The sequence below is a fragment of the Pseudomyrmex gracilis genome, unplaced genomic scaffold (genome assembly GCF_002006095.1).
Source record: "Pseudomyrmex gracilis isolate BER0280 unplaced genomic scaffold, ASM200609v1 scaffold_112, whole genome shotgun sequence".
NCBI classification, from domain to species: Eukaryota; Metazoa; Arthropoda; class Insecta; order Hymenoptera; family Formicidae; genus Pseudomyrmex; species Pseudomyrmex gracilis.
This window is the reverse complement of record NW_018020696.1, coordinates 262,133-333,925: the sequence shown is the minus strand read 5'-3', so window position 1 is coordinate 333,925 and position 71,793 is coordinate 262,133. Positions and strand designations below refer to the sequence as shown.

General features: G+C 37.3%; 4 protein-coding genes and 1 long non-coding RNA gene across 12 annotated transcripts; 3 read left to right on the top strand and 2 right to left on the bottom strand.

The window, feature by feature from the left end:
* The first annotated feature begins 17,176 nt into the window (after positions 1-17,176).
* Positions 17,177-38,794, top strand: LOC109856260 (protein gooseberry-like). Of its 4 annotated transcripts, none has more exons than XM_020431324.1 (5): positions 17,177-17,231; positions 29,263-29,401; positions 29,890-30,179; positions 36,801-37,166; positions 37,595-38,794. In XM_020431324.1, exons 2-5 carry the CDS (start codon positions 29,364-29,366, stop codon positions 38,191-38,193), a joined length of 1,293 nt encoding a protein of 430 aa, XP_020286913.1. In that variant the 5' UTR covers positions 17,177-17,231; positions 29,263-29,363; the 3' UTR covers positions 38,194-38,794. The 4 variants fall into 4 exon arrangements, with proteins under 4 accessions (XP_020286913.1, XP_020286912.1, XP_020286910.1 ...); XM_020431323.1 differs by lacking the exon at positions 17,177-17,231 and adding an exon at positions 23,959-24,161 and having other exon boundaries at positions 29,890-30,044; XM_020431321.1 differs by lacking the exon at positions 17,177-17,231 and adding an exon at positions 23,959-24,161.
* A 1,739-nt stretch (positions 38,795-40,533) lies between these two features.
* On the bottom strand, positions 40,534-45,354 carry LOC109856254 (facilitated trehalose transporter Tret1-like). Of its 4 annotated transcripts, XM_020431310.1 has the most exons (8): positions 45,271-45,354; positions 44,942-45,080; positions 44,537-44,707; positions 41,995-42,143; positions 41,335-41,870; positions 41,100-41,235; positions 40,812-40,920; positions 40,650-40,735 (listed from the first exon to the last, which is right to left on the bottom strand). In XM_020431310.1, the coding sequence occupies exons 1-8, from the start codon at positions 45,310-45,312 to the stop codon at positions 40,719-40,721; spliced, it is 1,299 nt and encodes a 432-aa protein (XP_020286899.1). In that variant the 5' UTR covers positions 45,313-45,354; the 3' UTR covers positions 40,650-40,718. The 4 variants fall into 4 exon arrangements, with proteins under 4 accessions (XP_020286897.1, XP_020286898.1, XP_020286900.1 ...); XM_020431308.1 differs by having other exon boundaries at positions 40,534-40,920; XM_020431309.1 differs by having other exon boundaries at positions 40,534-40,920; positions 41,121-41,235.
* LOC109856256 lies at positions 41,556-42,368 on the top strand. Its single transcript, XR_002250376.1, has 4 exons — positions 41,556-41,634; positions 41,739-41,894; positions 42,004-42,109; positions 42,218-42,368. It is a non-coding gene; the product is annotated as an uncharacterized LOC109856256 (long non-coding RNA).
* A 2,062-nt stretch (positions 45,355-47,416) lies between the features above and the next one.
* On the top strand, positions 47,417-58,113 carry LOC109856251 (facilitated trehalose transporter Tret1-2 homolog). 2 transcript variants are annotated; one of them, XM_020431305.1, is made up of 5 exons: positions 47,417-47,817; positions 52,774-52,830; positions 54,395-54,533; positions 54,651-54,970; positions 55,329-58,113. In XM_020431305.1, the coding sequence occupies exons 1-5, from the start codon at positions 47,779-47,781 to the stop codon at positions 56,301-56,303; spliced, it is 1,530 nt and encodes a 509-aa protein (XP_020286894.1). In that variant the 5' UTR covers positions 47,417-47,778; the 3' UTR covers positions 56,304-58,113. The 2 variants fall into 2 exon arrangements, with proteins under 2 accessions (XP_020286894.1, XP_020286893.1); XM_020431304.1 differs by lacking the exon at positions 47,417-47,817 and adding an exon at positions 50,551-51,721.
* A 1,255-nt stretch (positions 58,114-59,368) lies between these two features.
* LOC109856247 (cytochrome P450 307a1-like) lies at positions 59,369-64,336 on the bottom strand. Its single transcript, XM_020431299.1, has 3 exons — positions 63,487-64,336; positions 60,654-61,445; positions 59,369-60,390 (listed from the first exon to the last, which is right to left on the bottom strand). Exons 1-3 carry the CDS (start codon positions 63,884-63,886, stop codon positions 60,062-60,064), a joined length of 1,521 nt encoding a protein of 506 aa, XP_020286888.1. The 5' UTR covers positions 63,887-64,336; the 3' UTR covers positions 59,369-60,061.
* Between the last annotated feature and the right edge of the window lie 7,457 nt (positions 64,337-71,793).

Here is a 71,793-nt window from a genome sequence, read left to right as displayed (position 1 = left end):
ACGAGGTGGGAAGAATTGGGGACCGCCGTATCTCGCGGATATCGTAGGGTGGAAGAGAAGGGGTATATATATACATATATATATGAACGAAATAGCCCTCGGGGAGAGAGTGAGAGAAATAAGGAGCACCGGTGGAAAGAAAGGAGAGACGATTGGTTTAAGGTAGATTGGTGATGAAGAGAGAAAAATGCAGAGAAGAGAAGCGAATTGAGACGAGGAGAGACCCGCGGGGCCCGACGTGAAGAATGAAATGAAGTAAGAAATGGAGCGTCCAAATTAACGGCTTCCAGTCGGACAAAGTGACGAAGATAAAGAAAGACGAGCGAGACAACCAAGAGAAGTGAATAGTTGTAAAGAACCAGACGAAACGGGCCGTTTGTATATAAAAATGGAGTCTTACTATCGCGAGAAAACAAGAGTCAAGTCTTATAACGAGAGATCTAAGAGAGATGCTATATGTGTGTAGTTCTACACGTATAAAATATTTTTTCTCATCTTATATGTTCGGATCTTTTAAGATGGGCGTGTAATAATTAATCGGCACCAAGTCCCAAAAATGCGTCCATTTGCAAGGAGAAGATTTGCTGCGGGCGTGAGAGGAAGCGGCGTGTGAAATCGAGCGTCGCACCGCCTCGATGACTCGGCGTGGGCGAAAATCAGCGCGCCCCGCCTCGGGACCTACCGAGCTATCAACTAGAAACGGGCCGCTCCTATTTCCCCGATCGCGGCTGCGAAACAGAAGCGGCGAGTGTGTCGCGGCGCGGCGCTTAGAGGAAGAAGCCGCGCTCGGTTAATTACTTCGAGCCCATTACCGCGCACAATAAGGACCCGTGAGCCCTGCAACACCTCTTCTTGCTGTCGCGTCAGCCCCTCGCTCGTCCAACCGGACGGCTCGGTTCGAGATGAGAAAGCGCACGGATAACGAAGCGCGGGGCGGGAGGAGAGTGCGGTGTTTTTGTTTTTACCTAATTTGCTCCGAGAGAGGGGTGCGATGGAAGACGGAGGGCTGTCGCATCGGCCGCCATTTCTTGGGACCCTCCAGGATACTCGTCCATACCTACGAAAAGTTGTACAGTCATCGACGCTTGATCGAGCCGACGGATACCCGTCCTTCTCCTCCTCCTCTCCCCTTCCCTCCTTCTTTTCTCCTCGTTCTTCTTCTCTTCCCGCTCTTCGTCGTCTTTTTCTTCCTCTTCTTTCTCTTCTTCTTCGTGTCCCTCTTCTCGCTTTTTTTTTCCCACGGCGTCTTCTTGTTGCCGCCAGGCGTTATATTTCTCTAACAACAAAAGCTCCTCGACATAGGCTCCGCGATATCATCCGCTCGATATCCTGATACCTCGGTTGATCATAGGCGGACCTACCGAACTTTTATCCTCGCTTGTCAGAGCGACGGAAAGACCTCGTCGTCCATCATTGTGACGTGTGCTGTAACGCTTCACACGTTGAATATGACTCGTCCATTGAAATATGAATGAGCTGAGATAACATTTTAATGTATGTACCGACACAAAGAAAATAAAATTAATATTAACATCTTTACATCGTTTTTTGTTTTTTTTGTGTATAATAAAAAATTTCTATTAACAACAAAGAAAACTGTTTTTCTTTTACCGCAAAAAAAAATGACTCGAATTTTTCCGAATTTTTTATTTCTAAAAACTCTCTGATGAGACGCAAAGATATTTATACAATATATATATATAAGTGACTTATATTCCTTCCGTTTTTTTTTGATTATATATTTACTTCCTTTTCATCTCCTTTATATCACCGTATTTATGCGTCATGTCACGTTAGTATGTACTGGTGCATCTTTGTGCGCAATGAGACGTGCATCTGCCGAGCGACGGCCTATAGCTATCGGCATCTGGTCTGCCGTAGGTACTCAACTTGCATTCTCGAGAGGAAGACAGTCCAGCGAAGCTATTTCTTGATCATCGTGACACGTTGTTTGTGAGATGATTGCATGAAAACAACAAACATCGAGAACTAGTCGCTTCAACGTCACTCATCGCTGATCTTGTTTCCTTCTCTTCCTGAATTTCGTAGATGTAATTATGTGATACAGATGAAAGAAACTAACAGCAAACACTGGAATCGACTGCATATAATCCAGAGTTAAAAATCCAACACAATTTTAAAGTAATAATATTAACAATAATAATAAAAATAATATTTAGAAAAAAATACAGATATTTTGATTAAAAGAGCAAGTTTTTCAGAACAAAAATTTGCATATTTGTTTGTTGAAGTTTCTGTGGATAGAGTGAGCTTTCTATTCTCTACCGATACACGCCGATAGGGTTGAGGGAGAGACACAGAGAGAAGATTAGGGGCAGGTTGAGCGGCGCTGAGACGGACAGTAGCTCGAAAGTTTAATTAATGATGGCCGAGTCCCTGATTCATTCATATCTCGAAGAATCCAGCGACCCCGCGTCTCGAGCAAAAAGGAACGAAGTTGGAGGTAGAAGCGGTGCCGCCAAAAGAAGCAAGACGAGAAAGACTTCACGTCGTGTAAGGAAAAGAAGAAGAACGAGAGACGCGAACGAGGGAGCGAGGGAGAAGGAGGTCGAATAAAAATTGAGGTGCATTGTGGTCGTCGGTTTTTTGCTCTATTCCGCGCGTCTACGAGAACCGCGCTGGAACGCTTACGGGGGAAAATTTCATATTCGTTCATTTTTCTTCGCGTCGAACCAATTCCAGAAGCTTGATTACTTTTACCTTCACAAAAGCTTCGCGACTCTCGCGTTCGCTCTCGTAACCTACTCCTGATCAGTTATATAGTATATAGAGATGGCGCGGTAGAAAAAGAAAAATCTCTCGGTCTAAAATAAACGATGTCTCGCGACGAACGAGGAGATGCAAGTGTGCGAGCAAGTGTAAATTACAATGACGATGAACGTGACGTTTTATCGTCGGAGCAATTAATTTTTTTACTCCCGTATACTTTCCTCAAGATTCTCAAAATCCGTGTGATAAGAGAGATCGTGTGTGATATCGTAATAAAATAAGATCGCGCTAATTGAATAACGCGTGATATGATATGTATAATGTAGAGAGAGTCGGGAATAATTCCTTCGGAAGTTTAAAAAAGCGTTCGAGGAAAGCGACACTTCCGTTTGAACGGAAGGTTAGTGTGTAAATACACAAGGAAGCGCGAGGCATTAAGGAGGAACGACTCCCTCCGGGGCGTACAAAATCAGTAATCTCGCCTTTGGAGGAGAGAACCTAACTCATACGTGCCGCGAATGCGCGTAATGCCCCGCTGCACCGGCACTCTAGCTCCGCAAAAAAAGCGTTGTCGCGCTAGAAAAAATCATTTCGTGATCAAACTCAGGAAGATAACAATTTTGCTTTTTCTCTTTTTTTTGTCGAGTTGTTATCTCGCCTGTAAAGAAATACACACGTATAGAGAGAGAAGTAATTATTTTAAACATATATATATATATATATATATATGAAAAAACCAAGAAAACAAAGTGTTTCTCAACCTTTGTTGAGCGAGAAAAATTTGCGAACATCTGTTTCGACAACATGAACACACGTCTTTATTACTTTATTTCGGAGGAATGCAAAGCGCGACGTAAAAAAGAACGCAATACACGTGTACACGGCACTGAAGCAACAAAGCGCAGAGGAAGTCGTACGCCACTCTCGTCCTTCGTTCTTGTGTAAACATTAAAGCCTATTACTTTTCGATCTCAATTTCGGGCCGGACGTGAAACTTTTTAATTTACACGCGCAGGCTGAGAGAGAAAGAAAGAGAGAGAGAGAGAGAAAGAGCTGCCGCCGCGTCGGAAGCCGAAGGGGTAGCGCACCGCCGAGATGGGGCTCGATGCAAGACGGAGAAGAGAAAAGAGGGCGAGGTTGCCGCATTCGCGGCTCTCGCCTTACAAACGAAGCCGACACCCACCTGTGTTCGTGATTTGTGTGTGTTCTTTTTTCTTTTCTCCCTTGTTCCTGCTACCTTTCTCATTTTTTCCTCCCTTTTCTGTGTCCCTTCTATAACGCTCCGCTCTAGTTCCGTCCTACGACAGAACTCAAAAGTGTAGAAAGCTGTGTCTGACTTCTAACAAACTGATCTATAAGCGTGCAAGAAGTTACGTTGTGAATAAATTGTTCCACGCGCGTTTTGTGATTTTTTTTTTTAATTGATTTATTTATAAAGATGAAGAAATACGATAACGGAGCAAAGGGTGTTTATCGTCAGAGAGAGAACTTCAAGTTTCCAATTATATTCTCGGTTATTTCCAGCGATGCTGTCTAAGATCATATTCAGGTAATAGTTCTCGGTAAAATTAATCAGCAAGACCTGCTTAGTCTCGTGCCAAGAAGCCTTTCGCTCGAGTCTCCTCAAGGTATCTTCCAATTCCTTTTTTCCTGGTCGAAGAGATCTTAATAATTCACTTCGCATCAAGCGATTTTTCAAATATATCACAAAACAAAAACAATAAAGAATATATATATATATTGCTCTCGTTTTTTTTTTAAAGCCTAATCTTCGTGTTTATAACAGCATATTTAAAATTCTGCCGGCAACGGAATTTGTTCTCGTCTTCATCATTCCGATGATCTTGCTGAAATTTGTTTTTGACAGCACATTTTTCCCGCAGGCTTTCGAGTGATTGAAACTGCCTGACGCTCGGCTGTTACAGCGATTTCCAGCAGCAGCCACGCGTGGTTTTTCGCGTGTCACTCGCGGTGCGTGCACCTGCACGAGCTCGGCGCGTGCATATGCGCTCTCTGAGCTCAATGGGCCGTGTCGCTATGCGGTAGCCAAGATGACATTGCTACACGTAGGAATGCAGCGACGTCATCGGTCGCAATACCTACTGAAAAGGTGTAACGACACGCGTACAATTCCGTAATAAAGATGATATATTAATTCTATGAATATCACACGATTCTTTTTATTACGCACGCAATTAAGGAAGCCCTGTTTTTTTACGTGAAAACAATTAATATTTGTATTGAAAGAAAAGAGATAAGCTACATATAATAGAATAATTATATGTGAAAGTGTAGAAGTAAAACACAACTTTCTAATGGATCAGTCTAAAGTTTTTAGTTTAAGTGTACTTAATGTTAATAACGTACACACACATACATACATATGTGTATATATATATTATTATATTAATTCATTATTTTATATAATATTATATATAATATTGTTATATATAAAATATATATATAGTAATAAATATATCATTTCATTGTACTACTCTAATATATTTATAATATTATATCATTTATATAATACATTTATTGATATAAACATTCATTTTATATATTAACATTATATAGATATTTAAGTAAAAAGTAATATGTATATATATATATATTTTTTTTATTAAATATTAACGAGCTACATATTGAAGTGGCATGCCTCAGCGATGTTTGCACAAGTGCTAAGAATCGCGCGATCGGTGTGAATCTACGCACGATATTTGCATAAGCGATGCGGTCCGCAGATAATAAGCTTAATGCGTCGGTTCTATCTCACTGTTCCGGGAAGGCGAGCTCATCCTCCGTATTTGTTCCGAGATGTTGCGTTAATCACAACTTCCATTACAATTTGCATAAGTGTGCGTAACAGGGCGAAAAAATTTACATCTGAAAGGCTGGCGCGCAGGCGAGATTTATCGAGCTGGGTAACTGTCTACACGAGGTTTTTCTCTCGCCGAAGCGGCAGAATCTAAATTGTAAAGTACTTGTTAATAACGGATGTTACAGTCTCTCACGTTTTCCAGCGAGCAGACAGCGGGGAAAGAAAGTGTTCATGTTGATTGCGCGGTGTTATCGCGACGGCAGAGATCAGCGTGTACATGCGCGCCCGTCGGTTTGCGATTTTCGTCCGAATTGCAATATATTGTGCAACGTCAATCATTAACACAATTCGAAACATGATTGTCAGATTAGTTCTTCAATTTTTATATCATGTTGTAATATATTACAAAATTAAATTTACCACTAATTAAGTATATACGTAAATATATATACAATATAAAATATTTATCGTATAACATATATTTCTGTTTGACACTCGTTTTTCAATTTTTATTGACGATTTACGTCGTCAACAAAATGTATATCTGCTCTCTGACTCCGACCAGCATCCAAATGGTTCCTAAAATTCTCTAATTAAGGCCGATTGCACCGAATTGTACGCCCACGCGGGGGTCTCGTCATATTCATGACAAAGTAAAATTTTCAATTGCAGGATACGGCCATTAGCGCGCACCGCGGCTAATCCCACAAATAGAGCGTGGAGGACGACGCGGTCGGTGGGGGTGTCGGCAAGCGGCACAAAAATTAATCATCCTCGCGTTAATTGGCGGGCATGATTAAGCGATGGTCCCGCACGCCAGGTTGACTTTCGTCACCGTTGCCGGTTGTTTTACACGCAATTCCGGTGTTAAGTACTAAGCAACATCTCTTTTTTTTTATAAAGAATAAAAAAGTAATTAAAACTTGTGCAAAACATGTAAAAAACTGTTATACGAATTTTGCAACTAAACGATATTACAATAACGACATATGTAATTATTGTCGAATTGTAAATAATTGCGTAAAACTCGTGTTTCTAAAATTCTATTTTTGTACTCTTCTCTTTGTCCTTTCTGTTCGTTCATCAACGATCTGATAGACGAAGACGCGTCCGAATTAACTCGCGACAAACAACTCCGTCGCTATCGGGCGCGTACTACCGGGGAGTACTATCGTGCCGCACAAGATTTCACGATGTAAATGGTTTGTAACTGACCCACCGCAGTGTCAGACCAATTTAAGGGATCATTTCACGAGCTCGCTACACTTCACATCAGAGCTTTGCGACGCTCGAGCGAGCGAGAGAGCCGCCGAGAGAGGAGTGCTCCCCGTGATGGATCGGGGACCACACACGTTTATATGCACTGCACCGTGTGATGCGCCGCAATGCGCCAGGCATATGTGTTTCCCTTTGCTCGCAATTTCGGACTTGTCCGCTCGAGCGTCGCACTCTCTAGAGCGATTCAATAATCTGACTGCTCTGATTCAATAATCCGTTGCAATTAATCGTTTATTGTATCGTGTATCTTGCAATAATATATTGAATTCAGTTATTATAATGTATTAAGATAAATTAAATTAATATAGTAAAATATATTAAAATAAAACATTTATTTTATCCAAGTTTGACTCTTAGCCAAGATCTTTTTCGCAATGGACTTTTTAAAAATTTCATTGAATAATTTTTGTATTGGAGATGTGAATTAAACATCTTAGATAAATTTTTGAATTAAAATAAATTCAAATATTTCCAAGCGAATTAATTTACACGCTTAAAAGTGTGTACATTTAGCACATTGGTTCGTATTGATCTAATAAATTATCTGCTGTAAACTTTCACGAACTTAAAATTTGTTGTAAATTTAGTAAATCTATCTATTTTAAATCTATCTATAGATGAAACGCACACTATTTTGATGATACATCTCTTTGTTACTTACAATTAAAAAAAACAAAGTTTAGAATACGTAAGAATCGATCAAGTTCAAATAATGTGTTGTGTGTTTCTATATATAAATATATCCTATAGGATGAATAGTTTTCTACATACACATGACATGTTTATTGGACGTTCATCGAGTTGCCAATATAATGGCGGCGCCGTCGTTTCACACCGACGATGGATCTTACTTAGCGTGGGGAAAAGTATCGCGATCTCCCGGACACACGGGTAGATATATACGGGAGAGCGCGCGATCGACGAAGACGGCAGCAGGCGAGAGGAGCGAGCGCAAGAGCGGGGTGATCGATGCTGCGGGCATTCTCAGAGAAAAATTCAATTTTACAAAAATATCGGTCTGGTAATGAGAAATAGCCGCTGAGTCAGCGCGGTCGCCGGTAAAAACTTGAAGAGGGCAGAAGAGACCGGCTCGTTCTCCGCTCGAGGCCCCGTTGCGTCTCACGCCCCCTCGGCCACCGACAGAAAAATCAACCCCCGTCACCTCCTCCTTGCCGTTTCTTCATCCTTCTCGTCTCGTTCTGTCCAGATTTCACCTGTGGATCCTCTGTCCTTCTTGCGCGCGGCTGTTTTCCTTCTCGCGTCTTTCGCCGCAACGATGGAATTCTGCGAAGCGAACGAAATAAAGAGAGGCGTCTTCGTTCTCTTTCGAGCGATCGATGTGTGTGTGTGTGTCGATCGATTCTTAACTACTACGACTCAATCACAGTGCGATAGTCTCATTCGTATCTCGTGCGCTACACAATCCCGAGATTTGAAATCTTTTAATTATTACGCCGAGATTGTACACAGAGATATCGGGTGCCGTAAAAATATTCGTGTCGTTTTTTCCCTGAAAATGTTTAAACAAACTTGTTTATTTATATATTCTTTTATTAAGCCTTCGGGATTAAACGTGTGCGATACGTATATCGTATTTGCACAAGTAGTATGCGTAACAAAGTACGTAATGCGTAACGCACAAAGTGTTATAAGTAATTAATTTCAAACGGAAGTGTCTGGAAACGCGCAAGTTCCTTGATGTATAAGAAGAATTAATGTAATTATAAATTCCTGCGGCGCGAGTGAACGAACGAAGATTTGAATTTTATGCGCGAGGGAGGATTTTTGCGGGTAAGTAATTCATCTTCAAAAGAATCGTAGAAACGACCGGAAGACCAGTGAAAGATCTCTCGCTGCAAGTTAAACGCGCAACGTGGCGCTTCTCGATGTGCGAGATAATAATTATACACGCCGATCTCAGCGTGACGACGATCGCCATTGTTTAATAAGTGCACGAACACGTGAAATCGATCTCAACGTCGTTTTTCTCCTAAAGCGCGTCGAGAACAATGCGGCGAAAGAGCAATCGGACGATAAAAAGAAATTTCGTTCACAAAAAGCGCGAGATTTGATTCAATCTTGAATCTATTTCTTTGAGAATAAAAATTGATTGGAGAATCAATTGATGCGAGAGATAGAAATTCGCGCAAATAAATCAAAATAAATTCTTACGACGAAGAGAAGCGTCGGAAAAAATAATATGCGACGATTTTGCCGTAGGTATAGGTGCGAAGAATTTAACGCGTCGAAGGTGTCGCGCACTTTGCACACGTGACTGACTGCAAGGCAGAAGCGTAAGACAGTGGCAGTGCGCGCGTTTCAGCGTGACGACCGCCATTGTCCACGCATGAAACCGGCCCGCGCTTCTCGCCGTGTGTATGTTATACATTGCACGTACACGCGTGCAAGCGCGAAATAAGGCCGCGTTCACACAACACGCGGACTTTTCTCACACGCGACGGAAGCCGAGGCGACCGAGCGCGCATCGTCGAAGCCCCGAGCCGGGCGGCCGCATGATAAATGCATCTGAGGCGGTTGACGTGCATCAAATGAGAGAAGGGACCTATGTGAGAGGAGGCCTCCGCTGTTGCACCACGCGTGTTTACGTCGGCGACGATGCGAGCGGCAAAGGATATCGTCCGACGGACGACCACGAAATTAAAATGCCAGAAATCGACGTCGATTCCCTGATTACGCGGTAATTGAGATTTGATTATATTTCGGTTCGAATAAAAAAAAAATTCAAACAAAACAAAAATTTAGAAATTTATTTTTCTGCCGATAATAATAAAATGAGATGCGACGCAACATTGTTTTTCTAGATAAAACCTGTAAACATCTGTGAAACTTCATCTGTATTCACGAAAGTATTCACGAAAAATTCCCGTGCGTTCGGTTTCATTTTTTTTTTTGTTTTTTTTTTCAAAAGTCCAGTTACGAATTCAATAATGTTCAAACCAAGGGGAACAAATTGGTAGCACTGATTCCTTCGTGTAGTAGCTAGCGGGCAAAAAGAGGTAATTTCGAGTCATTCTAGAAAACGGTAGCGAGATTCGTTTACTGGTCGAGACCGGCGTAAAAACAAAAAAAAAAACAAAAAAAAAAAAGCGAGAAGTGCTCCCGGAATCGTCGTCCAACAATGAAGCAACAAAATTACATCGAGCCCCTCTGCGTCTCTCTTCGTTCCTTGTTCTTTTTGATCTTATTAGATCCCGTCTTGTGGCGGAGGCTGCGCTCCGTCCGAAAAGAATTCCTCGATCTCGCCTCGTGAATGAGATCGCGCGGCTACCGCGCGGCGACCCGCGGCGGCGACTAGAATGATGAAGAGCATTCCGCGATGGGAGGCGTCATTGTGATCCGGATGTCATATGTTGCCCGGGGCAGCCAGTGTTTTACATTTTCTCGCTCTCGCGCGCGTCTCGTAATGACTCAAATTCCTCGTTCTTGTCGTTTCTTTCCCTCGCAGAGTAGCGCTTTTGCTGCACACGAACCAGTTTACAGGATTCAGCGAATTGCTCTACTTCGACCGTCGTTCCATACGTCGTTGCAACCACGTCGATCGCGATGCGTAAGAAACGCATCGAATGGCGATGTTCCTCGACATTTGTCGCAAACGCGCGTTAAATTTCCTCGCTGCGAAAAAACGTCGCGATTACGTCAGAGTCACGCGAAATCGATGGATTGAGTTGTTTCCCGACTGACCGAGACCATTTCTGAGGAATTTCAAACGCGGAAATCACTCGCGTCCTCCGTGATTCTTAATGAGCGTCGCGCAATCGCGTCTTTCGCGAGATGGAAAAACCTCGAAACGAAAGAGAAGACTATCTCACACAATTATTATTACTTACGTGATAATAACAATGACGTAAGAATGTAATCCCCGACACTGTCCGCTACTTCACTCGCGAGGCTTGAAACCCGCGCGAGCCGTTTGACATTTTCTTTGTTCAACCTGACTCTTTTGCGTATCCTTTCCTCTGTCTCGCGTCTATTTTCCGCATCGCGATCGATGAAATTGCGTCACGTAACTACGACTAAGGCGTCTGATGAAGGCGTTTATAAGTGAAAAAATATGCAAATTATTTTTTTTTTTCGTACGGCCGTCACTCGCGTAAATAATTCAGAAATAGCCGTTGGTTGCGTCGCAAGTAGCTCGTCGCGACTCGATTTGTACATGTGTAGAATTTTTCTAATTCGTCAAATTTATATGGAAAGTTTAAGATGCAGCAGTATGGTAAGATGTAGCAATTTGCAAAATGCATTTAAAATATGACGAAAATAATTCTAACGTAAAAGAGAAATAAATTTCAAAAATTTACGATTTATAATAATTTTGAACTGGAAATTCTGTGAAACAGACTCTTTATATTTCCTTCTTTGTTATATGTATATTTTTTTATCACAATATTTTATGTAAAAGTTTTTCGTTGGAGCACACACATTCGCTTTAATTTCACACAACGAGAATATTTCTGTCACGTGATCTCCTGAAAAAAGTAAAAGTCATCAACGCCCGGTAGCAGCGGCGGTAGCACCTCCGGGTCTCCGATCGTGATGGTAGCGATCGATTTGTTCTCGCTCGCACGCAAAGTTACCAGCTACCTATTGCTCGTATCAAGTCGAGTACCGTGCAATGATACGTTGTACGGCGTAAATTTGGTAGCGACAGCTTCGATCCCGCGTACAAGCGAGATATATCTCGATCAAAATAATGTAATCTCGACTTTGATACACAACGTCGCAATCTTTTTTTCATGCGAATACATCAAACGCAATAATGTCAAACGAAACGAATTCAATTAATTTTTTAATTACATTTACGAAACCTATAATCTCTCGTCTCGGAGGAATATATAATCGACCTTTTCACGAATATTTTTTAAACACAAATCTATTTCCACGGTGAATAAATTTTCCGCAAAATGTCACGTCGCTAATAAAATTTATGTTGCGGAACGCGCTCTCGCGCAAAAAAAAAAAAAAAAAAAACAAAGCCGTGTGTAAAATCGTTGAACGTTTTCATCCAACGGTCGAGTCGGTCGCTGGCAGCGAAGTAAGAGGCACTGCTCGCCGCGCGCGCAGAAACGATATTACCACTTGGTTATTATGTGTACAAGGCTGCTGATGTGTTCGAGCGGAGCGCAACACCGGCGCGGCGCGGTGCACACGCTCGTGCGAGAGCACGAGAGGAAAGAGGACCCGCTCACGAGGACCTACCGCCGCGAGGCTCAAGGATTTTGCGACGAGCTTTAGCCACGTATCAGGCTACGCCTGGACCTCTCACTCGGATTTTATTATTTCCCGCAGGATGGGCTTGTTTATATTCAGTCGAAGCTGAAATCGCACAACAAAGTCTCGCAAGGACTTTGATTCTGAGAAAGTCGTATGTAAAATATATATTTAAAAAATGTATAAAGAGAGAATTATATCAAAATATCCTGAAAACGCATATACGCACTCGAGAGAATATCGAAGAGAACAATTACGCTCTAATTTGCGCCATTTAAATTTAAAATACGCGATCACACAAAATGTTTTTTGTTTTTGTAGCTTAGATTGAAAAATAAAAAAAAAAAAAAAATAAAAAAAATGAAGAACGTTCCGGTGTCGTTGACAGTGTCAGAAAAAAAGTGTCCGATATGAACGTGAGGCTTTCGCGATGGAAAAACGGAGACGCGTGACTAAACGAGGTCAAGATTAGAATAAGAGTCAGTGGGAAACAGTGACCGATCGCAGACAGAAACTGATCGATCGACGCATTCTTGCATCACCGCCGTCGTTCTTATGGAACTCGATTATTTAACATGCTCTGCTTACGAAGTTAGAATATAACTGTAATTCTCCGCAATTTTCATAAGAAAGAAACGTCCGAGACTGTTTCTTCTTCGAACCGAACTTTATATATATATATTTCCGATTGATCTTTCGAGTTAATCTCATAATTTCTCACAGACGTCAACATCATTACAAACCCTATTCAAGCAGTTCTTCCACTGAAGTTTGTGTCGCGACAATGATGAAACGAGGAAGCCGACGCGTGATAAAAATTATACTGCGTTAATCGCGTAATTGTATGCGCGAGTAATTAAAAAATACCGCGAAAATCGCATTACACGACGCGCGAGGCTCAACGAAAATGCGACAATCTGACGCAAAAACGCTTAATTATGTTGTTATTCGCTGTAATGACGTCTAATCGATAGAAAGGCGAGAATAAAGTCAGCCACGATATAATGCATGACTTATTACATGCGAGTGACGAACGCATGCGAGCAAGCCAACGCGTTGCAAATTATATCCGGCTAATCGTCGAGGGGTGGGGGAAAGAAGGAGAGGAAAACGAGAGAGAGGTTGTCTCCAGCCGCTAATTATGCAATTTTTCATCTGGCGTCAAGAAAAGTTGTTGATTGATATTAATGACACGCTCAATACAACGTCTATAAAAATACGTGTACATTGTGTGTACGTACATTTAAATACACACAATGCTCGATATAATCAATTTGTCTCGCGGGAATAAAAATTTTGCACCTTGTAAGTGTTTTGTTCGTCTTCTCATTGTGTGAGCAAATCAAAATTAACATAACCCAGAAATAATGTCTGTTCGACGAATGAAATAACGTTACACCGTTTGTGTGTGTGTGTGTGTGTATGGTGTTGTATATAATTACTGTAATTATATTGCGGCTTCGCGTTGCTTTTTTTTATGTGCGCAACTATTTTTGTAACACACTCCCGTAAATAGTTCTCGTTATCCGGCGTAAGATTGCGTTTCGTATCATTATAAAAGGAAGACGCTCTTTCTTTGACGAACCTTATCCTCGCAAACGCACGGAAAAGAGCGTCAGGATCGAAACGATCTTGACAGATTGGTATATACCGGCAACGCCCCTCTCATCCATAGTTGCTCGTCTCGCCGGCGCGCTGTTCCCGATGCGATCTACTTAACGATCGAGACGAGGCGATATTAACGAAGACAAAAAGCTCCGATCGGCGAAGAAGAGGCTTGTAAACGGATTTTCTGCCGACTGCAACTTCTTGGAAATCATCTGAGCGCAGCTTCCACCGGCGGAGATCGCATCTACCCGTTGGGCGCTTCTTCTGCGCGCCGTCGGCGTATCCGTGCTGAATTTTTACCCCCTTTCCTCTCTCTCTCGGCCCGTCTTCTTTTCAATCCCAACACAGTGTTTCTCTCTGATGATAAGTTTCTCAGCTTCATTCGTCGAGCTGGTGTAACAAACTCGCGATCGAAAAATGACAAGACTTCTGTGATGAGAAAAAAGTGTTTTCTGAATTAAAACGTTGTAGAAGAAGTAACGTGAAAAATGTATATTTTATTTTGTCAAAAGAGTGATTTTATTTTTGCGTCCCGCGATAATGAAGACATTTCTTCAGATATTGACGTAAATCGAATTGTCATTCTCGTTTCTCGCGTTATCCAAAAATTTGAATATTTAGAATTATTATCTCGCGCGATTGACAAATTAATCCAGCCACGATAAAGGACAAAAGAAGCGAGAAGAAGTAAGTGGTGGATAGAAGAAGAAAACGCGAGCGTGGTATCGCGAACCCGTGAAATTCCGATAATCCACGCCACGATCGCCGTTGCATTCCCACAAATCTCGACGGCTACTGGTTCGCAGCCCGATCGCTTGTATATCATGATCCATCGGATATATTGTAGCGGCGCAAAAATGTATATTGCCTGTCGCGGCAAGAGATTGAAGTGTTTCTTGCCAGGAATCTAACGAAGCATAAGCGCGCGTTTTTGGTCTCGGCTTGCATCGGCCGTTGTTCTTGCCGCAAAACTTTTCGCCACCCAACGGTCCCACGCTAACATTGTTTCTTCTGCAACGACGTCGCGTTCGAGACGCAGATCTTTTTCCCCTCCCGTAGCGGGGCAAAAATCTGCTTCTCAAGAGAGATGGGAATCCTTTAGACTGCAAGCAAAAACGCGACAGCGCAAATACGCGAGGACTGAATTTGTAGAAGAATTGGAAATGGAATCTATAACATCTTTTACTCTGGATATAGGATAAGTATTCCAAACGAGACGTTTAAATAGCGACAACAGTGTCACGTTGTCACTGACAAGTTTTATTCTTCAGAAGAACAAGTATCTAAACGCTAGCTCAAACATTTCTTTCCACCGCCATTTTTTCGGAAATCGCACGAGATCATATCTGGCGATTAATGTCCGTTTTCATCATCTCCGATTAACTTTTAATCGATCAATTATTCCGTTGAAGCCGATCAATCGTATCGGTTGATTGACTGAAACGACCAATTGCGGTTTGACTAACAATCGATCGATCAAGTTAATCAGAGATGGTGGAAACACGGGCATAAGAGGGATAAGAGGCAACAATTCGAAAATCTTGGCCATTTTAACAGTTGAAGTGTGAGCTGATGCAAAAATCATTGAGACCGTTTACTTGTGACACTATTTATCGCTATCTATCGCGTCGTTTCGGATACTTGTCAATCGCTCTACGAATATGCTCGAGTCAATGCGTCTCTTCATCGTCTGAAGGTTTATAAACATCTTACTTTCGCCGGCACTTCATATCAGACTAATCTCCACATTGTTCACACCTTTTTTTGACTATTGTTGTACACTCTTTGCGGATATTGCTAAAGAAAATAATTTACGTTCGCAAAGAGCACTAAACACCTATGTTAAATTCATCCATCCAGGCCAGTTGGTACGAGCACATTACGCCATATTTTGAAAAATTAAACTGGCTCAAGATTAAATCTAGAAGAGAGTACTTCGTAGGCTGTTTGGTTTTCAAAATTCTCGAGACTAAAATGTGAGATATTATAACCAGCGAGATTTAAGTTACAAGAAGATCTTGTACTTCCAACAAGTAGAACTGAAATGAATGCGATACCAGTAGATATTTGGAAATAGAGTTGCCATCAAGCAGGATGTGTTTAAAAATAAAATGTGAAAAAAGAAAAAGAAAACGGATAGCTACCCAATCTCAGAATAATAACGCGGGAGAAATAAAGTAAAATATTTATTAGATTCTCTAAAATCGGACGCGGTCATAATCACCGCGGACGTCTTTGGCAAATCCGCCCTCTATTTTTTTTAGAATATCTCCGGCATTCTAAAAAAAAAAGACAGTGTCCGGGGAAAAGAAAACGAATGGCAACTCCATTTGGAAAGAATCTTACAACAATTTCAAAAAGCGATCTCTCTTGAACACTTATTACACAATAATTTGTAATTCTCTTTCTTTGTTTTTCTTTTTTCTCTTTTCAATTTATTTTTATTATGTTATTTTTTATTTTTTCTTCTTGAGATAATGTAACTTGTTACGTTTCATTTGTTACACTTATACTATGTTATTTTCTATTGTTTTTCTTATTTTGTTATTTTTATTTACTAATTTTTATTTACTATTATTTTTTGGTATTATTTTATTTTTATTTTATATTACTTTTACAATTATTTTGTTTGTTATTTCATACGCTTGAGGGAACTATCCCAGAAACATTGTTTCTTCTGCATATAAATAAAGCAGTCTAATCTAATCTAATATAAGAAATCCGTTTGTGTCGTAAATTTTTCGACCCCGCAAAAAATAAACGGGAAAAAAACTTTTGGAAGTACAAAAGAAAGTTTTTTTGCATCTTTCTTTTGTGTTCAGCATATTTGCAGATTTTTGCTGTATTCTTTCACCGTTTCTTTTTTTTTTATCGAAGAGAAATGTCATGTTGACAATGCGGCTCACAAGCAATAATGACAAATAAGCAATAATGGTAAATTATTTATGAGTTTACGATGTAACCCAATTTACGACTTAAAAGGTTCGCTGCTTATGTACGAGGGAACCTTACGCATATCGTACGCAAAACAATAAACTCTACAGTTTACGTACCTAGTTCTTTATATGGTAATGTTATATCTGCCTAAACCTTTAGATATATTAAATTCAAATTTTTAGACACTGTGTGATATAGTATAATTAAAAAAAAAGAGTTAAGGCACTTTTATTGAGAAGAAGGTGTAATGCAAGTTAGTGTTCGTACACCTGCTATTCTTAAGTTTGTTTTAAACTATTTTTAACGAAATAACTTACAAGTTACATATTTATGTAGATAATGTCTGTTCTTATTCGTTCGAAACATATGTATTTTGTCTTATCGAGACTTTTTATCCTACAATACATTTAAATTTACTAGAATATCTTGTTATACTTTATTTTTTTCGATATGTTTTTAGTTCGCCGATTAAGATCAACGTCCATCCTTGATGCGCAAGAATAACGGATAACCCAAAAAACAATTCAAGAGGAAATTCATCGTGAAATCGTCTATGAGTTCAGCATTCCTTTGTACACCGGAAGAGCGATTGTCTGCAGTGACCAATGCGACCAGACGGTTAATTTCTGTGAGAAAATTTGCTGATGCGATTCGATGATGCGAATCACCGTGGCTGGCGAGCGAGAACAGTTCGCTGCACATTGAAAGTAGCTTCTGCATCGCAAAATCGTCCCGACCGCAATTAGTTTCTTGTTCAAACTGCGATGATCCACCGAGTAAAGAGCAAACGATACTTAATCCCGACGATCTCGGATTAATTTTAATCGTACGATCGATATTAAAACATGTTTTCTTTCACTTAACGTTGCAATCACGAGATGTAAATCATCGATAAATCTTGTGTGTGAACGTACAACACGAGATACCTACATTCTTTTTTCTTTTCCTATTCTTTTCAAAAAGCAAGACAGCCAGACAAGATTTACGAGATTCTTTGAGAATTTTCTGTTCTTTTCTGGATCTTGAATGAGAAAAAAATGTTCCTTATTTTCCATTTTTCTTTTCAACGAGAAAAACGTGAGAAAACTTAAATACGCTCAAAGTTTCCTACTTCCTGTGAGATAATAAGGAAGAAATTGCGAAATTTTAGGAAAAAGATTTATTATAGAAATAATCGAATACTGAAAAAGTTTGAAACTGTATCTACATGAGAATCATGTTAAAAAAATAGATAAGAAAATTAAACATTTACAAAAATTATACAATTCTTTTAGTGCATTGTAAGTATACGCATATAAATTTTATTAAATATTTTAAACTAGTTTTTCACTGATTTTAACTTTCTATTGTGCTTTTGACTTAGTTCTTTGACTTAATTCTTACGTGAACGCGAGTGCAGCGTTCAGGTAAGAATTTATTTTCAAATTGCACAAATCTAAGATATAAAATTAATTTTATCCTAAAAGATTAGGATTAGGTTTTTTATCATTCTCTTTTTCTATCTCTCTTTTTCTCTCTCGGTTATATTTCTACACAAAACTTATTGCTTTTATTAATATGTATAATTTTTTATAATAAAGTTCAAATATGATCACGTGCGATATATACACATGCATACGTAAGGGCGCGGTTTGTCTTTTTACTTGACAAATTCAGAATTGATACAACTTTACATTAAAAAAAAAAAACGCAAGTTTAGAACATACATAAAAGAAAAAAGCGGAAAATTTATGTATAGGGGAGACCGGGGCACAAAGTAACATCCAAAATAGATTGTAAAAAAAAATGTACGCAATATTATGTAATATTAGGTACATTATATAATAGTCACATCCTTTAGCTTTAAGAAAAAACTTACAATAAAAAGAAGAATATTTTCCAAAATGTAGTAAGCAAGATAGTAGCAGTTTGACAACCCCGTGTCACAACTAGCCCCGGTCTCCCCTACTTTATAGTTTAAAATTATTTCCGGAGTTTTTTTGGGACAAATAAAAAACTCTCACATTTTATCTATTCTTTTTTTTTATTTTACATATGTAAAAATTTCTCTTGCAATTCTTTTTATGTGCATCTGTTAATGTCGTCTAAAGAATTGTTATTATTTTTCAGAATGTTCTTCAAATGTCCATTTAACTGCTTTTTGCTCAAAACTGTTGAATAGCCTTGATTAATCTTTGAGGAAAGTCGTCGATATCTGAAATTTTTCTGAAAAATCTCAAAAAAAAAAGTCTCAAAGAAAAGGTGTAGAGTTTCTGTTTGAGTTGTTTTCTTTTAAACTGATCTTATCAGGTTGTGTCTCGATTGGCGTCGCCAAGGTTAGAACAAAGTCAAGTGTTAAAGGTTTTAAGTATGATTTATTTTAATATTGCTTTCTTTTTTATTGTATATTCTTATAGCTCTTGTTCAAACGTTTTCATTTTACTGTGTAGTAAAACTTCTTTTGGTTAAGAATTTCCTAAAATATTTTAAAATTTGTCACGATATTTTTTAATATAAAATATCTCATAAAGATAAAGGATCCAGCTATCTTTAAGACAAGATCGGAAGAGAATTTACTTCAATCAAAAAAAGTTTTATTGTACAGTTCTGAAAACGTTTCAACAAGAACTATAAGAATAGAAAGTTTAAAAAATAGAAAGTTTATATATATATTTTTCTATAGAAGGTTTTATATACATATATATATATTTTTTTTCCTTTTAATCGACAATATTACTACAGCGACATTATTTTATAAAAAGACGCAACTCGAAACAATTTATCTGGTAACTTTTCGTGCCAATAAAATGCGAAAAATGCAATCCTGACTCCAAACTTTCAGTGCGGTTACTTGCCGTCGCGAGCAAGATAATTAATCTTGTTCTTGATGTCACAGCTCGTTATTTATCAACTGCGTTCTGTCGTTGAGAATATATTCCACGTTTAATCGACGCTTATACACGAAGATCGATTATCTGCAGTCATAACGTCTGACAGACTAATTAATTGGCTATTAACGATCCGATACTTAATTTGCGCGCCCTTTCTAGTCGCGCTTCGAAACGTCGGCAATCTCCGTCGGTATGGTGTTTGCCGTTGAAAATTATTTATCTCTCTTACCTTCTTTTTTGTAATCTTCTCACTTTGTTGATTCAATCTAAATGTGAGTTAGACACACATTTAACCGTGTCATATCTCATATTTAACCGTATCATACTTTTTCTCGGTTTTCACGCATCTTTTCTTTAAAAAAAAAAAAAAAAAACTACACAGCTACTGTTAACTATTGTTAATTGAAAAGACAACAAACACCATTTATGCGAAAAGAGGTTCTAATAGACTCTATTTAAATTCATAGTCGTGAAATGTACCTTGAAAATCAATTCGAGCTAGCTTTGGGAAACAACGTTTCGAATCGCACACAACTGTGAAACCGGAACGTGATATAGGAGAAACTATTTGTTAGGTGTCACTTTACGGATATCAATGTCTATGATGGCACTACACAATTGTGGTTGTACACATTGAGCCGAATTAGACAATATTGTCGGCATCGCTTTCGGATTAAGAAACGAGACACAGTAGCAGCGTATAAAATCGAAGGAAAACGAAGAAGGGGGTTGTGAACGGGGTAGATTATTTATGGCATAACGGTGTTCGCTACTGCTGGATATAGGCGGATCGAGGAGAGCAATTTGCATCTGTTTGCGGGTTCTCGCCTCCGCCCACTTTCGCGCTGGCTCATCAGAGAGCGATATATATCGTTCCTCTTTCACGCCCGCGTACCAGCCGATCGTCTTTTTACACACCCGGTTCGTCATTACCGTCTTTTGGCGTACACTGTCCGATACACCACCTTTTTATCACGCGAAATTATTAAGCCGAGTATAGCAAACAGAATTTTTTCGAAGCTATCTGCATTCGGCCGGAAATCAATATCTCTTTTCCACAGTACGTCGAACTCTTTATACGCGACACACTCAATTTGGGGAGTGAGATCTCTGAAAATTGATTGTGAGGAAAGGTCTAGGTCTTTCGGTAACTTTTAAGATCTCTTTCATTTTCGTCCATTTCTCTCTTCGCGGGTAAGGAAACTACAGTTCGGAGACTACATACTGTATGTGGTATTTGTGCAGTCTTACCTTTTAAAAAACATATTCACAATATTGTACAAGAGTAACGGCGGAAGTAAAAAAAAAGTCAATTTATCGGGTGAAAAAAATCGGTATTTCTTCTAAATAAAATAGACAAAAAAAAAAATAAAAACAAGAAAAAATACACCAAAAAAAGAGTCCATTGTTTCTGACAATGGACTATCTTATTGATGCTTCATTAATGTTTATGAACGTTCTGTTTATTCTTTCTTCTGCGTTTGTCGCAAACGGAAAACAGGCCAAGGAGGAAAGTCTTTTGATACAATTTTGAGAAGTGTTGACGCGGTGGAAGGGAAAGAGGAAAGCAGAGGGCGTAACACGGGGTGACAGAAAAAGCTACTTTACAATAGTTCCTTGAAGTGTACAGGCGACGTCCCGTTGTGCAGGTCAGAGAAACACTTACACATAGACGCACTTCCTGGTGCTTCGTGTTCATCTCTCACGAACGTTGAATTTTTCACGTAAAAGGCAGTTTTCGTGTCTAGAAGCAGAATCGAACTACCACATGCTGTTCTTGTGTCGATGAAGTGGGATCAAGGTTACTGCCTTTTAGTGATTCGTGTCGAGAACCACAACTGATTCATATTGATTTATTCTGTGGCACGAAGAAGATAATGTAACCCAACTTGTAAGAGAAATATTACGTCGCCAAGGGGTGAATACTCGAAAATTTATCCGGAAGATCGTGAGAAACGTGAGATTTAAACAAGATTTGATCTGTACTTAAACAATATTTTAAAACTGAATTAATAAATTACAGAATATATATTTACTGGAACGGTGTTTGGAGTTACCCTATTATTTAAGGTGGTTAATTAGCAAGGGAAACCGACGATCGATCACCGCCTTACGTCATCGTCGCGGCTATTGTGGTCGCATCCTGTTTCCAGTCGTGCACCGTCATTTCCCCGATAATTCAGAATACGGGGGGCCCTCTGGAAGAGGGAGGAAAAAAGCGAGAATCCTGAAGTAATTCGCAATCATGCGTGAACAGCTGACACTGGAGATTAGGTAAACTACGCGTCTTGCGCTATAGCGAATTTGCGCTCGAAATCGCTTTAACTTATAACGTCTGAAAACGCGCAAGAAGTGCGCAAAATGTGCTTGTGCGATGACGCCGCAGACAACTGGACAACGGCGACGGAAGATCATGCCGATTTTCTCCCATTACCTTAATTGAGTGCTCCACAAACGAAGATGTGTCCCGTTGCGCGATGGACAAGCATCATTTACTACGCTCAAGACAGTTTTAAACGCGCGATACGACTTTAACGCCCGGACTATGCTGCCGATACTTGAACTGTTTTATTAACTGTTTTATTATGTAAGAGCAAAATAAGATAAAAGAAGATTCGACGCTTAGCCACATACAATGTGGTGAGTTTATGCTAGAGCAATAAATAAACACATCTTTCCTTTCAGTCTTCTCTAGGCTTTCGTAAATCGTACATGTTTCTCGAGGAACAGTTTCTCGCTTCTCGACGATTTTCGCAAGAGAAAATTTGAATTTCTATCTTTATATATTGTTTTCTAGAATATATATACAGGGTGTCCCAGAATTGGTTTAACATCTCTCATACACAGGTAAAAGGAATAAAACTGAGGTGAAAAGTTCTATACCATTTTGCTAGATTTGCAATAGTTACCGAGATTTTAAGTAACAAAAGTCCGCGAATAAGCGTGCATCAGGCTGTCTTACGCGCGTAGGACAGCCCGGCGCGCTTCACACAATTACATTTTAACCTTTTCGCTCCGGGACTGGTCCATATATGGACCAGCAAGAAAAGCGAACGTAATAGATGTTTATAAGGTCAATTTAATGCACTAAATTTAGGAAAAAAATTGAAAAAAATCCTGGTTACTTCTTTGACCTTCAAAATTAACTTTGAAAGGGGGGGTAGCAGGTTATTATTAACTTTTTCAGCTAAAATACGAGGTCAATTTTAAAGGAAAAATCCCCGGAGCGAAAAGGTTAATATGTATATGTTATAGTATATGCTGTTATATTAGCTCCTCCCATATATCGCTATGGGTAACACCGTTAGCGCGCGAAACGCGGCGGGCAGTCTTACGCGCGTAAGACAGCCCGATGTATGCTTATTCGCGGATCTTTGTTAATTAAAATCTCAGTAACTATTGCGAATCTAGCAAAATAGTATAGGACTTTTCACCTCAGTTTTATTCCTTCTACCTGCCTACGAGAGATGTTAAACCAATTCTGGGACACCCTGTATATACACAAATACTAACTTTGATAATATTAAATTTCGCGCAAGTGCGTTTTTCAAATGTTTTACTTTATAAATAAAAAAGTTGAGAACCACTAATTGCGTGTTAAAAAGTATCAATTTTTATGCAAAGAAGCAATCTCTCTTTTTCTTCAAAATTTTATTGAAAAATATCAAGTGGTTCAAAAGTTAAACCGGTTTTTTTTAAATATCGCAATTGCTCGAAATTCCACAAATTTTTCCTGGCTCCGCGTAAAGTTTGCTCTAAAAGAACCGGCGCGAAGGCTGTATTCAAATATAATCGGCGCCGAAGGAAACCGAACGCTCTGTTCTCGCACTGTTTAAAAGAACAGCCTAATAGTTCTAGATTTTGTTTTGTGGAATGTTAACGAAACGTTTCGATATAAAAATGACACTAACGTGGTTCAAATCCGAAAAACATCTTTGAATGTTAATACAACACGCCGCGAAAGCATCAAATGTCAGATTATCCTAAAATCTCTTATTTTATCTCTTTTTTTTTCTTCGCTCACCTCAAATTCGATTAATATTATCCGAATCTTGATTTTATTGATTCCGCGACTAGATGAAACAAAAGGACTCGGTGTGTATCACGATACGAGACGCGGAAAACAAACGGGTTTGCACAACCAGTGCATGGTGCGCGATCGTAAAAGCGCGGCTGTAAAGTCGAAGAGGGGGAGCATCTCTAGACACACTACGGGGCGTGAATCGTAGGCGGGGCGAGAGAACCTGATGTTCTGCGATTGGTCGTTGGCAAGAACAAGCGCCAGTGCGGCCTGTTGCTTTAAGAACGTACTGCCTCGCTGTGTTTTATCGAGCTTGGTTTGCACGGGGGAAAAGCATTTAGGCGACGTATCCCACCGAAACCCCACTGCTCGGGAAGAACTATCTGGTGTTGCAGGTGGTGGGGAACGAGTGACCGGCCGTTAGTTATCCCAGCACCTATCTCCCGGAGACTTAGTAGAGATCTGCAAGTTGGTCCGACGAGAGTTAGCTTGACAGAACGGCGGAGGTAGAACAGTTTTAGTCCTTTGCTTCAAGGTTTTCTTATGTGTCTGAGTCCAATGGTTGCAACGTTTTCACAAAGTTTCGGATTCCAGCCCACGGATTTTAATGGCAACGAATTCACCAGCCATATGCCAGAAGCTCAAAATCTAGGGTGGTCTCAATGCTGTAATGAAGTTAAAAATTACTGTATGTTTGTAAACAATTGGTGCACTCTTTCTGTGTTTTGTTTCGCGATCGCCGAAAGTGACTAAACGTTTGTAGATTGTGAGATTGTCGAGATAGGAGAACAGCTACGGTGTATATGATAATGTCGTCTTTAACGGAGGGCGTCAGTGAAATGAGGTGGTGAGGTTTTATGCATGTTCAATGTTGGAACGAACTCTTGGGTTATTTTGTAGTGAGTCGACTCGGCTGATGAGATGGTTACCAGTCTCTCGATGATGCGACCATGCTTCACTGGATATTCTTTTCAAGGTGTGTCTTGCGCTACTCCCAACATATGTGTTCTTTTTCGCGTAAAGCATGAACGCTTACGGAGTTTGTATTCGAAATTTTGGATTGACGTCAAATGTCCTTTGTCAAAGTAAAAAAAAAAAACTGATTAATATATTTTAATTCAATTAAAACTGAAATTTGTTTCAGTGCCATTTTGCAGAAACATCGAGATGATAATTTGCAAATAAGTTTCTGTTTTTATTAGTTACTTCTTTAATTCTAGAATGGTTTTGTGGTCGAAGAAATAATGTGTTCATATAATCCGATCCTAAATATATAAGATATAACCTACCTACTATATAAAGGCCTCGATAATAATCTGCGAAATTTTTTTACGTGCTTTGCCTGAAAAAAAAAAAAAAGAAAAATGGCGTCGTTTTGCGACGCTTTTATCTCGTAGCTTTATATTGTGTACGATACCATTCAAAGTTGATACATTCACAAGGTCCTCTGTTTGACGGTTTCAATGCTTTTCAAAATACGGGCTTCTAAAAATAGTCTTTGATACTGTTGATGTATCAATTTATAAACAGCTCTTTGCAATTTGGCAAAAAATAAAATACAAAAAGAGCTTGGTGTTAAGTTTTTAAGAATATTTCTCATTAAAGCCGTGTGCAGTGTGATAACTATTTTTTTTATTTTTATTTTCCTTGAAATGTGTCCCGAGAGAAACACGGCTCTCTCATCGGCCCCGAGACCACCTGGGATAGATTTTCTATAGAAAGCAAAAAAAAAACCAAATAATGTAGAAGTAACAAAAATTTCATCTACTTAAAATATGTTTCCAAACCTATAAATTATGCTGAAGCAGTTTCTGGCAATAAAAAAAAAAAAAAAACGGTACCGTTAGCTCAAAACTTTTGCAGAAGGACAGATTTTGACGGAACGAAAGTGCGGGGCTTAAATTCGAACTTATGTGCAATCTAAGAAAGGTTTATGGCTGTAGTTATAGCTCACAGTTTGTGTCTGAATGTCTCTTGTGTATCCCGACAAACACACGATTCTTTTTCTTGGTTCTCATTGTAAAGATTCCTCTATCCGTCAAGGTCGCAACTACTAATTATTTGTGCATGTTGCGTTTTTTTCTAGACAATAGACACAAACAAAGCGAGCGCCAACAAAAACATCCATAGGACATGTACATTTTCTAATTATGATTTTTCTATATGTTACTTTGAAAAACATCTTCGAGACAAAATAACGTAATGAAATGACAAAGTGCGTCAACGAAATGACGCAATTTGTCAGTGTCCGAGACCGCGCTGCGTTCTCGAGAATAATTAGCGCGAGTAATTAGTCGCTTGATGATTTACCAGTTGGAAACGTGACGGGAAAGAGCGCGCCCACGGGAATTCGCGGCTATAAATGATGGCGGACGATTAGCAACTCAACAAATCCGCTTCTGTAAAATGTCCGTAAAACAAAAAAAAAAAAAACAGTATTCGATGTTGGCTGTTAATTACTTTATCGTTAAACACGGAATTTTTTCCGTCTCGCAATTCCGTCATTACAATGATTTATGATGACACGCGCCGCGATTTTTTTTCTTTTCACGAAAAACACGGAGCTTTTCCCGTTTCTTCAAAGCACAGTTCGAAGTAGCATGTATACGGAATGCGCATGATAGATGTTGAAAACTCTTTTTTAGTTATTTGGTCAACGTATACTTACCTGGTGCATCCTAGACAACTTTCATTTTTGTGCCGACGAAAAGGAATTCGGGGGTGAGTTTCGCTACTGATGAGTTTCGTAATGACGCCCATTCTTTTAGATTAAATTGTCTAAAAAAAGTATTTTATCGCACGTAAAACGATAATCTAATCGATAGCAGTTTGCTGCCTCAGTAGAATCTGCATTCTTCGGAAGTCAACAAGGTTGACATCATCAATTTAGAGTCATAGGTATTAGCTTCTCTTCCCAATTTCCCAATTCATATTGGAGATTCATTTTTTGGCAGTGTCTTTGCGAACTCATTTGTCAATTAAACAATCGACCGCGACTCAAAAAAAAACAGCTGCATTTGTAGAAGTTCTCAGGTGGACATAGAGTTTTTCGAGCTCCCGATTGCACCCGCGGCGATGCATGCTACGCGGTTATGCAAGCGCCTCTGCGCAATCGAGAATAGCGGTTTCCTTTTTCTACGGACGCTTTTTGCCGGCCACGTTAGTCGAAGTCTGTTTATCCTTTGTCTTTACGCGACACTGTGTTTTACACGGAAATGCGTTTAATTGCAAACGAAAGCGTGCGACCGTATTCCATGCTTGTCGTCTCTTTTCACGACCAACAGCGACGATAACAACGGCGTCGTTAATTTTCATATTTGTTGCTCGCGTCGCAAATGTGAAAGTGCAACAATATACATTATTTATCACGTTCTTGTGCGCCCGCGAAAAAATCGCGATCACAGACCGTTTTATTGGATATTGAACGCGTTTTACTTATTAGGCGACGCTTTGCACCCGAGATCGGAGAAGTGAAAGCTGCGGAATCGATCATCCGCTTCCTTCTTGCCTCTCTAAATAGATTAACAATTTGCAGTTATAGGTGAACGCTAAGCCAACGAGATTAATTCAATCTGCGTTCACTGGTGCAAATACTGCTCACGTCTTGTGTGCGCTGTATTTGATTGCTTATCAAATTAATTACATGTGTATATTTATTCTTTTATCAATCTGGTATAGAATGTACGAGAACATAACGGGTTTATAAGTTTTATGAGATTACAAAAAAAAAAGTTTTACTGTTTTTATGCAACTTCGGAGTGTTGCACGACATATTGGACGAATTGTTCCGTAATGTTATAGTCGTGTTTTTCATATTAATTTCTTCATAAAATTTTTCTTTTGATGATAAATAAAATTCAAACTTGATACTAACGGTTTTTAATGTTATATAAATTGAAAAAGTACATTAAATCATGTTTTTTCGTGCTCATCGATTAATTCACTGACTTATAAGCGTTCAGAATCAATAACAAACGATCATTTCATGAATTTTACCTTCATGTAGTCATTTTTCATGACACATGACCAATGTTGCTGTTAATAAACAATGTTTAATTAACGATCTTCTGACAAAAAAGTATTAAAGAAAATAAGTCAATATTGTTTCAGCGTCATATATATATATAACATACAGAAGCAGTTTAATTTTGTATGTTTTCTATGTGTGCGTCTTTAGAACATATTAATTTAATGTTCTACTGTGATGATACATAATGTTGAATTTATACGTAGAAATTTAATTCACAAAAATATTTTTATTAAAAAATGTCTAATAATAATGCTTGTTACAGTCATAATTTCTTAATCAACTTGACGTTGTATATTACGCAACTATTCAGCAACAAAGCTGTATTTCATTTTGTATTTGAACTTTTACGAGTTTTACAGTACAATACTGTGTTTATTTTTTTGCAAAAAAACACACGTAGTTTATTTTCTGAATATTTTTTCGATAAGTACGTTTATAAGTTGCGTCTCAATTTATAGACACATCAAAATGTATTAAAATGTAAATTTTATATTTAAGTTTTTTTCTATCTCTTAGTATCTCCATACAATTATATGCATTTTTTTTTTTTTGTAGACTTTTATACATAGAAACATCTATCAAGGCCATTCTGCGCGTTCTCTCAGAAAACATTGATTTGAGTCGATTAGCATGTGAATAAAATATCAGAAGTTAATAAGTTGATTACGTACATAATATGTCGTAACTGAAATAATAGGAGTGACTCTCCGCTAACGAGGGTAACGCCAATCTCCGTCTCGCCTGGACGATCTGATTTTTCGTTGCGCTGTCATTGAGATTCTCTTTTTTCGCGCGATTATCGCACCTCTCGCAAAAGCGAGAGAACGGTTTTTCTTCCATATCGCGCAAACGTGCGATTGTGTCTTCTTTTTGTTCGTGGTTGTACGGCGCATTCGCGCGTCTCATTATTCTCCCGGTGAGATCGTAGACTCTTGTCCTTCTAAATGTGTGTGTGACTGATAGATACAATATGGTTGCATGAATATATTAAAACGTAGTATACAATGAAAGAAATCTGCGAGAAAAAAAAAATAAATAATACACCAGTAATCCGACAATTTAACTTGCAGTGTACATTACGGCTTGTGTAGTGCGTTATTTGTTGTTCCTTTTTTAAAGTTTGCGTTAACGGCTACGCACCCTGAGCCGCAGTCGGCAGTAAAAATTGCTACGACTCTATTTCCTAGAGCGCGCGTTCCTCTTTCTTTAGATCGGGGCCGAGATCGTCATCGTGTAACGCGAAATTAAATAAGCCAAGCAAATTATACGCTATCATTGTTGTGCGTCGTAAACCGCACCGGGATTTATTGGACTTATCGGTAGTTACTGCGTTGTCGCTCCGTTCGTGTACTGCAACGTATTCGCCTGCGCTCTCTCTCCTACGCTCTTTTCTCACATATCTTGTTCTTTCTTTCTTTTCCTTCTTCTTCTTCTTCTTCTTCTTTCTCCTTCTTCGCTTCAAGAAAATAAGAGAAAGAAGTCGAATCGAGCACGCGGTGTGTTGCGCGCGATAAATCCAGGCTACCCTCTTTATACCGCCATCCAATAATCACCACACTGCCCTGTCGCACTCCGCGAGCTCCGACCTTCTCTCTCTTTCTCTTTCACTTCCGGTAGGTACGGACATGAAAGCCGCCCGATGGATTTCTCAATCACTGCTTCTGAAAAAGGAATAATTTCGATAGAATTAGTCATAATGAAATCGCGTGCGCGACACAGTAAACTGTGCCTGTTACAGATGTAAGCTCGATACCGGGCCAGGGGCGTGTAAATCAGCTCGGAGGACTTTTCATCAATGGACGACCGCTACCTAATCACATAAGACTGAAGATCGTCGAGATGGCCGCGGCGGGAATCAGACCGTGTGTCATATCGAGGTATAATTATGTACTTAGTAAAACAATTTTTTTAATACAATTAATTTGATTGTTATCCCTTACGTTGCTCAAGGCAATTTTGAAAGTTTGTTGTCAGAATAAACTGTTGGCGTTTTTTAAGCGCTCAACTGGTGCTAGAAACACCTTCAGACTGTCGGTATTATTGATATTCACAGATTTTTATATTAATGCGGTGTAATTCAGTGTTTCGACGACTTTTACACTTTCTAAAGAACTTTTACACACTTTGCGTGCCAGCGAAAAGTTTCGCTGTCTGTCACGCGCATCAGATTTTGCCGCAGCGAAAGGGTTAATAAAGCATGTAATATTTCATCAAATTGATGTCCGAGATAATAGAAAATTTCTCGTGAGAGCTGTTAAAACATTTTACGAATTGATGATAAAATAAAGCAAAAATTTGTTTCCCAAACGAATAAAGCACATACGTAAAGCAAAACTTCTGTTCTCTATGCAATGCAAATTATCAGACAACTCAGGGTGTCGCATGGATGCGTGTCGAAGATTCTTAACCGATATCAGGAAACCGGAAGTATCAGGCCGGGTGTCATTGGGGGGAGCAAACCGCGTGTGGCCACACCAGAAGTAGAGGCAAGGATTGAAGAATACAAACGTGACAATCCAGGTATGTTCTCATGGGAGATCAGAGATCGGCTGATCAAAGAAGGCGTTTGTGACCGGACCAGCGCACCGAGTGTGTCCGCAATTTCTCGGCTGCTCAGAGGTCGCGACTCCGAAGACGACGTCAAAGTTGGTGATGGTAAGAGTCGTTTGGAACCGGAGAAAATACGACGCGGTAATTGATTTTGTTACGCGAACTACACGATTAACTGTCGCGTCGCATTTTCTTCAGTTCCAAACATCTCTAGCATAGAAGAAGTAACATATAGAAAATATAGTGATTAATGCGCTCGAGTTTCCGCTGAAACTCCGAATTACTTGTCTATTTTTAAGTTTTTCTAAGAGATGTAAAGCGACATTCTATCTCTGTCATATCATTATGCCGAGCCACACAGAACCTTACATTTGCTGCACTTTCTATTAAATCAAAAGAAAGAAGAATATTAATTTTGATAAGCGCTATACGTAGCGCTCTGCGTGGTCTCAGCATTAAAATATAAATAGGACAACAAAAATCCGTCACAAAAAAAATAAGCAAGAATTTTGACAAAAGTTTTAAGAAAAATACGGTAAAAAAGGCAAAAAGAAAGAGAACAATGGGAGGAGAAAGAGAGTTCTTCAAAATTTTCGAGATTGCCGCTAATGTAGGCGGTAAGTTTCTGGAACAAAGTCCATCCGCCCTCTCAACTCCGCCCGAGTTTCTTCTCGTGTCCTAACGGAGATTGATGATCGCCGGCGAATCGGTCCGACGCCGAGTATCCTAGCACGGAATTGGATTATAACGACATCGACTGATATAACCGAGCTGTGGCCGCTCGTTACGCGACGCCTCTTAAAATTGAATCAGAAATTTTTTTATGTTTTTTTACAAGTAAGTGTCGGTACAGTGACGAGAGGCGCGATTTCATAAAAATTTATATCGCATACTGCAACTCGCGCAAGAATAGCAAAACGAGCAAGGAGAAGATTGCTTGGCACAGCACATTTTATACTGTCATGGTAAATGGCGTTAGGTACGCGAACGGCGTAAGAACTTGACGAAAATAATAATCTTGGTTGAAAATCACATTTGCTGAATTTGCAAAAATGTTATTTCTTACTCTGGTGAATTTCACTTCTTCGTAACAATAATGTGCTTATTTTCAAAATAATTATTTTGCAGTTGACAGTTCCGTCTTGTTCGCAGAACAAGACATGATATTTTGCAAAGAAATTTTTCTAAGCAAAAAGTTTAAAAAGAACAGATTTTACCCTGATGCCAAGTAATTAATAACTTAATATATAGTTTTTTTAATTAAAAAATTGTAAAGCTAATAAGAACCAACGCTAAGTTAACAACAATTCAAAAACTGTTTGACTTTTCCGATTTTCTTTGACGTGCAGAGGTGCATCGCAAAATTACCAGAATGTCTATAATGATATATTATTCGTAAAGAAGTCGCAGAAAAATAAAGATTTCATTAGTAGTAGTCTTATATATTACTTTCACACAACAAAAAAAAAAGCGCGTGCAAATATAATAGAGTATGAAAGTGTTCTGTGAGAAACAAGATTTTCTCTCCTTTTTTTTTTCTTTTACATGAGTAAGATGTCAATATGTCACAAATCTGTTACCTTTATGATTTCCTTACCTGAGCGGGGTAAAGAACTCTTTTGGTAGACGTTCTCGAATGAAAAGGAACTAGTCTTGTTGAGAGAATTTCGTTTTTTTTTTCGTGCTCGTAATTTTTACTCATAGTATATTTTTACTCATTCCGACAATGTAGAAACTTTGTTGGAATTTACTGACTATGAGTACTCTTAGAAAAAGCATGCTTTTTAGGGTAAAAATTACGAGCACGAAAAAAAAAAAGCAAACGGGAATGAAATGCTTCCGGGAAGTAAAACGTAAATTGTTCTTTCGGAACTTTCGTTATTCGTTGTCAAAATTTATGTCCTATGACGCTTTGAGGAAAGGAAACTATATACATCGATACGAGCACAACACGCGTACATACGATACATACACCTACCGCTGACCCACTTGATCTTAACACGAGCCCAGAGGATACGACCGATCTCGTGCAGTGAAAGGACCTCGAATCCGCGACACGCCCTATCACCTGGCCCACACGTCGGACCACCGTGTGGGACTCGCGCGCTCCGCACGGCCCGAGTGAATGAGTTAAATTAAATGCTCGCGTATTAATCGGCCGCGCGCCCGTGTTTCTCGGTCTCGGAAATTGCCGGTTCGCCTACGGTGCGCCGCCGTCGGATCATCTCCCTCCGGTAGCTGGGCCCCGGTTCGCCGGACTCTGTAATTTTCTCGCCGCCCGGTACATACATGCCCACGTGTGCGCGCCGAGACCCGCACGTAAGATGTGGGCCTCGTCCCGCGTAAGCAAGCATCAACGGTCCTTCGAGAAAATCGACGGCCGATTGAAGGACGCGAGTCTGCCGACTCACCGATGAGTCGGAATTCCCTTCTCTTCGCGATTTTGCAACAAGCGTGTTAAAAATGCAAATAATGCAATAACGTTTGAAAAAGCAAATTCAAGGAAAAGGATTTAATTGTGTATAACACAGAAGAACACGCACACGATGTATATCGTGCGCAATCGTTGACGAAACTTAAGACGGTTTATGACAGTTAAATGCAGTTTTTTTTTTTATTGAGAAATTTCCCTACGTCAAAAAAGACTGAATATCAGACTAACGTACGTCTGACACTTGAGAAAAATTCTCACGAAATTCGAACACGAGCCGACACTCGGAAGAAGAGAGGAGGGTTGTTTCCCCCGTCTTGCTGACAAGACAAATGAAATGTGTACAGACACAGACTCATCCTGAGTTCATCTGAGAAACCGCTAAGTCGGCGAAGATAAAAGAGAAGAGACGGTTGAACGTAGAATCCCCGTGGCTGTAAGTCGATCGTTTTGTCGGCCGAACGCGCCCGTCAGAAAAAGAGAGCGAGAGAGCAGTGGCAGAAATAACCCTGACCTTGCAGAGGGTGTGAAACGAAAAGGGATATCACGCACACATTACGCCCCGTACACATTCGCGCGGTATAAAACGCAAGAGAACTCGCGAATTGTGTCGTTCGATTTAAAAAAGCGATGCGTATGCGACTTTTAAATGCGCCACACGCAGGAACGCGAGTTGTGCCACAACTCGAAAAACCAAAGCTCGTCGAGATAAACTGAACCTTTTTTACTTGGCGTATCAAAAGTTGTCTTGTGTTTTCCTCCCGAGTGAAACGTGTCGCGCACGATGTGAGTATGCGGCGTGAAAATGACAGATCCAACTGAAGATAATTGAAATTCTCTGAAACGAACAAACGATCTGACACTTCTCTCATACTGAGAAATAATCAAATTTTACGAGCTGTTTGTTAAATTTTAATTTAACAAAATTTATCAAATTTAAATTTGTCGAATTCATACGCCAATTCGTCCCGGCGCAAACGCAAAGCTCAATTTTAATTTATGTATATAACGCGAGTATATAACAAGTTTTTTCGAGTTATTACACGGGAGAATTTTTGCGCTACTTCGGATTTTTGTACGATGATGCGCGTGATCCGCGCGTGAATCTCAGAAAAATCAGAGCAGAAATTATATATCTCTCTCGGACCTAAGCGTTACGGCCGATGCGAATTCCCGAAGTTTTCGAAACCCCGATATTAGCCGCGGGGTGAATGATTGCCAGGTTTGCTGAGCAAGTGTGTACGAAAAACAAAGTCGCCGTGGTAATTCGTCGTGTTGCACGCAATAATATTTTTGTGTCAATGAAACGCGCGTTGGCCGCGCGCATGAATAAAATCTGTGCTTCGAGATCATCGTAAAACGTGCTACAAAATATATGTAAGAACGCGCTAACACGAATGATGTGAATTATTTATGACGAACTTTACGATGCGAAAGACGATGTATAAAATATATTTGAAAGAACACGATTTTAAATCGCTGCGTAATAATATTTTCGAAATCAGTGTTTCACTTGACGTCTGCATGAAAGAAAATCTATTGTCGAATGTGTTTTATTTTTATTTGCCTCCCTCTCTCTCTCTCTCTCTCTCTCTCTCTCTCTCTCTCTCTCGAGTAAGATACTCACATTTCACTCTTGCAATTCGTCGGAAGGAAGTGATTACCTACAAAATCCTGGCGGCACATCGTCGCGGAGCTATTTCTGACCTTCATCGCACGTGGACGCGGATCCGATCGTGGCTCAGGGTTGTTGGACTACGTCGTCGCCCGCACTATTTCTATCCGCGCGCGGATAGGTGCTGGTGAATTCGTGAAACTCTTGACGAACAGGAGGAAAGGGAAGAAGTGGATGAAATGACCCGGTGGCGGAGGCGGTTGGAAAAAAAAGCACGACGACAGGCCGGGAATAGAGTCCGTGTCGAATTTGCATTAACGCGGCCCGTCCTGGCGTCAGGCGTCGTCGCCCGATTAGTCGCGCGCCGTCGTAAACTCGAGAGCTCACGAAACCGACGACAATCCCGAAATGCATCGCGACGGATCGCATTGCGGAGCGCACGCGGAAGTACACAAAAAGTACTCCCACTGTCTTCTACGTCCACGTGTCACGTGCCTGTTCCCGGTTTCCCACCGTAAATATATAACAAAAGAACCGTTTATATCTTTGAACGACAACTGAGTGCACACATAAATTTGTATGTAAAAGTAACGAGTTTTGTAAAAATAGAGAATACAGAAAAAGTTTTTATAATAACTAAAAAATTTAAGAATCAACGAAGATTTGAGGCTCTTGAGATTTTTTAAAATCGACAACGCGAAGTTTAATCGAAAGCGAGAGATTCCAGATTCGACCTCTTGGTCGAAGTGGTTTTTTCGCAATATTTTAAAATTAGATAGGAAAATATATGAGCATTTATATCATATACGAAATGCGAATATAGCATCCTATGTGCAAACAAATTGAAATTTCAATTCAAAATTTACGTGTAAAACTTACACAAAAAAATACAAATATATATCTTGCAACATTCAGCGTAGGGTCTTATTGACCGGTTAAACTTCGCGTTGTTGATTAGAAAATTTAAAATGTTTATATTAAATTATAATGATAATTATATGCTTCAAAATTAAACGCAAGATATAAAAGAAACAAAGGTGTATAAGAGAAAATATTACGTAAATTTACAAAAATATGTTAAGTGTTGTTTATTTTTTGTAGTGTCATTATTTGATTTATTTTTTTCAAAATAGTACTTGAAATTTCTTTTTGTTTTACCACGCGTATACTTATTTACACTTATTCTTTTTAATATTCTCGCGAATATTTTTTTCAAATCTGCAAATCTTTCAAAACTAGAAATTCACCTGAAGTCCCGTAAAGACGGATCGTAAACAATTTATATTGCTTTGTTCGCAGTTTGTTCTCGCCAGAACCATCACGTAAACGTCAAAGGGCACCGCGCGAGTTTGGGTCAGATGCTTATTTCACACTCGGTCGACGATCAGATGTTTGAACCCGCACAATCTCCCTCTCGGTGTTTTTGTCGAACCACATTTTGTCACTCGTTCATCGTCACGTATGATTGTTTTACGCGATTTCTTTGTCGCTCGAAAGCTAACGACTCAACAAATGTTTCGTAATTATTTCATGGCCTAATCGCGCAATCCTTTCCGCCGACCCTGAACGGGAAAATCAATTATTTAATCGTCATAAAGAAGTTTCTCTGCAATTGCTGAACAGATTATTAATTTATAATAATAAAACTGTATTCTTAATCTTCGATTTAGCGTGGAATCTTGTGCGTAAAAACATTTAACATTTCTTTCTGAGTCTTTAAATTTTTATTTCGTACGAAGAAAAAGAAAGAATGAGAAAAAAGAGAAAAAAAGATGAGAGAACGTGAAAGAAAAAGAGAGAATGCAATTTCGAAATTTTTCTCTTAATCGTTTTCTTTCACACCGCGGAACTAGCATGCGCGGTATTGTTTCTTCTTATTCTATTTCTTTCAAATCTTACAAAATTTTCATGGTTTATTTACGACAGAAATTATTTTTCAATTTAACGATTACAAACAAACGTTTGTATTACGCTAATAAATATTTTAACAACAAAAACACAGAAAAACTGCTAGTTTGCCGTTAGCTATTTGAGCGTTTAGTTTACGTAAAAATAACGGTTTTATTACATTTAGATAAAATGTGTCAACTGCAAATAATAATTATTTTCTTTGAGAGAGTACATGGAGGAAAAATAGTGTTTATAATTATTATTTTATGGCTTAATCGATAAGAACAAGAAATTAAATAGAATAAAAACAACTGCATTTTTATATGGAAAAATAAAATATTCTTATCTTTATGTAGAAGAAAAACAATATTCTTATAAAAAAAAAAATTTCCAGAAACTAGAGATATACAGCAAGTTCTTAACATCCATCATTGCGATCGCTGCTATATTGTCATTCATTCGTTGACTGATGAGCTTTATCAAGCCTGAAAAAAAAACGCGCTGAAAACAAAAAACAAATTTCGAATAATTTGATGTCGACGTTGGTAGTTAGAACTGTGCATTGAATCTATTTGAAACAATTTTCTAAACTGTACTTCATGTAAAATATCGATTTATTTTACTTGGCGTCAGTAACCAGAAAGAAAATTAGAAATTAGTAGAATAACTTTTGTTGCGAACGAATCCATACGTTTTTTATTACAATCACGTTTTGGTTCTGGCTTCTGAGTCAATTTTGTCTTCTGAATCTCTCGTGTAATATATTTTTTGTGTGATCTTTTATTTTAAGGAAAAACGAGTTCTGGATCTGATTGCGACAGCGAACCAGGAATTCAGCTGAAAAGAAAACAACGCAGGAGCAGAACGACGTTCACAGCTGCTCAACTTGACGAATTGGAACGAGCTTTCGAGAGGACTCAGTATCCTGATATATACACTAGAGAGGAACTCGCTCAGAGAACTAAGCTGTCAGAAGCTCGTATTCAGGTGTGGTTTAGTAATCGAAGAGCGAGAATGAGAAAACAGTATTCTTCAACGAGTTCCGGTGGATACGTTCCGTATTCGACTACTCCGTTTCTTCCACCTCATCCAAACGCGACACATTCGCATCCTCATGCTCAACCTTTGCCAAATGCAGCTTTTCCTTCCAGTCAAGGTGAAGTGTAATAATCTTTGCTTAAGTCAATTAATTGCTGATAAAAATATTTCAAAAATATCTCGGAGTTATCAATGACATTGTCACATGTTGTTAAACTCATGATCCCGAGTGATCGCTTTGAGGATATCGTTATTTATTAAAATTTAAAATTTTATAACAAATAGTTATATATATATATAAATTATATGTATAAACACATTATTTTAGTTTATATATATAATTTAAATATATTAATTTATTTATATTTTTGTATTCACACATATAATTGTGTTTTGATCTATAAATTCCTTATTTTGCGATGAACACTTCGAATTGCAATCTTGAAAACAGATGACAACGTCGAGATGACTTCGATAAAAAAGCGGAACATTTACTGTGTTATTCAAACGCCAACTAATATCAGTATATGTATTACTATATTTCAGTACCAGAACTATATTCTCATCATTCATCACTCTCTCATCAATTGGCAGCAGATACAGCACGATTACCCGTATCCGTTGGCTCGACTCCGACTTACACTTTCCCAACATCGGTGACCTATACCAACTCGTTATTGCCTCCAACTTCATCCACAACAACTCACATGACTCACCAAGGAGCTTCTACGTCGTCTAGCTATCAGCCAGCAAGCAGTCATCAACTGCCGCCAACTCCCAATTCTCTTGTCACTATGATGGGTTCGAATTCAGGTAATTCGACTACAGCTCCTGATCAATTGACACCGCCCGAGCTTCCGCTTGGTTCGGTTTCGTCCGCTCAGCAGCAACAGCCGCAACAACCGCAACAGCAACATCAACAGCAAACGCAACAGCAAACTAGTCAAGGAACCTCGCCGTCGTCGTGGAACCTTGCAATTACCGCTAGCAGCAGAGTTGATCTTCCAAGTCCACCGACAAGTCTGCAAACTCATGCTTACGGTGCTCATCCTCATCAGGCCTTCCCCAGTCATTATGCTGCGCAGAGTTTTCAGCAACCTCCAAGACCTGCGGCGCAAACTTTCTGGACGCAACATCACTTTTGAAAATAATCTCGAGTGTAGATTACACAACTGTGAATTTACAAACAAGAAATCGAAACCATTATAATAAAACGAATTCATAGAATCTAAACTTATCATAATGCTGTTAAGAGATGATGTTGTTTATATTAGCAGAAATCTTTGAATAAACACAGTTGATGACTAATACTTACAGAATTAATAATTACTGATTATAGATAGAATCTCTAATGTATTATTAAGTGTACAAATTAGTTTTTGCAATGGTTTGGTAGCTTTATTGTTTGTTTAAGCTATCATGCTTTTACAGAAACGAAAGTGATAAACTGCCCAATAAAAATGTCGCAAAATAATCAACACAACACAATAGCAATTACTTTAGTAATTGAGTTTAGTAATTACTTTAGTAATTGAATTTGTTTTTGATTCGAACATTAATTAAACTAAACCTAATAGAATATATTAGACAGATAGGTAATTAAAATAGAAATTTATAGTTTATAGATACGATAGATCGTGTGATGTTAGACTGCCTCGATATAAATCCACGTATCTGAGAATTCGTCATGTGCGTGCGCTAGGGGCGACTGAATAATGGGAAAAGGTCCACGATCTTATATCATTGAATGACACTATTTACTTTAATTCATAGAAATGTATAAATATATATTTAATATATATAATAAAAAATATACACATATATTTACATATTTATGTTTATATATAAATATATGTGTATATAAATATACTATGTATACGTATAGGTAAGCTAGGTAGCTAGATATTTATCAAATTGTAACATGTAAGAAAAATATATTACAAAATAAGATCATTAAACATAAACGTAGAACATACGTCAGAATCGGCAGATTAAAATGTTGTGGACTGCCAAAAAGGCACACATATATCTATTTTAGTGATTATAATTAAGCTTTGCGTTGTAATACTTTGCATTGTTTACGATAATCAAAGTTTGACGATAATCACTGTGATTTATCAGAAATGAAAATATCCGGATGTTATAACAAATATTTTCACTATTCGTTGTATCTTCTGCTTATTATCATAAAAAAATTTAGCTTATACATATAAAATTGTACAATACATAATATTCAAGATTATTCTGTATACAAAAGTAGTAACTTCTCTCAAATAACAGAAAACAAACAATGACGAGTAATCTTAAACAAACTCAGAGATTGATACTTCGTGGTAGAGCAAATTATATATATAAATTGTTAATTTATTTCACACTGCGGAGTATATAAATATCATGCATAACATATAAATATCGCATACAGTTCTTTTTTCAATCATTTATGTTTACAGTGCAACCAAAAAGTTAGCTTCTATTTTACAGATATATTTATTCTTCCGTGAGCTTTTAATCTTGTATATATGTTTTAAGCGTTTACCTTATAAAACTGACATTGTGTAAAATATAAGCGCATATTTGCTTTCTTTGATATTTTAAGTGCGTGTTTTAATATATCGGACATACTTTTATAAAGTAGTTTGTAAAAATCTTTTATTGCGATAATTCTTATAATCGCATTTTAAATTTTGTTTTTTTGATTGTACAGTTAACAAGCCGCGTAACATGTTCATATACAATAATCATGATTATTTGTATTACATTATTATAAAACTTGTTCAGTACTTGAACAATTTTTTTCCCATTGTATGTTATATGTTATATAGTTGCAAAATAAAGATTGTAGTTTCTTCTATAATTAGTTTTCTTGTTAACCTTACCTTGATTACCAAGTTAAAAAGAGAAAAAGATTTAAAATCAAATTTATATTATTCTATATTTTATATAAGTGTATTAACATTATTTTAATAGAATACAATATGTATAATTTTAATAAATACAGTAATTTTAATAAAATACAGTAATTATTTTTCATATATTTTTTAAATTAGAATGTAATATCGCGATTTTGATGATATATCGATTTAAATAATAGATCCATAGATTAATAAGAAATATTTACATTTTTTTTTTTTTTGCGACAAAAAGTTGCAATAAAAACGATAAAAATGCCTGAATTATAAAAAAATATTTTGTTGAAAATATACTTTTTTGTTAAACGCGATAGAAACAGTTACCTGTCGTATCATGCTTGAAATATAGTCTGCGACTACAAGCTTCTTTGTTACTGCTCTAGAGGGACACAGAGATCTGTAGTGTACTTCCATCTTTATGCAACTGTTTTAATATGTAAATTTATAACAAAAATAACTTTTTCTCAAAAAGAAATTTGATAAATAAGAAATTTAATAAGTAAAAGTTTTGATGTAGTTTTAAAAAGAAACCTCTTTAATATATAGGTTTTATATATATAAATCATTCTCTCTAATATCATTCTAAAGGTGCTAAGATGCATAATTCGATTTTTATAAAGTTGTAGTGTCTATAGCTTCATTTGTTTTACAAGCATTCTCAAATTCCGATTTTGTACTCTTTTGTTTTCCTCTAAAAATTTCTTCTATTTGTGTTTTTGACTTTCCTCGTGTTTCCGGCAATATTGTTGTATAAATAGCGATTAGAAAAGACATAGCGCTGTAACAGTAAAAAATGGTTGCAACTTTATTCCACCTTACCATCAATGGATATATATGTACATTAACAGCAGTACACAAAATGGTAAAGAAATTGGTGAGGGGACCAAGAACGCCCACGTATTTGGTAGGATACAATTCTCCTATCAATGCCCAGGGAATCATAAGTCCAAATGATCCAAATATCTGTGAGAAATTATGATTTAAAAACTCTTGTAAAAATATGCAAAGTTTTGCCTAGTTCAGTGAGTTTATTATTTCTCAAATTATTATTTATTTTTTGTTTTAGAAAAAAAAGGGTAAAAAATAATAACTTTGAAGAGTTTATATATCTATAATTTATTATATATTATTTATAACTTTACCGTAAAAATCAGAATACAAACGAGTGGTATTTCACCAATGTTGATTTTCTCAAAAAATTGTGTATACATTGCTAAACCTCCCATAGAAATCGACATACCGACGTTGGAGACAATGGAAATGGTTCGGCGACCAATTCTGTGCAAAAAAACATCGGAAAGTTTTACAAAAATTTTGTGTCATTCTGACATTTATTATTATAAATTCTAACAGTACGTGGCAAACAAAAACAATCACCTTGGGCTGCAACCTACGGTAACAAATGACATTATCATCATTATGAGTCCTATTATTACGGTGACCAGACGAGGATCCATCGTAATTTTGGCGTTGATAACCATAGTGACACTATAGACTATTACGGTGTACATACCGTTAAACTGCATAATTAAAAAGTAAACATTCAGTATCACCAGTGGTTTCCATACTTCTGGCAAGCGCATTATTGTCCAGATGTTCTTCAACTTATTCCATGCGTTTGAAGTCAAAGATGATGATGATTCTTTGTTCGCCGAAGAGACGTCTGTTGATAGACAGGTTAGTTGAAACATTTCATTTTTTTTTGACTCGATGTAGCTTATCAGTCTCGCAAACTCCTCCTCGAATTCTCTCGTTTCCCGGTGTAAACCGCGAATACGTAGCAAGGCGTTTCTGGCTGCCTCCTTTCGACCTTTTACCAGCAACCATCCGGGACTTTCGGGAATGATAAAAATGCAGAACACAAACAATAATGAGGGAATAATGCAAAATATTGCTATTAGTTTCCAACTGTCCTAAAACAATATACGCAATTTGTGGTAACTAATTAAATTAAATTACATAGTCTCGATTGTTCTATATTTTTTTTACAATTTTAAGAACTAATTAAAATAAAATAATAAATTTTTATATATTTACCTGTATGAGAAATCCAAGAAGATACACGTAAAAAATTCCTATTGACATACTTGCGATAGGGACAGCTGTGAGACATTCTTTCCACGATGATATAGCAATTTCTCCTATATAAACGGTACTGGGACTTAAGCTAAGACCAAAGCTCATTCCTGAAATTATTTCGGAAATTATTAACACGTTTGTGGTTAATTAGCGTGGATTAATTTTATTTGTTTTGTCACAGGTGAAAAACAAGTTCAGATTGTTTGGAGAAGACTCGGATTTACGCGTCAAAGTAAATAACCTTCTTTTTATGTCAAGCTTCTTTTACTTCTACATTTATACCTCAATAACATGTGTGTGTTACATCATTGGCCAAGTTCAATAACATTGTTATGTTACGAGTGTTTTTCTGTTATTATAAATAATTGTATACAATTACTTAAGTATATTAACTCATATATTGTTCACAGTTAAAAATAATAATTCGTCCAAATTGTTTTTCAATGATAAACTAGAATACTCGAGGAAATTCTCTACAGTTTGTTTCATTTGCTCATAATTGATTAAATTAATTATTTATGATTTGAGCGAACCGCATCAAAGCGGCATCGCAGCGCTTGAACTCTAAAAGCTTATATGTTTAGCGATAAATGATTTTTATTAATCAAAATGAAAAGGACAATTAAGATTTTGATAGTATACAAACAGAAAATTTTAATTAAGAAGCACGGTAGTACCTCGCGCCAAGTTCACGTGCAACGAAGTGGCGCTCGAACTTGGCGCGAACACACTGTGTCTCTTATACGCGAAAATCAGGCATTTCAGTGAATGGGAGATTTTTTAATCAACTATTTTTTAATAACGACTGAACCGATTGACTTTTTTTAGTTTTGTTCGATTCGCGGTAAAAAAATTAAAAAAAAAAGTAGTTTCTTGCGTTTTTGTTTCTGATTTTTCGAGATAAATACGACGATAAAGTTTTGAAGTGAAAAAATTTACGATTCGGAAACGTAGTCATCATTCGTTATGTGACCAAATTGTGTGCATGTTCGTATGTCTGCTGCCAGATGACATACATATACGAGCGCGTTTTAAGAAAAAAAGAAAGAAAGACAGAAAGTGTGAGTTAGAGAAAGAAAGAGAGAATCACGAGGCACGATAGTGGCTCGCGTTATTCGCGCCGGCAACACTTCCGATATAACTTGTTTTAATAAACTGTAGAAGCAGTCACGAAATAAAAGAAACGTATAACGTAACAATTAATAATTACCTACGTTAGTCTGGCAAACATTTGTTTGTTACACAAACTTATTATTTTAGCCTTGATATGTAATGTTTTTTTTATTCTGCGACTGTTTCTTGCTATTTACGTCATGAATACACTTTTGTTATATCGCGGCTGAAAAAAAAACTCCAGTGAGAACTCCAAATATTTCGCGTTTTTTCTATTAATTTTCTGTTTGTATACTATTAAAGTCTTGATTGTGTTTGAAATCGCGATCTTTTTATTTGTTTTTACAACAAAAGCGTCTTTCTTCTTTCTTTGATTTTTATTAATTCTTTTCAAAAATAATTAATTCTGTCAAATATGGATCTCCCAGATCTACCCAAGGTTTTAAATCGGTGCCCCTACTAGGTATTAATTTAGCACGATATCTGAAGGCCATGGAAAAAAACTTTAGGGCCTTAGACAATGGTAGAAGTCGTTGACAGCGTCCTTCGTTTAATAGCTTTTGCGAAGTTTGAATTTTGAAGTACAAAAAGGATCTGAGAAACCCAAGTCCGGATAAGACGTTGGCATTTCAAAACGTAATTAAATTTTTTTTTAGTTGTCCACTTCAATATATTGAAAAATTGTTGTTTTTTCCATAATTTTATCAAAATATATATGCATTTAGAGCGATTTATTAGATCATGACGCTCAAACTTTTCAAACGTTTCTTTAAAACTATTTCTTTTTTATCGACACAGAATGATTTAAATTTTCTACTTAAAAAAAGAATATGTCTAAACATTGATTCATTTCTAAAATATTGCATGTCAAAGTTGGGCGCTAGAAAAATGCATTCTTCAAATAACATCCCAAAAATCCATTGTGAAAATGTTTTTAATTTTACAATTTTAGAAGATTTTAGACTTTTGTTCCTGAAACTACGAACGAGTCTGTACAAAACTGCGTTAGAATTTTGTGAAAATCTTAATTACACAAAGAGATATGAATTTTTAAACAAAAAACCTTTTTTTTAAACATAAACAATTGTCAGGTTTTTTTAAACGCTTGTATCTTCAAAACTACTAGATATTTTTTCAATTTGTTTCTTTTGATCGACGCAGAATCGTTCGACCTTTCGATTAAAAAAAAAAAAGAAATTGAAAAAACATTAACTTTTTGCGGAGATTTTCGAACTTAAAGTCGCGTGGATCTCACAGACAGTCTAGACAACTCGCAGGTTATTTTTTACGTCTGTCATCTGAAGGGTTAAGTGTGACAGCGGTAAGGGAATCTGAAACGTGAACACGGCTCGCAAATAAGCTAATCGCGATTCGTCGAATTTTTTACCTGTTAGCACCCTGCCGGCTAAGAGTTGTATCACATTATAGCTGCTCGCGATCAAGAGCCATCCTGCTAAACTTGTCACACTGGCCGAGATCATGGCGCAACGTCTTCCGTATTTCATCGCAACGAGGCACAAAAGGCTGCCGACAATTTGGTTGATGAGTGTCAAAGTAACTGTTTAGACAAAAATTGTTTGTAAACAATAGGTTTATGTTTTTGTTTTTCAATATTTGATGTTTTATTTGGGATATTTTATTAAATTATTATTGATTGCGTGTCAGCGACGCGTTGAAACGATTGGGAATATAGGGTCCCAGAGATCAAATGATATAAGACACTACAAGTACAATGAGTATTAACGAAGCTAATTTGTTGTTTCGTGAAAAACAATTACTGAATAAAAATTACGGAATAAAAACGTCTCGGTATCGTTCAACGTTATCGATGATGTGTTGTTTTTTCTCAATATCGGAAGTGCCACGGATGTGTAACCCCACATAGATCCTATAGCAATCATATTCAAATTGCAAAGAATAGTATAAAACAGCTGCAACAAATGATACACACATTTTTTAAATTATAATCTACTTGTACTTATCACAGTTTTAAACTCGGAACAAAATTCTCTCATAGAACCAATATAGAAAAATCCTGATTACATATATACATCGTATAAAGTAAAACTTATCTGGCAAACATAATTAACATTTAAATAATTAACAGTTAAATATAGTTACCAGGAAAAGCACTTCTCTTCGCAAATTCAATCGCGGATACATTTTTTGATGTTCAAAACTGTGTCTTATCGTTATCTTTGCAAGTTGCGTCACACGTCACCCTAGTCTGTATTCAGTTTGAGACTAAAGCTACAGAATAATAAAGTTCATACTATGTATAGTATGAACTTGAAAATAAAATTGTTTCGGAAAATATTGCAGTCATATCGCATGCAACCTCATTACTTTAAATTGCAAACTGATAAAAAGCGATATGACTGCAATATTTTCCGAAACAACTTAACGTTACAATTTTACGTGTAAAGCGAGTTAGGATCGAGACTCGGCTTGAATACTTTTTTTTTTAGAAAGAAGTTTTAAGTCTCTAAAAGCAAAGAGTATTGAACAGGATATTGAGGCAGATGCGAGAAACGAAAACACGAGATATACGTGTGTGTAATTTATTGAATATAAAAAACTATATACGTTTTGATCTCTTTATTTCGATCTTCTTTAGTGTATCAATTGTATAAAAAAACTGTATACAAAATTGTATACAAACTGTATACAAAAAAACAAATAATTTACAGCACTCGCAAAATAATTAAAAAAAATAACAAATAAATAATGAAGTGGATTTTATCAAAAATAAATGGAAATCAAAATTAGCAGAATGACTACATCGTATTCATGATGTAAAGTATAACTTTGCCGCTCCCTAGCAAAACGCCAGAGAACATCGAACTACAAGTATATAAAATTTACTGCCAACCTTGAAAGAGCTAACGTACAAATAACGTTTTTTCCACTACAAAGTCAAATGACAAGTTGCGTTATGCGAGACAAACGAAAAAAGTTTATCGGTACAACATTTATTGTGTAGAGAGTTGTAAATTTTTCTAATAAAAAAAAACATGACCTAAGCCTCTCGGTGTCAGACTTAATATTAATAGGATTTTCTTTTCTAAATAGAACATGTCAGAGAAACTGATTTCTTAAAATAAAATTTGAAAGACTATCTACGAAAAATATTCACGAATCAGTTGAGCCGTTATCATGGAAAAATTTTAGACATTTTCGGTGTCTAAAAGTTTTACAAAATAATTGTTCAATTGATCCATGGGTGTTTTTTGCAGATATTTTATAATACATGTGATATATATATATATATATATATATATATATTGCAACTGTCACATGAGTGTTGATACATCATTACAATATTATAAGAAAAATAAAACCGCTCGAGTGATAATTGTGTAAAATTACATATAATAGAATTATACATATATATATTTTTTTTAATTTGCAGGCTTTCGCCAAGTTGGCAGAGATGGATATATTGCGAGATTTGATGTTAGAAATTCTAACTAATAATATGTTGTAGCAAAAATATAGAACTTTACTTGTCACGAGAGAAAAAAAACAATTTTTCCAACTTTCTTCTTGTTCTAGATAAAATCATAGTTTGAAATCTTTGCGTTTTGCACTAAAACCATAATTTAGTAAAAGGAAGTAAGTCTGTAACCATTCTTTTTGATATTTTAGCAAAGCATTTGGAAGATGTCTCTTCACTAAATAGTATGATAAGCGAAATACACATGATAGAGTTCGATGGTAAACAATTTGTTCTGTATAAAACTGCTTATACTTACTATATACATATAATATGTACATGTATTCTATATACATATGTACATATATTCTATATACATATGTTATATGTACATATATTCTACAAAATCTGAGTAGTAACAAAATCGTATTTCACTTTCTTTTAACGTAATTGTGTTTTCATAAAAACTGAATAACATGTTTTTTCTTTGCACGTTGTCAAATAATAATAAATTAATCCATCAATTAACAGATAGTTATGTAATGTATTATGTGCTATACGCTGTGTGTGTATGTGTGTGTCAACTTAAAACAGCTGATACTCATTAAATACTCCATCTTTTGCATATCGTGAATGTAATCTGTTGCGTCATAATTAAGGAGCCACGTTTTTCGAATTGCGACAGCAAAATAGCTAAACTTGAGCACTTCACTCGTATCGCGATTACATTCCGAATCTAATAATCACAAGTCTCGTTCGTGGCGCTCATAAAGCCTACGTAATAAACAGTCGATCTTGAATAAACAGTCAGTTTTGTCACGCATGCTCATACCGAAAAGTCACGAGACAACTTTGAGGTTGATATATTTCAATCGGTGCTGATAAGTATCATGCAGTACACGCTCAAGTCTTTAGGCAATCTTTTAAGTAACGCTAAAAATAAAATATTTTTTATATTTTTGCGAGAAAAAATCTGTTATCGGCACTGCAAATATCGCTGTTCTTTATCAGTAAATAAGTGGGGCGTGTACAAGTAAATATTAGATTATTGCTAATAGATCTCTTGTGAAAAGAAACGACACGTTGCTAATGGATTGCTAAGAAGAAACACGCGGATTCTTTAGAAGAAAAGTTTTTATCAAAATTAGTGTAGTGTGAGATTTTGTTGAACGTTTACTTCAGCATCTGGACAAATGCTTTCTCTTCCAGATGAATGTTGCAGTTTCATTCAGGTAGGTCAGTTCACACACACCTTTCAAATTCCGCTTCCTCGCTTTTTTGTTGTAAAACAACAAAAATCAAAAACAATGCTTCTTCCGAATGCATTTCTCATACATTTCGCCAAAAGAGTCGCTTGCAAGTGTTCGCATTACGCATATTTTAACTGCAAAGTGAAACAAGCGATATACAATATTAACGTTTTCTTTAAAAGTAAAAGATCTCGGAAGTTTATGATAAAATGTTGATAATCGGCTGAGCTCGTTTTGCATAAGATAAATATTCTAATAATCGGATATGCACTAAGTACCGGACAGTTTGAAAACATAAATTATTAGATATGCAAATATTAAAAACAAATTTCAGACGCATTTTTAATTGTAATTTTACGTGTCAAGATTTGCATACAAATTATCCGTTAAATAATCATGAATGAGGTGAGAAGTAAATACTTTAAACCGAGTTCATAATCAACTTTGAATTATTTGAAATACTAGAAATGTATAAACATATAAAATTGATAATATTCAAGATGCAGATATGATAATGGGAAACAGTTATCGTTCTTTTGATGACGAATCAAAATCGTCATCGACGATTACAAGTCAGGTATCTTATAGTTATCAAAATGTGTGCGATTGCACACATTTGCAAAATATTTAACGAAGCTGAATGCATCAATTTTGTACAGTTCCAAAATGTTTCTCAAATAACTCTCTCTCTCCAACTATAATCTCACGAATGATTCATATTGTCGATCAGTTATACGAAGCGATTTGCGTACACGATATACTTGTGACGATAATCTCCTTACGCAAGCGCCAAGAGTTCCGCGATAACATGCACGTTATATTACGTACGGTCTTACGGAGAGCTAAGCTGTCTTTAATCGTTTCTAATTTACGAGCACGTGCCACTTGGCGACCTCAGATACTCGACGTTATCGGATTAAGAAGCTCTTTTCGACCCTGGGAATATATATTTGTCTAATAATAATCATTATCGTTATTGTTATTTGCGACGTTCGGCCGTTTTTTCTTCTTCTTCTTTTACAGATTAAAAACAAAACTGGTTTTTTCAAATAATTTACGCTTTTTATTTATTTGTTTTAAGTCTTGAAGATGTTTTGACATCTTTCTCATTGCAGCGAGTTTGTAAAAGTGCTTATAAAATATAACAACAAATTGTAAACAAAACTTAATAAAGTGTGCTGACATGCGCAATAATAAGTCCAATCCGTCAAGGCCGTTCATGAGTTAAATCAGCCTCAAATCGAAGAGAAAGAGAAGAGCAGATGTTCTCGCGGATTAATTAAACCGTCTACAAAAATTTCGTATAATTAACGCTGGTTTAATTTAAACACTTAAGGTTGTGTTGTCTAAACGACATGTACGCATAAAATTCGGTGAAATATACGTGTCTTCTTTCAGATATACATTTTATTGTATTTGTGAACATGACACGCTTTGTGAATGTTTACATTATTTAATCGTGACACTCTGTGGTAGAGACGACATTGTTAGTTTTAAAAGATATCAAAAATGATATTGTATATGTTAGCTGTTTTTTTTTTAAAAGTGCGAATTGCTTTATTTACTCTTCAAGTGTCTCAAATGTGTAATTATATGTATACATTTATTTATTTACATTACACACAGAATTTATACATTAAAATACAATATCTCACATTAAAACGTTTTTTAACTTTCTCTAAACTGGCCAAATAGTCGTTTTTATATTAACTCGGTTCAATGTCAGAATAAACAGATGTTTCGGATTAAATATTGATGTGCTATATATCTCTCTCTCTCTCTCTATAACGTGTTAAATAATTTATTTATCAGAGAGATTAATATGTACAACATAGAAGGTACAATTTTAATTAGCGCGAGATTGTCCCAGTATTATTGGCTAATTTGTGGAAAGTATATGCGCTAAATTTATTTTTAGTAAAATTTATATATACAAAATGCTTCAGAAATAGGTGGGGAACATAGATTCGGTTAGATTCAGTACATCGTATATAAAATATCATACATACTATTTATATAAATTATTTATACTTATATATCTATTTTTCTATTATATTTATATTTTTAATTAATAAATCTATTTTTTATAGATCTTTGGTTTTTATAAATTTAAATACATTAATTTTTCGCACGTATTTATTCGACTACAAAGACAGTAAAATAAAGTTCGTGTAAGTGTAGGACAAGTACAAAGTTTTAAGAAAATATTAGCTGTTAGTATTTATGTTAATATTACAATGTTTTTCTGTATTAATTAGAAAGACAAGCTTTTAGGTAAAAATTGAAAAAAATTAAATTAAATTAATAAAAATTAAAATAAATTAAATAAAAATCGTAGCTATAGTTTACTATATCCACTATTTTATCTTTTTGTTACACTTGAATATGCCGTCAATTTGTTTTCTGTTTTTGTTTTACATGGACATTTCAAACACAATAATCATTCCGATATCTGATATTATTACTGTACTTGTTCCACACAATAAAAAAACGAATAAATTGTCAGACACCGAGATAATATCTTAATTGCAGTTTTATGTAATTAAGTTTTATCAATCAATAATTTATCAATCGTTAATATAAAAATAAATGATAGATGTATTTGATATTCCCAAACGTCGCCCCGCGCCGATTACGACAGATCATCGAGCAACGCGAATAGACCCGGAGTGGAGAAACGAAGTGGGTGCTGGAGATAAAACCTTAGCATCGTCTTCAGTCAATAACGAGTTGCCGGTTAGTGTTGGTCATAAGCGCAGCTGCATGTCGGACTTCTTCTCGCGCCAATCAAGACATTCTTGCGAATGTCGGGAAAAGCGTTCACGCGCAATTTTCACGAGAAAGATTTTTAATATTCGAAAAAGATCGATTGGGTGAATTAAAAAGATACTTGTAAAATAATTTGGATTTTTTACGATAAAAACGTTAGTATTCCGCGTATTTTCTGAAAGAGATCAGAAGATATCTGAAATCTGGAAACGAGTCAGAAAACTGCGAAATATTTTTGTCAATTTTCCGGAGCGACGAGTATCTGGAAAAACGCAACAAGTTTGTTCGAATTGCGAACAGCAACACGCCTGATTGCAGATAAATTTATATGTAACACTTAAAAGCACGAGTTAGTATGAGTGAATCGCAATTTTCCACAGAACATTACCGTGCAAATAATATAATACAAACAGATATAGTTCAGTGAAATAAATAATTTCCGCTAATTCTATCTATGTACATATGAGTATGTACGTATTGCGATAATAACATCTAGATAGAGAAAAAATTACAAAAAATATAAAAGAAAAAACTCGTGTGACATATAAAAAACACTATGTTATATGGTGCAATAGCGAGTTGATTTCAAGTCGTTCGGCAGTTTCGCACTTTTAAGCAGTTGTTTGACATTTTATATCTTCTAAATAATTGCATATGCAAGCGGTCGATAAATGTTAATGAGATTTAAAATACCTTGTGATATCATCTCATTATCGCACATATAAATACGTCCAGTATTATAAATACACAAATTGGATCGTGAAAGAGTCGACGCGCGAAAACAATCGAGAAACGCAGTTCAGAGAGTCAAGAAGGATTAGAGTTCTTCCTAAAGTGAGATAAAAACATATCAGGCGAGATTGAAAAAATTAGAAAGATTATATTGTTTCACGTATAATTTACATATAAATTATTGTTGCGATATCGCGGTAAGTGACGAGAGAAAAGCGTCATGACGAATGCAAAAGATGCTAATAAAATAAACGGGCAAAGAAACGGCGTGAATCACGCAATGGATGTTAATGTTACAAATGGACACGCAGACATTGTTATTGCGAATGGACAAATTGATGTTAACAATACGAATGAACGCTTATCGACTTGCGTGGAAATTAAGGTATGTAAATTACCTCTGACAAAATCGCAATAAATGATTCTTCAAATTTATATGTGAACAGGCTGTGTTTTTTATTTTTGTGTATATGTTTAAATATTTGCTCTTCACATATTTTGTTTTCACATTCTACACAAGAATGTTTCAGTCTTAGCGTCTCACAATTTCTTGAACGCTCTCTGAAGCAATTTCTTCGTGCGACACATCATTCTCTCTTTCGCTCTCCAGGATTGACTCTTCAGTTGCTCACATTTATAGATTTCTTATCGCTCGGTCACTTGGTTTTGCCGTTGATTATACAGAGGTCATCAGAATTATCGCGCTTTTCTTCTCTCTGTGTGTGATTTTCTTCCTCTTTTTCTTCGGTTCGAAAACCGAAGATAGTTCTCCGATTTGTGATAACGATTTGGAAATTTGCTTAACACACGTTTATTAGTAAGTGCCATTGTTCGACTGTGAAATAATCTGATATCACGATAAAAACACTGATTGACGCGTTTCGATCGCGCATTTCTCTATGCGCCAACAATTAAAATACATTCACGATTAAAAGTTTGATAGCCCTTTGCTCTTTTATGTTTCACTATAAATTAAATTTTGTGTAGAGAACAAAAGAAATGCTCGTGTAACGCGAGTAAATCTATTTCATCTCAACGCTTTGTGCGATAGATATTTTACGTAATTATCACAAACACATTTTCACTATGAATAAAAACACTTGTACGTAATATGCGATTACGCAAGATGAGAAATACTTATAAATATTAAATTTTTATATTTATATATATATATATATATATATATATATGTGTGTATTTTTTGCACATAAAATGCAGTTTACAAACACGACAAAAAATATTCTTCCTCTTAATATATTTTTTATGCATATATTTTAATATATTTTAAATATATTTAATATATTTTTAAATATTTTCATACATTTTAATTATATTTTTTAATGCAAATCATTTTTTTTTTTAATCACACATATCTATTTTACACAAAGAGCAACGATGATAATCAATAATTGCGGTTGATCTTTTCTGATTTCGCAGGTGGAGCCCAGCGATGTTGATCAAAAAAAGTGGGAACGAGATGGCGTAATTTATCAAGTACGTTAATTTATATCGTAAAAATAAATCACATCATTATTTTTAATTATATGCTTGTGTGCAAAACCTAAAATTCAAACGAGCGTAAACTACTGTCTTGTTTACGATAATAGAATGAATAATTTATTACTCAATAAATCCTCTTCGTCAAGATTTCCTCTTCATCGAGATTTAAAATCTGTCTTGTAATAACGTTTGATTGTAATTATCGAGATACGTATCGAAAATACTTTATTGATTGCACTATCGCTAATTCGTTGCTCAACTAGTTCGTTTTGTCGTCAGTAAAGTCATTATGTTGCACATGATATTGCAGTTAAACAATCGCGTATGAACAATCGATCGCCACGCGTACGCGTAACTTCGTAATTAGCATCTCAAGCTTCGTAATTTTTTTTCAACAAGTAAACGCACCTTTTCCTGTTTTTATAAATTTATGCGCTTTGTATTTCCGACAACTAATATGTCAGAATGAAAACTAACGTAATGATCAAGATAAAATGTAAATTGAATGATGAAATACAAATCGGTCATGTCGTAGTGTACAGAGATTGTCTAGTCAACTAAACTGTTTTATAATAAGTGCAAATTGCTCGGAAATATCTGTAAAACTATTATATGTTTTGTTGATAAAGAAAACTAATTGCGGAAAAAAAACAAGTTTACTGAAGTCTCATTAGTCTCGGGACGTTGTTCATTTAAACGCCGGTAAAGTGAAAATTGACGAGAAGCTGTGAAAAACAGTCTCATTATTATTCCGCAAAAAAAATACACTCGATTCTTAGCTCCTAGATGTTTTACTTTATATTAGAGATTACAAATCACGTATTTTTTTTTTTTTTTTTTTCATACAGATACGTATTATGCGTAGCGTAGGATCATTATCTCCAAACAACAAGTTTCTTTTTTAACTAATCGGAGATGGATCATGTTCATTTGTGACGTGATTGCGAAATTCTTAAATTTCAGAAGTCGTGTCACTCGATAAGATATAATTTGTCCTATTATCGATACATTGTGCGAGAATGTCTATCTGAAAAAGAGATGTGTATCTTTAACGTCTGTAAAATACGTACACGAAATTTGAATCAACTCACTCGTGCTTTTCACGTCGTGCAATCAATGAGCGTAATCAAACAATTAAAAGTGATCAAGTGTTTACGTCATGTTATGTGAAACAGCACCGTCAAAGTTGCACTTCCTATCGTTCACAAATATTTATTAAACCGGTTTTCACATATATATACGCAACAACAGTCGATGGTTAACGTGATAAGAAACTCGTTCAGACGCAAACAAAAAAGAAAACTTCAACAGCTAGCTGACTAGCACTTGTTAGTTAGCTTTTTGTAGAACACAAAAGCTATTTGCATTACCTCCTGTATCTGTGTTTGTTTGTCACAGTTACGCACGTCATATATCTTGCGGTTAGAGAAATAATCCGGTTATAAATCTTCCGTTTTACATCGACAAGTGTGCTCTTTAGAGTTCCTTAGTTAGTGCTAGTTTGGAAAATAGTCTATTTGAAGTTTTTTTTCTGATTTACGATCTGTGTTTTCCACAGATATTGATGAGTTTATGCGCCAATGTTGTGGTTCTGGGTCCAGCGATGGGTTTCGGCTACAGCGCCGTGGCGGAGTCCGCGATGAAGGCGCCGAAAACCGACGACGTACAACTGAGCAATGTTCAGGCAAACTGGATGAGTTAGTGACATAAAATCTACTTCCTTCTCTTCTCTCTCTTTCTCTCTTTCTCACACACACACACACACACACACACAGCTTCTCATTATTGAAAACCTTCGTATTCACGTCTTACAGCCACCGTCTCGGCGTTCGGGACGCCAATTGGTTGTTTGCTCTCGAGTGCCGTGATGAGGCGCGGAAGGAAAATCAGCATGTTCGTGACGTCATTAATTTCGTTGGCGGGTTGGATAATCATCTACAGCGCGAACAACTTCGAAATGATCCTAGTAGGAAGAGTGATCTCCGGAATAGCTACCGGAATGGCATCGGTCCCATCCACGGTGTACATAGCAGAAATATCGGGAAGCAAATGGAGAGGCACCATGGTCACTTGGACCAGTATCTCCATTGCTCTCGGAGTTCTTATTGTTTATATTTTTGGATTATTTTTCAAGGTAAAGATTTCCAGCTCCACGAGTTACATTAAAAAAGCATAAATCGAACAACAGTTTAACTTCTGTTGCATAAATTAGAAGAAAAAAACTCATTCATTTGAAATAATCTTGCAAACTAGACGTCACATAAATTAAACACATAAGTACTTATTATTACAAGTACTTATACGTTACATAAATTAAAATATTATTATAAGTATAATTATACAGTTGCATAATTTGCAAGTATTAGATACTTAATAGACACTTAATAGGTAATTATTACTACGCATAATTATGCGCATGATACAAATGATAATCTTATTTTTACTTACTTAACGTATAATCTTACTTTTTCCTTTTTTTTTTTTTTTCTAAGGACGACTGGCGCATGGTGGCTTTGATGTGCGCGCTATTCCCGGTGGCAGGGATCGCTCTCACTTTGTTACTGGTGCCTGAGAGTCCTCTGTGGCTGCGGGATCAGAATCGTCCCGAGGAAGCGTTGGAGATCATGAAGAAATACCGCGGAGTGCCGAGGAATCAACCGGCTCCGGCGGAGGTTCTGTTCGAACTGAAACCGCGACCCCAGAAGAAGAATCAGAATTTGCTAAAGCAGCTGACAAAGAGAAGCTCTTTGGTGCCGTTCGTCATAATGCTCACCTTCTTCTTCTTCCAACAATTCTCCGGTATTTTTGTGATCATATACAACGCCGTCGAGATCATGAAGAAGTCGGGAGTACAGGTGGATCCTTATCTCGGTGCCGTGCTGATAGGCGTCGCTCGTTTCATAGCTAGTCTTCTCATGGCCGGTGTGTCCCGAAAATTCGGCCGACGACTTCCGTCTTTGATCTCCGGCGTCGGAATGACGATCTTCATGGGCATTTTGGCGCTGTATCTTTTCATAGCTCACAAAGGAATCACTATGCTGGACAATGGAGTGGTACCGGTGATTAGCATGATCATGTACATCTTCACAAGCACTCTGGGTTACCTAGCGGTTCCTTTCGCCATGGTAGGCGAAGTGTATCCGTCCAAGGTCAAGGACATATTGTCCGGTCTGACGGTCGCTTTGGGTTACGTTTTCAGCGCGATCGCGGTCAAAACGTATCCGGATATGTTGAGATTAATGAACATGCACGGTGTGTTCCTGTTCTACGCGATCATATCCTTACTTGGCACGATATTCATCATGCTGTTCTTGCCCGAAACAAAGGGAAAAACTTTGGGCGAGATCGAGGACATGTTCTCCAGAAAGAAAACCTCAAGAAAATTCTCCGCCTACGAGCTGCAATCGACGGAGAGAATAAACGGAGGAAAGATCACGCCGTCCTCCGTCGAAATTCTTGGAAATTAGAAGAAGTATTTATTGTTTACATGGGTGAAGATAACTACTAAACTAATTTATTGCTTATGTACAGACAAATAAACGCCGATGGCGTAAATAACACAATTAAGTATCCGACAAGGTTAACGTCTTAGCTGACGCGAGAAACAGATAAATTATAATAACAAAATACACATCACATTGTGATAATTTTAAGAAGTAACGAAAAATATACATGTCGAAAAAGAGATTGAAGTGATAAAACTATACTTCAATGTTTAAGTTTGAGGATATAAGTTTTTTTTATTAAATTATATATATGATAATTTGTAAAGATTTACAAAAAGACACCAACTCCAAGACGTTTACTTAGCATTTATTGATCTTCTTATACCCGCGTCATTTAGTATGACACTCATACTCGCGCGCGGGTGCTACGATCTACTTTTAGAGAATAACAACCAATTTACTTAGTCAAAAGAAAACTTCATCAAAAAATATAGTTTTATTAACATTTTAAGTTGTATATCACAAAATTTTCAAAAACAATTGTCGGTCTGTGAGACCCAATGCGCGGGTATTAGGAAGGTTCGACTCGTATTGTGAAAACGAGTTGTTGTAACTTCGGTAAACATTACGTAATTAAACCGATGTATGTGTCACATATATAAATATATATATATATATGTATTAATATATATTTATATATTATTTACATTTTTATGTAAAATTATTTACACTTGTACGTGAAATGCGTTTTATAAATGTTAAAATAGAGATATGTAAAATTTATGCTAGTCTGAAAAAGAGATGCTGATCCGTAATCTCGAAGCTGATATTTCAATAGGACATATTCGATATCGACATATATCGTGTTATTATATTGAATTTTTTTTTATTATTGTTTTAAATAATTTGAATAAAAACTTCATTTAAAAAAATAAAATTTACATTTTATAAAGAAACGTCACGTTTTATAAGAAAGTTTACAGTTTTCTGATATTGTCATCTCTTACAAATGTATTTCTTTTTGCACATAGAAAGATTATTATATCATCACAAATCGATATCGTAATCTTTTCGATCTTGATAAAAGATCGAAAAATTGATATTGCGTGAAGTATCGATAATACGCTTAATTAATTAAAAATATCGTTGCGTCAAGGTTAGCATTGATAAATTATAATAATATTCAATTATTAAAACTCCGTTTTCTGATTAGACAGATGAATAATATCTTGATAGCACGTATCTAAGTGCAAACTGTAAACTGTGTAAACGATGCCATTACTACTTTATTTCTGTAAGTGTGACTGTCTTTTTACAGAGATAAACATGAATAAGTTTAATGTACTCTGCGATAAGAACGACAGATTTTATCGGAGCGCCGATAAAACGATCGAGTGTGTCGACCAACAGATAAAACTTTGTATTCGCGTGTCACAGATATGCGCTTTTTATTTAAGGCTGAAAAGTATTCCGACGACGCGATGATAATCGAAATTTTCTCCGTGATTAGAGAAATGCCTAGCGATTACAAGCTCAGCATTCGCAAGTTGCGAAGTTACTAAAGTTACTTCCTCTTGCACAACTTAAAATGTGTTCCCGAAACCAAATCAACGACGATAGCAAAATCTGCCGAGTGATAGATGAAAAAAAAAAAACGCATTAAAAGGTTTTTTTTCACTTCAACGATGAGAAATTTATTTTGACTGAGACTTGATCGCAATTTATAAGTTTTTTTTATGACTTACTTAAACTGTATTAAAACATCGTATTAACTATATTGTTTATTAAAAATATATTTCACAATGATGTAAAAATATATATTATGTACATGTCTTATTGTGCGTGTTTAAAAAATATTTTATTATTAAAATCTTAAATAATAAATTAACAAATGGCGTAACAATCACGATAATTAAATATATATATAACAAACACAAAATAATATACAATATAATCTATGCAATGTGAAAACAGGTGAGATTTTGGGGGAAAATGAGATGAGAGAGAGGATAGACGACGACGATTATTTTGATATTACTATTAATAACGATAATAATAATAATAATAGTAATAATAATAATAATAATAAAAGCGACGATATTAATAATATAAACTAACTATAATACGTAATAATAATAACACGATGTGCTAATAAACGACCAATTAATAAAATAAATTATTATCTGCGAGATGATGCGTAGAAAAAGTAACGTACTGTCGAAATGGAGAAAATCGGAAAATATCTCACACAGACGACGTCGATTCTTCTCGCACTACATGTATCAAAATATACGATGTATATATATATATATATGTGATATTTTTTAAATTAATTATTTTCTTCATTTCTTCTTTAAACATTACTTAGCACCACCTCGTGATATTTTAAGTAACAATATATGACGAAGATGCGTGACGAGGTACGAGAGCGATAATTTAAACGATCCTAAGTCGCTACGTAAAAATAAGAAGAAGAAGAAACGAGAGAACGCGATGCTGCAATGTAGAAAAACGTACAACATTTCTACAGACATCTTATGACTTTCGCGTCTCTCCAGTACAAAAATAAAAATTAAACGTTTTTAATAGTCTCTTAGTTAAAAAGCTCGGAGCTTTTGTTTAACTTCAGTCTTCTTCTTCTTCTTCTTCTTCTTCGATTATCAGCAATTATCGATTAAACCGAAGTACAAATCGCCCGGATTCAGTTCTGGCTCCCTATTACGATATTTTTTTTTCTCTTTTTTTTTGTTATCACCGCGTGAAATCTTATACTTATATTTCAAACGGGCAATCGCCTAGCGCGATAGGCGATTGCACGTGACATCTTTTGCAAAACAATTTTTATTCGTGGTCAAGGTTTGACGATCGCCTATCTCTCGACTCAGCAAAACTGTCGTGAATGATCGGTGAGCTTCGTTCGCGCGATATAATTCACCGTCGTAGAGTTACATCATTAACTACATTTAAGTTGTTGTATAAAACAAAAAAAACTCTCGTTAATAAATTATAAGATAAAAATATAAAATTTTACGATTAAAACAATATTCTTAAAATAGAGAGTAAAACTTTTTTAGCTCTATGTATCTTGTAAAATTTTTTAGTCAAATTAAATTACACAAAATATAAAAAAAAATTTGTCAAAATTTAAAGCAACTGAAATTACGACCAACGTAAACTAGGCGCTTCTCGCAAGTTCAGCGCCTAGGGACGTGAGTCTGGATACGGATCAACTACATATCTTAATGATCTAGTAATGTCAGTAAAGCTCTATCAGTGCCACAAATCGAATAATTTCTCTGATTCGTTTTCGCGCATCTAATCCTCCCTAAAACCAGTAAAGCTTCGTTGGAGTCAAAAGCCTCTTCTTAGCTGCTAGTTCTCTCTACTCATTCTCTCTCTTTCTCTCTTTCTCACTCACTCACTCACTCATTCGTTCTCTTTCTTCCTCACTTATTTTCTTTCTCTTTTTCCGCTACGCGTAATATTAATAAAATGTCCCGTTGAGATATAATTACGTTATTTATCCCGTTTATATAATTACGTTTCTACCGTTCATTATCATCAACTGCTAACGTGATTGCAAATCGCCTGTTACCGTATCTCGCATTTCGCGACAAATCGATCCTACGATCGTTGATATTCCGCGTGATCGAATAAGTCTTTCGAGCCCAGCTCGCGATCGAATCGCGCGTCAAACATTAACGAAATCGCATATAGCATCTAACATGTAAACCTCGGTCGCAAAACAACTGAATTTTTTCTCATCGCGTTTTCTTATCCTACCGTAATTCGAAGCGGAAGTTGAAAGTTTTTTCTGGAAGCGCCAAGTTACCGATAGGAACTTTGTAGATTTCCTTTTCTACCGGCAGGATGTTGAAGTTTTTCAACAGCGTGGCTATGGTCGCGAAGCTGATGTATTGGACCATTTTGTAACCCATGCAGGATCTTCGGCCGCCGCCGAACGGCAAAAAGTGTTCCGGTTTCAAGAGTTTGCCGTTTTGCACAAATCTCTCGGGCATGAATTCCTCGGGAGACGTCCACAGCTCTTTAGACATGTTCAGGTCGTAGTTGTTGAGGAAAATGAATGTGTCTTTTTCAATTTTGTAACCTAAAACAAAAAAGATTGATTCGAATAAAATCGCGAAGAACGAGTACTGCAATGTTTGTTATTAAGAAGCGCGTCTCGACGTGTTACTGTTCGTTGGACTCAAACAAAAAAAACACGCGGCATCGCATCGGAACTGGAGATTTGTGAAGTTTAGCAACTTTCAGTTTCGCAAGTTTTTTTTTCTTTTTTTAATTACAACAGCAACAAGGCAAGAAAGGAAAACACGTTAGTTACATACTATAAAGGGAGAGAAAACTACTCACCAGCTATTGAGCTATCTTGATTGGCCACATGCGGCACGATGGGACTGGCGATCAGCCTGATAGCCTCGAGAATGATAGATTCCGTATACGGCATGCTTCCCCTGTTTTCCAGACCGACGTATCTGCTCGAAGTCTCGACTCTGTCGATTTCCATCTGTGCCGCTTTCTGCACGTGCGGTCGAGTGACCAGGTAACCCAGGATCTTGACGAGAAGATTGCCAACCGCCGAGTGACCTCCGAGAATATCCTCCAGGGCGAATATCGCCGTGTCCCAGGTCATCTTGGGCTCGGCGTCAGTTTTGATATGATTGATCAGACAATCGACGTAGTCCTCTTCGGGCAAGACCGATTTCCAGTTGGCGAGGCGATCCCCAATGATGTTCTTCTCCACGAACTTTCTGACCTCGTGACTCCAGTTGGCCATTCTCGTCATGTTCCTCTGATGCAGCGGCATTAGGAACGGCATAAAGTCCGCGGCGTAACCTTGATTAACCTCGTAGAACACCTTGTCGAAGTTCTCGATCATTTGGCGGAAATCACCGTCCTCGAGACCGAAGCTACGCGAGCTGAAGTACTCGAGAAAGATGTTCGCGCACGTGTGCAGGATCAGCGGTTTGGCGTGCAAACTAGCGCCGGCGGTGTTGCTCAGATAATCGAGTAGCGTTTCTATCTCGGTGCCAATGATGCCGTTCAGTTGATTGTATCGGGTGGTGAAGGCGCGCGGAAATGTGTGCGCCCGCAACATCTCTCTTCGTGTTTTCTGCATCTCGGACCAGTTGCAGAACGCCAGAGCTGAAAACACAAAAAGGAACAAAGGAACTTAATCCCTGCTCTATAATCTGAAGACTCAGTGGATAATTAGCTAACCGATTTTCTGAACTCCGATTATTTTTGTTGTTGCTTACATCTAAATTCATTTTGCTGAACAAATTTTTTATTTTGAGAAGAACATTGAAAAGATTTGTGAAAAAGAATATATGATATTGTTAATTAATTCAGACACAGCGTGTATTTAAGATATATAGCGTGTATATTGCGTGTAGTTTTGCGTCGTACATCTTGATTTATAATAAAATTTGCGATAAAAACAGCTCACGTGATGGAAAATATATTTATTCAAAAATTTATTTGTTCAAAATAACCGCGAACTCAAATTATTATCGAATTGAGAAAAGAACGATCAACATGAGCGACGGCGGTGTCGAGCTTAATCTTGGTATCATCATCCCGACGCGTTTAACAATGCGTTTCGAAATGTCGTCGATTTTCACAATTTGCAAGATTCGCAAGAAAAATATTGACGCATGCATTTTTTCCTATTTCAGACGTGTCTTCGCGTATATACGGAAATACGGTAACACAAACGCGACGTTGCACTATCGATTGTACAGCGAACGCTGTGTAGGAAATTAATTCACCGAGCGCTCGATATGAAATCGGAGCGGGAGAGAAGACGACAGCAGGAAGTGACCCGGTTTCTCAACGCTCGTGCAGGGTATCCGAGAACCTGAAGAGAATCTTTCCTTTCGATCCTTCCGCCACGTGATTTTTTTCCGTGACAACCGACAAACGCGTTATTGCGTCATTAAAAAGAAAAAAAAAAGAAATAAGAAAGTTGTAACTAAGTTGAAAATGTTTTTTGAGAAATTTATAAATTTAGTGATTCAGTTTGCATGGGGTAGACTTTCAAAATCGTCTGAAAAAATTAACAAAACAAAATATTTCTGTCCTGGAACAAAAATTCGGAGTGTTGTACATAAATGTTTTTAAAAAATTAAAAATACATTACGCATATTAGCTCTCGTACATTCAACGGTTTTATATGTTGCGCACAACAAAAACAATCAAGAGTATTATGTAATTACCAGCATTTAATTCGCAATAGAAGAATATTCTGAATGTGTAATTCGTATTTAAAGAAGATGTGTGATCGTATTTAGAGCTACTGGCGTCATGACGTGCGCGCGAAAATAAAACGTTCCGCTGTAATACGAGCACGCAACGGAAAGAGTTAGAACGATCGTGGAACACGGCTCTGATTCTGATAGATCAGCCTTGATCCTGTTTGTCGAGCTGCCGGGTGAGCCGAAGAACGCGTGAAAGTGGTACCGTGACCTTTCCGCCTGCACTTGGTACCGCTTCTGCGTTGCTGACCTTAGCACGAGTTTCGGACAGACGGAAGGGCACACTTTGTGCGCAACAAATAAATATCATGTAACACGATATATGTGCGTGCGTGATTTACGCGTTACAGCGAGATTGTTCAGCATCAAAAGCGAGTTTTTAGAAAAGTCCTGGCGAAATACTGGAAAACACGGTGTTTCGCAACAATGTTTCGTTAATTAACCACGCACGGTGATCGGTGATTCACGATCACGCAATAAATCGCAATCAATCGGAATTTCTTATTTTCCTACCGTGCGTGTACGATCGACGTGTACACACTCGAACGACTAACCGTGACCCAAAGCGCTGATTCGTTAAGCGCGAGCGTAATCGATCTCTATTTCGATGAACGGTTTGACAATGTTAAATTAACCGTTTAATTCTCTATTGTGTTTATTATTTTATTTTCTACTTTTTCTATCATAATTGATTTAGTGTATATTACGTATAAAAAAAGATCACGAAGTTAAATTTGTTAGAGATAAATAATAATATATTTTTTGAAACATTTAATTGTATAATACAAATTACTGTATTTGAAATTAAATTAATATTCAAAATAGAAAGATTTTTTAGAAAAATTTATACCGTTGATGTGGTGGAACCAATTGTTGGAACTAATCGTGAAAATACTAAAAACAAAAAAAAGTAAAGATGAGACACTTACAGTTCTCTTTGTTGCCGCAGAAGAGAAGATTGTATCTGATGAAGTTCGGCCTGGAGTCGAAGTGGTGACCTTTGGCGACCAAGACCTCCTTGATGTTTTCCAATCCGTTGACTACGACGCAAGGCAGGGATCCCATTGTGAGCTTGATCACCTGGCTGTCGTATATTTTGACGAGGTCGCCGAAAGCCTTGTAAGGTACATCGTAGCGTCCCAAGATGTGAAGGGAGCCCAGAATTGGCCATGGTTTGGGTCCAGGTGGATCCTTCAAGGTGGACGCCTCTCCGCTGTCGTCCAACTGCTTCGGTGACTTCTTCGTTCTAATATACTCCACCAGGATCAAAATCAAGGCCACCAGACTGACAGCCAGCAGGAAATACGTCGTGGTGCTGATAGAAATCATTTTTCCGGCACAATCACAGTTTTCTTCACTAAGAGACTCTCCGTTCTCTCTCTCTCTCTCTCTCTCTCTTTCTCTCTCTCTTTATTTTTTTCCTCTTTCTGTGGATTTCCTTGAGAGAATATGGTTTTCAGCGTTTCTCGATATCTCGATGAATGAATCTTCTTACCAAGTCTGGTTGTTTGATATAAGTTCTTTCTAAGAAAAAATCAATTCTTTCTGAGCCAAAACACGTGGATCTTGATGGGATTGCTCTAATTGATGTATTCGACTAGACCTAGCTTCGATTCTAAACCTGTAGTCTCTTGCTCACTTTTCCAGAGATGTCAACAGCAATATCTGTCGAGACTCTTTTCCAAAACGACCTTGGATGTGATACCACGAACGAGTGCCGGCGAAATGATCGATCGGGGACGCAAGCTCCTTGTGGCCCGTCTGTGAACGGTCCGCCGATCTGGCTCGGTCTGTGGGGATAGCATGGTTGCCCGGCTATCTTATATAGCCGGTCTTAATGTAGTCAGCACATTTGCGTCGAGTTGAGTGCGTCTCAACCCCATACATATGGATTCGTGGTGAGACGAGGAGAAGGAAGAGAAGAAGGAGAAGAAGGAGGTGACGGTGGAGGTGGAGGAAGAGGAGAAAGAAGAGAAAGAAGGAGGTGGTGGATACTCTTAGTACGGGATAGCGTACCCCTTCCGCTTCAACGAATTTCAAGAAAATTGAAAATTGTCTCTTGTGCACGACAGCTTCTGAGTCGATAGTTAAACCAGCGCGGAGGGATGATTGCACCGACTTCTTAGGAAGAAAAGAAGACAGAGAAAAGAGATCTTGAAGGCAGTAAGGCGAAGAGCGGTTCGCAATTGGTGCGGTAAAAGAGGAAAAGTTAGAGATAGAAATTGGCAAGAGAGCAATTTTTGAAGGAACGCTTCTTGCTCTTGACTACTCTCCTTAATGATACACCATATTGGTTTTCTGGTAACGAACAAGATGATGTGCGCGAGCATCGCGCGTATACTCTGGCTTGTCGATCACAGCTGCTTGATACATTTTATTACGGATACTTGTACTTGTTGAATGTACTTGCGCGCGATGAGACGGTTGAAATCGATGGTAATTGACTTTTGGTAACCCGCCTGGGTACGTGGACGGAGAACGAAGTTTCGTTTTTCGCGAGACAACCGGTTGCATTAGTATGACACGACCACAGTGCTTTCGGACGCTTTAAAGAGTACGTAATCGAGTCGACAAGAAGGCGGATTTACGGACGTGCATTGAGTTTGCGTCGAGAGACGCAATGCGAAAGGGAAAGAGAATCTGCGATTCCTCGTTTTCAGAAGAGAAAGAGGAAGGCTAGAGAAAAAAAAAGTGCCGCGTTTCTTAATGCCGTCGATGAGAGATCGTGTATTTGAAATTTTTGTCGCCACGATAAAAACAGCTGAAAGTATATATTGTTACGACAAAAAAAAAAGAAAGAAAGAAACAGTTCTTTTGTGTTTGAAACAAAAGATTACGTATAGAATGTATTTTTAAATTTGTCCTATTTTAATATTTTAAAAGAACAAATACATTTTACCGTACATGTGTGACGATAGTGATCTCCCGTGGCATTCCTTTATTCTTGCTCCGGACCGCAGACTTTGTTTACGTCTGGAACGATTTTTCTCATCGAGAAAAATCAATCGAATCGATCTTGAATCCGTAATCCGTCTCAGCAGGATGTTGAATGGCGTTATGTAACTGTAAGACAACTATGCGAATGTATTTTTATTTGACGAAAAGGAAGTGAAATATACAATTCCAATCGAGTCTTCTTTTCCTCTCATCCATATTAATCTGATGTACAGACTTAAGCCTCGTCTGCTCAGAAAAGAAACAGATTTCAATCTTTAAACTATTTTTAGTGTAATAGAGGAAATAATGGTAGCGCAATGTTGCGTCTCGTGAAAATTCAAATTATCGAACTTGCGAGAGTGAATTTTTCACATTTTCTATCCCGTGAACACGAACAAAGTGTAAGGTTCAATATAACACAGTAGATAAATTTAAAAAATGTCTAGAGAACCACATAAAAATTAGTCGACTCGCGAGAAAGTTCGTCAATTTAATTGAAAAAAAAAAAAAAAAAAAAGCACGCGAGGAAGAGTACATCTTTCATTCGAGAATTAATGAATAAGGCATGAGTTGTGCGGTGGTACGTATATGCCCCCCTTCTATCCCGCCCGGTGCTCTCCGGAATCCGCACATCCCCCCATTGGTCAATGTCGCGATTTTTTTCCCTCTCACTCGCCGTGACAGTAGGAGAGATTACTTCATCCGTATCGAGTGGCATTATCGAGAGTCGATTTCTGGGAAGCTAGCGGTACCGACCTCACCGCCCGTCGCCACCGCCAAATCAACTCTAAGAGACGGAGGCGCATAACGGGAAAGCCCTCTTCTTCGCTTGTGCGGCGAAGTCGTGGCCGGAAGCTCGTTCCCGCCGTCGATATCGTCGTTTTCGTCGTCTTTATCGGGACGATTTTTCATTTCGCTTTCGTACGCGATCCCTCTCGCGGCTGTCGTTTGATTAGCGCGCGAAACCTGTTCAAAGCACGCGTCATTTCCTGCGATTTCTTACACGCGTAAGAAACAGATTCTCGCAGAAAAAAAATATTGTGATTTCACAAAAAAATTATTACAGAGATGTGATGAGAAACGTATTTTAACGTATAAGTAAAAAACAAACGTTTTTCTCCGGCTTTATATATTTATAGTAATTTATAATAAATTTGTTATAGAATCCGAACAATCAAGTCGTTGTTTTCCGAGACATTTTATTTTACGAACTGTTTTCGAAATTAGCATATCATTTACGTGTATCGTTTAGTTCTCAGCAAGAAAAGGTTGGCGAGGCTCATTTCTTATTGGACATCGCTGTTTTAGTTCTCTAAATCTTTTGTTCTCCGTTCGCGCGTGTTTGACCCCGGTTAAAACACTTGTTAAATTTAACAAATACACGTGTGTATTTCTTTGGTGTTAGTTTGATCTTGATCTCGAAATTTGTTGAAATCGCGATTCGCCACGAATCGAAAGGCAAGTCGACACAATCATCGCTCCGGACTTCACCAAAAAATCCGCTATGGATCAAAGTCGAGGCTGCAATGATTAGCAGCGAAAAATCTGATTATATTTTTTGTTCTTTTTAATTGGTTTTTAATTTAGTTTTTGAACGTGTATTCATTTGGCTTTAGAACACATATATGTGTAACTAAAACATGTATAAATAAAAAATTATTTAATAATTCTAATTCTTCTTATCATATTAATAAAATATATAATATCGAAATCGATATGACACTTCTATTCAAACGCTCAAAATATGTATCACTAATTCGTATAATAACGAGTTAATGAACTAAAAATATATAGACGGTAATAAAAGCCGGCTTTTGTATTTCTATATATTTCTAGTTTTTATCAACTTCAGAGCCTAAAGATTCTCTAACGAGTTCATGACTTACTTAACTGAGAACAATAAAAAAAAAAATACAACTAATTAATACGCGGCGAATTACTCATTTCTATGTTATTTTTGTTAGAGCAAGAATAAGTTAGAAAAAATAAAATTGATTATCATGAGATGAAGAAGCGAAGCTACATAGAAAATGAGATAACCGGCGCGATGACACACTTTTGTCAAGTGCTCTACGACTACGAAGGACGAATTGAAATAACACGACCAAATCTTCGGCCATTTTCCTGTTCTTACTTTACTGATTTATTTATGTCGTATCCGCTGTAACGGTGTTGATGTAACAAAGACAGAAAGTTTACGAATCAGAATAGAAAAGAATCGTTAAAAATGACACGACAGTTAGAAAGCGTAAGATAATTTTCTTAAATTGTAGAAAAATGCGAAAAACACTCAGTATGTGTCATCTATCGATCTGTGATCATCTTTATTTTTTATATCACGTTCTTATTTGCACACTCAAATCAGATATTGGCGTTTTCTCCTTGGAACGACATACAGTCCAGAATTTCGTGAATCGGCGGTTTATTTCTGGTAGATTTTGATGGTGGCACCGGGAGTCGATCTGGCTTTAGATAGATGTGTCAACGATAAAAAGTGTGGCATATATATTCCGTGCGGACCGATACGAAGGCAACCGAAAATCAAGGTTGCTCGGACTAGCAATGAATAAGATTCCGGTAGCGCGTGCGGTACCGGTCGCCCGTCTTTGCAGCAACTCGCTCGTCCTTTTGCTTGGATTTTGTAGGACAGTAAGGACACAGAGCTTCATCCGAAAGATGACGTGTGGAGAACCGCCATTCAAATTAATGTAACGTTACAAAGCTTCGTTTTTTTTTTTTTTTTCACCCTCGGCGCCATCCCTCGATGATCTTTGCAATAGTACACACGGAATACGGATGCGATTCCTCGTTTTTTTCGCCACGTTTTGATTCCGACGACATGCCGGCAATTTATGCGACTCCTGTTCGAGAACATATCGTATCGTACGTAAATAAACTCGATCTAAAAAATTTTCGCGTTATTATTCACAAATGTTAAATGTTTGTTTCGCTGTAAGCAAGGTTCTTTGTGTATTCGAGTGCTTCATTCATTTGCACCAGATTCGCCGAATATAGTTTCACTAGACTTACAGATCTCAACTATTTTGTAAAACACAGCGTTTCGTAAAGTTATTGCATTCTGTGGACCACGTCCGGCAGCAATTCGTCTAATAATCAACCCCCCGTGGCGAGAAATCGCTTTCTTTTTTAAATATATAATAGACGACTCGCCGAGAAACGAATCGCCGGAATATAAACGCGTGCAGATTAGCAAGCGCGCTGAATCGGTCGAATCGTATTTAGAAAGACACCGCGGCGCGGCGAGTTACGCAAGAAATTATTGAAAATGTAACGGGCATCTCTCCCGCCCTCCCGCCCTTCTCTCCGACACGCCGAGAGATCGGACATCATGCACATGCGAGATATCTCTCGCGCGAGGCGCGTCCCGCTGACGTTAATCTGCATGTAGCGGTCGTGCATTGCGCTCTAACGGTCAAGAGAGATGGCTTTTACGTAAGCGCGGATAAGCGCCGTCGCATAACGCGACGCGCAACGGGCCGAACAGATAATCCCGGTCGATGGATATGCCAATTGCAAAATTCGCGACGGATACATTTATGGAGAGGCGCGCGAGGACTTTTCTCGTTTGCACGCGCGTTTGGTCGCGCCGTGCCGCGCCGCGCCGGTGGTCTACGCGCACGCGGTGCGCGTCACGTTTCGCGCGGCTCTGGACCGCGCCGCGAATCGTTACGAGATGCGGTTAGACATGCTGATGCCGATCGAAGGTAAAAGTTTTTTACGTCTCGATCTAGACGCGGAAAGTCGTTTCTCTTTACGACCGGCGTTTTTTTCTGCGCGGAAATTAGTTTTTTTTCTTCTTTTTCAAGCGCAAACGGAACTTCGACAAATCGTGTAACTGGAAACGAACTGCGCACACTAGTGTTCGATTTCAATTCCGGAAAAGACTGACACTTTGATCTCGCGATTGCTTCATTTTTTTTGTCGAAAACGCTGACACATTTTTTTTTCTTTTTTTTGTCTTCTTTTGCTATTTTGTCAAAATTGACACCTTCGTTTTTCCTCGCCTCGTTTTTTTTTTTTTTTAAAACAATGTCAGTTTTTTCGTTGAGGACGAAAGTTCGTGAAGAATTTAATTTCGCAAAGACATCGATGTGTATCTTGATCATGCACTGACGCAGCATGTTCATTGAAATCATTATTCGTGAAAAATGGTGCCAAGAGATCGTATTTTAATCTTCAGCATTTTACATTTTGCATAATTACATCCTTCTATGCACAAAATTCTCTCGCTATCGAGTCGAAAAAAAAAAAAAATCGACAAAGAAGATAATGTAACGAATCGACTTATCGTCGCTGCCTAGGTCATTACCGAAGCGTCTCGCTCGCCGATCGCGAACACGGAATCATTACGTCTAAGCTTGATCGTAACCGAGCAGATGAATAGGTATTTAGTTCTAGATCGAGCCGGCGCGAAAATTAGCATCGCCGTAACGGAGCTTTGCCGCGAATCAGAGCGAGAATATGTGACAACGACAAAGAAGTAGTTCACTTCTCGTTTTAACGCGACTCGCTGCTTACGCACATCTCGATTTGCCACTTTTAAGAGAAACAGAACAAGAGCAAATTTACAAATGATTCTTTTGTTTTTAATTTCAATTAAATCTCTTGAAATTATTAATTGTAAATCAAAGTTGTTTTTCTCGCAAAGTAAGAAATTGAACAATTTAAAGATTCTCTTATATTAAATTAAAAAAAATTGAATACAACGAGAAGAGCTAAAAACATTGTTAGAAATTGTTTATTTTTCAGATCAATGTTACTTTTTCCCTCGGCGAATATATATTCGTTCAACAACTAACGACGAGGAAACCGCGACATCTTCTTCAGGCAGAAAGACGGAGAACTCTTTTATGCGCCTGCACCTGCATCACGCACCACGTGGGGTGTCCGCGATTCCTCTCCGACCACCTCGATTACGACACTCTTCCGCGTCGATTTATCTCGAGCCGGTCGGCCGGTCGGTCGGTCGGTCGCGCCTTGCGATCGTTACGGCGAAACCGGTTTTCGGGAGCTCTCTCACGTTTGAATGTCGCACCTCTTTTAATTTCACCCGCGGACGAACTTTCGCGACGAGCATCCAATTATCGCGGCCAAGAGGCCGTTCGATAAAAGGGAAATTAGTCTGTTCAACCGGGTTGCGATCAAATAACCACCTTTGTCACTTAGCGCAGAAGAGCTCGAAGGCAAAAGGCCCACAAAAGTGTCTCTTACAACTCGTTATATGACAACAGTTACTAATTAGAGACCATTTTTTTCTCGTTCGTTAACATATTAATTCTTTCAACATGGTTATGATTCTTCACATTGTTCGTAAATATTTTACGAATTTTTATTCGAAAAAGAATCACTTCGAAAAACTCAATTCAAACTCGTTAGATATAAAAAAAAAAAAAAATGTTGAGATGTCTCGCAGGTGATATAACACTTGGAAAAATCCGATTCGGCAACAATGAGATTTGACTTACGTACGAAAGCGAATGTTTTCTTTTGTTTTTCATATTCTAAGATAAGTCGTAACTTCAGTTATGCGCTCGTCTGTCGAGCGATCCGAGGTCACGACCGTGTACTTAGAGTTCTAAACTAGGCGGACTGGTCTTGTGCAGACTCTTCTAGGCTGAGATCGTTCAACAAAAACAACTCGTGTTCAGGTTAGACGAGTCGCGGTATCGAATAGAACGCGTTTCAGTGGCGACTTGCGCTGACTTGCGCGTCGTTTATTAGAAATGCTTAGTTGAGAATACGGCCAAAACGAAAACAAAACTAAATTACAAATAATAAATGTATTTTTTTTTTTTTAAACTTTTAAAAACTTTTGAATATAATAGAGAGTTCTTGTCTTATATAAATTATCGCGTAGCTTCAGAGCTCGTAAAATTAATGATCAAATTTGACGAGGATTAAATACGTTAAATATTTCTCTCTCGTTGTTTTTCTTTTGTGCAACAGTACTCATCAAAATCAATCGATGTTGAATAAATTATTCAGATTATTACATAATCGTTTGGCAAATTGAGTCAAGTTACCGCAATGTAAATATGACGGGAAACAAGATCTATACGCTCCAGGTGACTGAATTTGTTCCCGAATGAATTTGTCTCCGAACAAAACTGTTCTTTTATGTACATCAATGCCCAATGCAAACGCCTAACGCGATCCTCCTGAAGGACGCATGCATAGAAGACCCGCAGACGCTCGAGGATCTTCTCCAAGGTGACATCGAAACCGGCCAAAACCTACGACAAGAGAGATTTGCATTTGAACGAGATAGTGCCGAGATA

Excerpts from the sequence above, each read along its gene's own strand:
- LOC109856247 (XM_020431299.1), bottom strand. The coding sequence starts at position 63,886 with ATGATTTCTATCAGCACCACGACGTATTTCCTGCTGGCTGTCAGTCTG. Across the intron at positions 61,446-63,486 it reads CTGCGGCAACAAAGAGAACT|CTCTGGCGTTCTGCAACTGG; the intron begins GTAAGTGTCTCA and ends TTGTGTTTTCAG. Across the intron at positions 60,391-60,653 it reads TCAAGATAGCTCAATAGCTG|GTTACAAAATTGAAAAAGAC; the intron begins GTGAGTAGTTTT and ends TTTTTGTTTTAG.
- LOC109856254 (XM_020431308.1), bottom strand. The coding sequence starts at position 45,312 with ATGTATCCGCGATTGAATTTGCGAAGAGAAGTGCTTTTCCTG. Across the intron at positions 45,081-45,270 it reads GAAGAGAAGTGCTTTTCCTG|CTGTTTTATACTATTCTTTG; the intron begins GTAACTATATTT and ends CATTTGTTGCAG. Across the intron at positions 42,144-44,536 it reads AGCCGGCAGGGTGCTAACAG|GAATGAGCTTTGGTCTTAGC; the intron begins GTAAAAAATTCG and ends AAATAATTTCAG.
- LOC109856260 (XM_020431321.1), top strand. The coding sequence starts at position 24,038 with ATGTGTCTGAGTCCAATGGTTGCAACGTTTTCACAAAGTTTCGGATTC. Across the intron at positions 29,402-29,889 it reads AGACCGTGTGTCATATCGAG|ACAACTCAGGGTGTCGCATG; the intron begins GTATAATTATGT and ends GCAAATTATCAG. Across the intron at positions 37,167-37,594 it reads AGCTTTTCCTTCCAGTCAAG|TACCAGAACTATATTCTCAT; the intron begins GTGAAGTGTAAT and ends ACTATATTTCAG.
- LOC109856251 (XM_020431304.1), top strand. The coding sequence starts at position 51,557 with ATGACGAATGCAAAAGATGCTAATAAAATAAACGGGCAAAGAAACGGC. Across the intron at positions 51,722-52,773 it reads CGACTTGCGTGGAAATTAAG|GTGGAGCCCAGCGATGTTGA; the intron begins GTATGTAAATTA and ends CTGATTTCGCAG. Across the intron at positions 52,831-54,394 it reads GAGATGGCGTAATTTATCAA|ATATTGATGAGTTTATGCGC; the intron begins GTACGTTAATTT and ends TGTTTTCCACAG.